The sequence below is a fragment of the Teleopsis dalmanni genome, chromosome X (genome assembly GCF_002237135.1).
Source record: "Teleopsis dalmanni isolate 2A chromosome X, ASM223713v2, whole genome shotgun sequence".
Classification (NCBI taxonomy): Eukaryota; Metazoa; Arthropoda; class Insecta; order Diptera; family Diopsidae; genus Teleopsis; species Teleopsis dalmanni.
The window spans coordinates 34,414,122-34,486,210 of record NC_051848.1 but is presented as its reverse complement, the minus strand read 5'-3'; the positions used below and the strand labels follow the sequence as shown (position 1 = coordinate 34,486,210).

At 29.3% G+C, this 72,089-nt stretch overlaps 7 protein-coding genes and 1 long non-coding RNA gene across 8 annotated transcripts in view; 4 read left to right on the top strand and 4 right to left on the bottom strand.

Moving 5' to 3' along the window:
- Positions 1 to 5,790: 5,790 nt before the first annotated feature.
- On the bottom strand, positions 5,791 to 7,985 carry LOC119688302 (lipase 3-like). Its single transcript, XM_038102981.1, has 4 exons — positions 7,841 to 7,985; positions 7,241 to 7,774; positions 7,042 to 7,176; positions 5,791 to 6,165 (listed from the first exon to the last, which is right to left on the bottom strand). Exons 1-4 carry the CDS (start codon positions 7,880 to 7,882, stop codon positions 5,791 to 5,793), a joined length of 1,086 nt encoding a protein of 361 aa, XP_037958909.1. The 5' UTR covers positions 7,883 to 7,985.
- An 18,011-nt stretch (positions 7,986 to 25,996) lies between these two features.
- Positions 25,997 to 31,264, bottom strand: LOC119687904. Its single transcript, XM_038102451.1, has 3 exons — positions 30,701 to 31,264; positions 30,403 to 30,625; positions 25,997 to 26,638 (listed from the first exon to the last, which is right to left on the bottom strand). Exons 1-3 carry the CDS (start codon positions 31,113 to 31,115, stop codon positions 26,635 to 26,637), a joined length of 642 nt encoding a protein of 213 aa, XP_037958379.1. The 5' UTR covers positions 31,116 to 31,264; the 3' UTR covers positions 25,997 to 26,634.
- A 3,279-nt stretch (positions 31,265 to 34,543) lies between these two features.
- On the top strand, positions 34,544 to 35,209 carry LOC119687908 (protease inhibitor-like). Its single transcript, XM_038102455.1, has 2 exons — positions 34,544 to 34,811; positions 34,878 to 35,209. Exons 1-2 carry the CDS (start codon positions 34,739 to 34,741, stop codon positions 35,057 to 35,059), a joined length of 255 nt encoding a protein of 84 aa, XP_037958383.1. The 5' UTR covers positions 34,544 to 34,738; the 3' UTR covers positions 35,060 to 35,209.
- A 2,474-nt stretch (positions 35,210 to 37,683) lies between these two features.
- Positions 37,684 to 38,265, top strand: LOC119687907 (chymotrypsin inhibitor SCI-III-like). The gene is made up of 2 exons (XM_038102454.1): positions 37,684 to 37,849; positions 37,903 to 38,265. Exons 1-2 carry the CDS (start codon positions 37,777 to 37,779, stop codon positions 38,088 to 38,090), a joined length of 261 nt encoding a protein of 86 aa, XP_037958382.1. The 5' UTR covers positions 37,684 to 37,776; the 3' UTR covers positions 38,091 to 38,265.
- Positions 38,266 to 39,789: 1,524 nt separating this feature from the next.
- Positions 39,790 to 40,183, top strand: LOC119687906 (serum basic protease inhibitor-like). Its single transcript, XM_038102453.1, has 2 exons — positions 39,790 to 39,881; positions 39,935 to 40,183. The coding sequence occupies exons 1-2, from the start codon at positions 39,809 to 39,811 to the stop codon at positions 40,129 to 40,131; spliced, it is 270 nt and encodes an 89-aa protein (XP_037958381.1). The 5' UTR covers positions 39,790 to 39,808; the 3' UTR covers positions 40,132 to 40,183.
- Positions 40,184 to 55,664: 15,481 nt separating this feature from the next.
- On the top strand, positions 55,665 to 56,540 carry LOC119687905 (glycine-rich cell wall structural protein-like). The gene has a single exon (XM_038102452.1). The coding sequence runs from the start codon at positions 55,936 to 55,938 to the stop codon at positions 56,356 to 56,358; it is 423 nt and encodes a 140-aa protein (XP_037958380.1). The 5' UTR covers positions 55,665 to 55,935; the 3' UTR covers positions 56,359 to 56,540.
- Positions 56,541 to 60,675: 4,135 nt separating this feature from the next.
- On the bottom strand, positions 60,676 to 62,322 carry LOC119687909. The gene is made up of 3 exons (XR_005253281.1): positions 62,174 to 62,322; positions 61,868 to 62,095; positions 60,676 to 61,050 (listed from the first exon to the last, which is right to left on the bottom strand). It is a non-coding gene; the product is annotated as an uncharacterized LOC119687909 (long non-coding RNA).
- Positions 62,323 to 69,932: 7,610 nt separating this feature from the next.
- Positions 69,933 to 72,089, bottom strand: part of LOC119688301 (lipase 1) — a 4,368-nt gene continuing 2,211 nt past the window's right edge. Inside the window, exons 3-6 of the mRNA XM_038102980.1 lie at positions 71,400 to 71,611; positions 71,187 to 71,330; positions 70,428 to 70,565; positions 69,933 to 70,355 (exon numbers count right to left, since the gene is read on the bottom strand). Of these exons, the coding sequence (XP_037958908.1) occupies positions 69,933 to 70,355; positions 70,428 to 70,565; positions 71,187 to 71,330; positions 71,400 to 71,611 (917 nt within the window). The remainder of the gene's footprint in view (positions 70,356 to 70,427; positions 70,566 to 71,186; positions 71,331 to 71,399; positions 71,612 to 72,089) is intronic.

Sequence of the window (72,089 nt, the reverse complement as noted above, 5' to 3'; positions counted from 1 at the left end):
CATTAATTAATGGATTGTATTTTTTAGGTTCTATGTGAATGAAAAACTAAAAAACAACAACAAAATTAAGAAAATTTTAATTAAACTATATCACGATTATTTGCTGGAGGTCTGATAGATTATTACTCGCATTCCATATCTAAACCTATATATTAATACTTAATTCGATTTCAATTCAAAGTATGTCAGATCACACTTTTATACTTATTATTTACAAAAATATGTTAAAAGTGCTATTACGTAGCTTTAAAAAGATAGTTACAAGCAACAAATAAAAATAATATCATTCATTCAATGAAATTAAGTTAACACTCATTTGTTAAATTTTTTAGATTTAATTTTTGGATTCATCAGGTATCTACGATATATTGTGTAGGAACAAAAATGTGGAACTATTATTATAATATATAATTTTCTAATTAAAGTTTCTTAAATGTTGATTGCAATACTTGTCACAATATAGCTGACAATGGCTCGGCCTTAACCCCCGTGGTTGTCGTCTTATTTGATAATATCGTAAAAGTTAGGGTTTAAACCCAAAGTTACGAGAATGAAATGATTCTATTCATTACTCCATTCGATGTAAATTTACATTTTACAACCAAGTGCTAATTAATTCTAATAAACAGCAGAGGTGTTAGTTGATTCCAACTTTTTCCAAGGAGGAAACTATTTATAGGGCCTTTCATTGTTGCATTACGTGTGTTAAGAGTAACGTGAGGTTGAGCGTTAATGCCAGATAATTAAGTTAAAAAACTAGAGACACTGTAGTGATTAGAATTGGCAATTGGTGTCAGAATTTATCATTTTCAAATATTACACCTCTGGACCTAATGGCACACTATTCAGTGACTTTTTTTAGAGGCAATGGTCTTTATTGTGGTTATAGCGTTTGCTAATTTTCTACTAAACGGAAAATGAGCCTTATGAGTACTTTTAACATTGTTACCAATTTAATGATAAATTTTCACAATTTAAACCCGTTCAGTGGTTATTAAAGATTCATAGCAAATCATAAGCTAAGAATATTTTATCACATTTTATGTGACAGTTTCATTTGATTTTTATCTCAAAAACAGTGCTGTTAAATTAGAACTATAAAATGGATAATCTATCAGGCATTAAAACGAATAATAATACTTACAGTTAAAGACAGCTTTTGTTCATTATGATACCCTTAAACTACTTAATCTCTATACTAGATAATTCTTTGCTTATAATGTGATCGGCTGTTTAAACCCATATTAATTAAAACTTAAATACCCTTTAAATATTTTTATTTAGTATTATATTATATATATACTATTGTGGTTGTGGCTTTGTGAATGAGTAAGAAACTGTGCTCCATCTCATGTGTCAGTGTCTCAGTGGGAAATTTTTCTTATCAGATATACAATGTTTGTAAATTTGCCAGCTTCGTGCAATTGTAACAACTCCTTTGCTCTTTCGAGTCCAACTTTTTATTGCTTTGGTGTAAGATCTTGTGTCTTTTGGAATTTGAGAGGCACAAGCTAGTTACTTGGAACTCATTTTGGAGTATGCGTCGGATGCTTCACTGGGATATTTTCAGTTCTTTTGCCATTTGATTATCACTATAACGTGAATTTCGTTTAAGTTAAGCCTTCGGCTTTACTTTCCGATCCATTTCACCATTTTAGGTGATGTTGCTGTTTTTTTTTGTCGTCCACCACTATAGCGTTTGGCGACACTGCCTGTACTATTATAACGATTTATGGTATGATACACAAATATTTTAGTCAATTTGAGTTTATGAACAGTAGCTGGTTGTGATTTTCCAGCAATCTCAGTATTACGTTTGAATTCGATTTTGAAAAATTTTTGTTCTATAAAACGTAGACGTAAATGCTTATGGTAGCTTGTAAACTGTCATTTGTATGAATTTTACATATCTGGCGATATCAGTTTGACAGATATAACTGTATGCAGTTGGAAACGCATCAATCGTCTAACCCTGTATATATAGCATCCATATATAATGTTAGGGGCGTTTAAAAGTCGTTGCAGTGATTTTATTTTAATTTCTGGTAATTTTTCATGTATTATTGTGGTCATGTAATTTATTGTATTAAAATACGAAAGATTATGGCTTATAAGACAAACATGTTGACACTTTACGGAATTGTAGTGATTGTGAGTGTAGTGAGCGTACGAGGCAGTAAAAAGTTGTCACTGAGACCGGAAACAAAGTGATTGATTGCGAGCTGTCAGTGACAGGCAGGCGTTTGTGCTTCCAATTTGGACTTACTGCAGCTCTAGCCAAATTAATGCAATCCAATATAATATAAACCGAACCGAACCGAACTCAACCGAACCTAACCGAATACAGCTCAATGAGGAGTATGTAAGTACATGTGTATGATGTGTTAAGGCAAAACTTGGCGAGCAAAATAAGCTTCTGAACTGGACAAATGTATCGCTTATGCTGACAATATATTTACGGAAACGGATACGAGTGTGAATAGTGAAAACGATTTAAATGCTCTAACAGCAGGTGTTCCTTACAGTGATTATTTCACTTAATGTATTTTGTGTGAATTTATCAATATATCTACCGAACTCTCTAGATGTGTTGATAAGCGGCTGTTGTGAATATTTTTTGTAACATTTTATAGTTGAAATTCTTTCTTAATTGCAGGCAATTATTTTGTTCCGGTATTTAATGTGCACATAAGCACATTTTTCTCTCCTTAATTTATAACTGAAATTTCGAATAGAGTGCTCTGGCATGGAAGTTGCTGTCACTTACACAAAAGGTGTTGATAAGTGGAAATCACACAAGCCGAAGAATTTTAAAATTCACACTTTTATATTGTCTGGCTTAACAAACCGTATCCATAGCAGAGGCATGTGGATGGCTTATACAAAGGTATCTGCAATCATGTCGGTTACTTGTAAGCACAAGGGACAACATTGTCATTATAATCGAGCTGACATGACATACGACAGGTCGTGGTAGTATCTCAACACCTACAACAACAACAGCAACAACCCCACATTGGAGCAATGAAACGTTTCACGTTGCAATTTAAGCTGTCAGCATTAAATATGCCAAGAGTTTGAAAAATTAAAAATAAAAAATAAATAAAAATAAAAATAAAAATAATAAAAAAGATTTTGTACTCGTATACGTATAAAATAAAAATGAAATTTTATCTACTTATATATTATGTAAAAATAACTTTAACCGAAGTACAAGAATTTTATATGCAAAGACCCTGCTGAAGGTGCTGCCAGTTGGTTGCCTTGTTGCACATAAAAAATGAAACCAAATATTGTATGTATAATATATATATAATATATATATATTTACTCATATAGATACATGTATATATTCATCTATCAAATAACGTAATAAGTGCCGGTGTAAAGTAGGTACAAGTGCTTTTCGAAATGTTCGTCATGTCAAGTGAGTTGGGAATTTTAAAAGTATATGATGGTATGTCCCTATAAAAACTTGTGGCAAACGCAAGTGTATCTGAAGAAGAGCACGTAAGCAGTGGAAATATGCAAAACAAGTGTCATTGTCGCATGCGAGTATCTGGAGAATAGATTTTTTTATACTTTCTCTCATCGTTCCTGCTCTTCTTCTTCCATTTCTCCTTTCATTTTCAACTGGCTTCTTAGTTGTCTTTTAATTTTAAATTATATAAAACTCATTAAATGTGGTAAAATCTTATAATAATTGTAATGTATGGGTGTATATCATAAAATAAAATTTATATTTTATTTTTGCTATATAAAATCATAAAAACATTTCACAGTTTATTTCTTTATTCTATAAATGCTTTAGTTGAATGTTATTCGAAATTAATTGCTTTTTATGCTTGCAAATATTAATACATTATAAATAAATATAGCATTTATTCTAATGAGCTTAATAAATTTGCCCTAACTTTAACTATTAATAACTAGTCTCTTTATAGGATATGTTCTTATTAATTAACTAACAGGCACATAACTAAAGGGAGACTGAAAGGTTTAAGCCAAATCTCAAATTAAATTGAAGAACCATATTTGATAATATATATAAGATATACTTATTTATTATTATTTCATTATGATATGACTGGTAAACATTTGTTTAAAAAGCTGATTGAAGGTTTACGTTTGAATATAGTTTCCTCTTTGGAAGGGAGCGAGGTCCATATAACAACATTGCTGTTGCTCGCACCTTCACACAGCAGGCGATTGTAAAACGCAACTCTATATCGAAATGAAAGAAATGAATATACTTCCATTGATCCCCGTGGTATCATATTTATACCGACACTTACGCTTACTGCACCTGACCGACTCACTGCTATTTATTATTAAAAGTTTTGACGTGAAATCGCACAACAGCCGATATTGCGACCAGAAGAGTCTTATTGTACCAATTTCACTATTCATTTCACAAAATCTTTTAGAGCTATTAATCTGTTTTGGTGACAGAAATTCCATATGAAACATGTTTCTTTTTTGCGTTATTAAAGCTGAACTATCACAACTATTAATACTGCAAACAGTATCGGGTATTGTCCACTGGATTTAAGCCATATCTTACGATAGGCATTTCATACCTCGTAGAGGTGTTAGTTAAAATAGTCTAACGAACCTTAAAAACGATGATTAGGAATTGCCACCAAAAATCAATAAACATAAGTAAAACAAATTCGATCGGAATATTGAGAGCCATGCAATTGATTTTGTTGCACGATAATACACCATTGTTTAAAGACATCATGGTCCGTACATTTTTTGGCTAAAAAGGAATCATATTTATTGATCATTAACCGCATTTATCTAATTTGGATTTGTACCGTTACTGGTTATTTCCCAAACTGAAATTAAAAACTTATGCTACTACATAACACATGGAAAAGCCAGATAAAAGCTAGACCTGAGAGCTGGAAAGAGCTAGAGTTAATTTAAGGCATTTGACAAAGTTTAATGGAAGGTATTTGTTATCTCACAGTGTTTTCTTGTGGCTCTAAATAATCATCGCCTATGGTAATCTGAAACGCGAATTGTCAATAATCTACTCCGTAGTAGAGGTAACTAAACCACTTCTAGTCTACTGGGACTCAAAATAATCACTACCTATGATAATCTGAAACGCCAAAATAAGAGCTTAAAAATCGTAACAATACAATATTAAAGAGAAATGCTCAATTTCTTTTTATTATATTTATAAACAAATAGAGTAAATATATCTCAGCCGACATTTGTGTTCTCGTATCGAACGCAACAGATTTTGCCCAATATAATATATTATCTTTTCTCTCAGAAGATTATACTCTGATTTGTCGTTTATCGAATTCAGAATATCATGTCCAATACAATTGTTCTTAGCAAAAACTAAACAAATCCTTCAAGAGTTTAAAGAGTTTCTCTTTTACTGAAAAAATACTTAATAATTCATTTTGAGTTCTTCGATATTAAAGGATAAAGGACCTAACAATGCATCACTTTAATTCCAATGAGCTAATGAAACCAATATTAATATAGTACACTCAAGTATAACCAATCTCTATCCGGATATTTTACATATTTGTCAGCAATTTGTATGTGATTGAGTGTAGAAGTTAAAGTAATGCCAAGAATATCTACACTATTTGGTAAAGTCTATACATTACTTACGCTTTTTTGTAATATTTTACATAATATGATTATATAAACTATAAAAATTGATTTAATTTACTTACTTCACAAACATCAAATAATGTCTTAAAGCTTGAAGATATATATTATAAAATGTCATATAGAATAAATAAAAGGAGTTTAATATAACTATAAGTCAATTAGTTTTTTCTGTACTTGTATAATTTTATCATATAAAATGATTTTTGCATCTGAACCTATAATAGGATCCATGTGATTCCATTTTTCTAGAGGCACCAGATAATTTTCTACGACATTAGGAAGTTCTCGAGCCAAGCGTTGCATATCCTCAACACCAATTAAAAAGTCATTCTTACAATAATACAAAGCAACAGGAGCTTTAACATTACGCAAAGGATAAGGTGAAGGATGGTTTGTATTATTTAACCAAAAACCTTCATCAAATGGAGCAAATACACCGGTTTTATAAACTTGAAAGAAATGAGCTACTTGTCGTATACCAGAACCACTAGGGAAATGAGAAAATAAAACCGGTATCATTTCCTGTAATAAATAAAAATATTTAAATTTTATAAAAATATTGTTGGGATTATAATAAATATATATATGCTATATAACTTACATTCTGTATAAAAAGTATTCGGAATTTATAATTTAAAAAACTCGCGAAATTAATAACACAATAATTTTTTTTTTGGAAGTTGATACCACTTTATTTTTTTACAATGCCAGATTTGACCGCTATCTAATACCTATTGTCTTTATACTAATCATTTTTTGAATTATATCTTTCAGTCTTCTAGAATAGTAAAAATCCATTGTTCAAATTCATTTAATTCATTGTTCAAATGTTTCTTCAAACACCTTCTTTACATGAAATGGTCCACTGCGACGTTTTTCTATTAGCAAGGTTTAAATCACCATTTCAAGAAAGACGTTTCACGTCGATTGTGGTCAAGAAAAACTAATTGAAAGGGTTTAAGGATACACTTCCATTAAGCTACGTAATATGTTTGGAGGATTTCACCCCATCGAGAATCGACGGACCGCATTTTTTATGTTTTATTTGATATATCCGGATATTTTTCACACAAAATGTATTTTATATAAAATAAAAAGAGTACTGTTATCACAGAAGCCATGTTATACCTATGTTATGTTATATAAAATCAAATAATTTGAAATATTTATTAGTTAGAAAGGTTCGAATAGAAATGAATAGAAAGGGTAATCGATCCCTGTCAAGAACTTGAAACAGCGTTACATTAACTGAAATTTTTGTTGCTGTATTTTCATTTCTATTCGACCCCTTTTAACTCTCAAATAGTTTCTTTTCGTCATATGACGGCATCACTTTTGGTAAGAAAAAATTAACAATAAAAATTATTATTTATTATTTTTTTTTTTAATATAGCTTACCGGATTTATGTTTTCAATGTTAGGCCCTAACATTTCATCAATAACATTGAGGCAAGTAGATAGGACTACACTACTGATTAAACATAATCGCCCAGCAGGCATATTAAGTTCACCTAGAAATGGGAAACCTGTAGACTGTAATTTTATTTAAAATGTATTAATAGTTAATATTCTCCATAATTAAAAATGTTGAAAGTACCTGAAAAAGTTTTTCTCCCATAATTCTATATGAAGTTCTCATATGTGATAGATAAACAGCAGGCGTAAGTGCATGCATTAAATTAATTTTATTATTGTATTCCGGCAAGATAGATGCCATCACAAAGAAAGCCGTACCACCTTGTGAATGCCCAAAATAGGTTAATTGTTTTGCATCAGTTTTATAAAGCACATAATCAATAATAGCTGGCAAGTCATACATGCCAATCTCATGCCAACTAAATTGCCAATAAATTGGATCCAAGTTCGGATCATATTTTATATGTTGCCTCGAGAAGACACAACCTCTTACATTTGCCAACCAAATGTCGTAACCTTGATTATACAACATATATGGCAAGCTCGCTGAAGGTCCCATCATAACCCAAGTCATTGCAGAGCCTTGTAAACCGTGCACAAATAAAACAGGACGTCCTCCATTTCTAGTTATGCGATTCAACTCTAATATATAGCCATCTGCAGTTTGTACAAAATGCGTCTCTGCGGGGTATTTGTGAAACATAATCATATCGTGCTATAATATTGTATTAACAGAAGGAGTAATTAATTTAGTAAGACTTAGAATATTAATGATACATACCACATTACTTATTTGGGTTAATTCTTTTATGTATGACGACATATTTGTCGGTAAAACTGGTCCCAACGGAAGGTGCAATGGGTTTCCCCATGAAAATTTTATGAACGTGAATAATAAAAACGTTGAGCATAATGCAGTTGCTTTCTGGTGCATGTCTTTGGGCAATAGAAGTTAGAGTAAAACTGCTCAGTGTAAATAAATATTAGTTTTTAAAAAAAACATTTTAAATATGTTCAGAACTATGTCCATAATTGCACCAATTGACATGCAACAGTTGTACTTGTCAATTGATAATTTGGTGAAAAATTACGATCTACACAAAAAGGGATGTATTTTTATTAACTTAGATTATAAATAAAATGCAATCGGATGTATTTCAATTAACATATAAAACACAAAAATTATAGTAGATGCACAAATAGTGATATTATTATATGATGCTAAAAAACATATACATAATTATTTTTTAAGATTAACAGATCATAAATGGCAGAAAAATCTACCAAACATCATCGAGCTGCATCAAAAACGAGATCAGACTGAGCTAAGATCGGACTGACAAAAATTGTGCTGACACACAAGTTTAAACTAATCTAAGGAGTTATGAAAAATTCAGGGGTTTCTATAGGGTGCATGAGAACAAAACTATGGTTTGACAACTGAGAATGTCAAACTGTGTTGACATTTCTGTTCAGTAAGGTCTGGCCATTCATCATGAATCGTTTAACGCTAGAACAAACCTTCCAAATTGTGCTAATTTACTTTGAAACAATAAATCTGTTCGTGAAGTTCATAGAGTACGGTCAACAATTTCAATTTCGTCCATTTTACGGTCAACATAATCGGTCTAGTTGGCTGCATCAATAAGCAAAATTGGCATACATGGAGCGAAGTTAATCTTCAAGCCGTTAACGAATAAACATTATATCCATTAAAATTGATTGTTTCCTTATTGAAGAATGGTCCTCATTCCTTTTGAAATGACGAAATGAGGAATGAGCTGCTGCTACAGTGAATGCGAGCGCTATCGAGTCATGCTGACTAACATAAATTGTTGTTTTCAAAAAATTTATATGGTAGTTAAACATCGCTAAATCAGATATTTGGGTCCAACAAGATGAAGCGACGCAACTTGTCATGCAGAGCGCTTAATAATAGATTTATTGCGAAATCAATTTGGTAACTGGTAACAACTTTATTTCCAGAAATGGTCCCGGTCCTGTTAACTGGTCCGCTCGTTCCCTTGTTTGTGTAATTTAACGTCTCTCAATGAACAAATGAACCAAAAAATAAGATCTGAAAAATTTAACAAATGTCTATTACTAAATTTCATTGAATAAATGATATTATTATTATTTGTTCCTTGTAACTACCTGTTTTAAGCAACTTAAAAGCACTTTTAACATATTTTTGTAAATAATGTGTATAAAAGTGTGATCTGACATGCTTTAAAATGAAATCGAATTGATTAAGATTTAATATATAGATTTAAATATGGGATGCGAGTAATAATCTATCAGACCTCCAGCAAGTAGTCTTACTTGTCGAGGATATTTAATAATTTTTCATAACAAAAAAAAACCATCTAATAAATTATATTCGACTATCATAATGTATAGTTTCTGTCAATTAACATTTGTTTTTATTTGCAAAATATGTAATGGTTTGATGTCTTATAATACAATAAAAGGTTAATGTACTTTTACCGTCTCTAATCGACGTGACATAGAACCATAACTCGGGATATGAATATGATATAATTATAAGTTGTCATTCTCATAGAACTTACAACAAATAAAATAGCTCTATAATCATGAGATAACGAATATTTAACAAAATATATGATGAATTATATTATGATGTTTTTACGAATAAACTATGAATATTCTATACTCTATTAGCTAATGTCCCTAGAACTTATCTTATATGGATGGCATTTGTATGGTATATGATACCGAAAATTTTGAGATACTCGAAGAAAGAGTTACAATGAATGAGAAGATATGATGAACAAAGAAAAAAATTTCATAATGTTCTCATAAAATTCAAGAAGTTTCTTTATTCAGAACTTTTAATGTAAGTAATATTACAAAGGTATATGGGTAGGCTTTATAAGCATGAAAAAAGTTTTTGTGACTTAAGATTAGAATCAGCTTGAAGTTTGTGCTTTACTGGGGAGTTATATTATATGTAAAACTTCACTTAAAGGTAGTATTATCTTGAAAAAAGATTTATTATAGATTTAAATATGTGACACTACGTCAATTCCGTCTATATGTATATGAATATATATGTTAAAAAAATAAATATTTAAATAAATATAAATTAAATATTTTTTAAATTAAAACACAAGAATCTAGATAGAGATTAATTTTGAATTCTGCGCCGAGTGAAAACTTACTTAATGTACTAATTTCATATAAAAATTCTCGTTCCACATTAATATAAATTAATTTACAAAAAAAACAATATCTGATTACTAATTTTTAAAGACAATTATGACGAAAGAGGACTGTTTTACTAATAGAATTGTTTTTTGTTATTTTATTGCACTAATATTCAAAGAACCTACTAGGAATACAGCCCCTAGCTTGTGGGGGTACCGTTTATTGTACCGATTATTGTAAAAAATTACAATAATATTTTCATAATAAATAATTTATTGTTTTAAATGACTAAAGTTTTTAATAATAATTTTGTTTTTGAAACGGGCTGATTTATCATTTTTTAAATAATATTATTTTTAAAAAAAATCTGGTTTTTAAAAAATTTTTATTTAAATTAATACTTCGATTATATTCCATATTCATCTTCAGGGTACTGAAGTACCTGTGTACTGAATTCAGGGTACTGAAACACCTAAAGGTGACTATAATATATAGTCAAATAATTCTATAGTCATCTTCAAGTACTTTAGCATCTTGAATGCAGTACCTAGGTACTTTAGTACCCTGAGGGTGACTATAGAATAAAGTCGAAATATTGATTTAAATAAAAAATTTTTCAAAAAATGATTTTTTTTAATGCAGTACCTAGGTACTTTAACAATTAAAGAATCACCCCGCTTAAAAATGTTTGCTGAAAACATTTTGAGATTGAAAAAAGTAGACCTTGACAGAAGTGCCTGTCTTCACAGGTCACATTGTTGGAATTCTTAAAAGACTAATAGGGACTCTACCTCGAAGTAATACTGACGTAGTCCCGGCGTGGTACAAGGTCTCTAGGAATGAGTGGGAGTAGTTTAGTCCGTGCGAGTCGATCACTCATTTTGCGGGGCGCCGGATTGTGGTCAGTGCGTAGGCATTCCACTATTCCTTGCCGCAAAAAAAAAAAAATATTCATAAAAGGAGATTGTATGTACATAATTTTGTGATTTAATATTTTAATTTATAAAATAAATTTTTATTTCTTTTAGATTTCTGTTGATTTTTAAATGTTTTTTGACTCATATTTCTTTTTCCAATAAAAAATTTATGATCTGTCATTATAAATACAAATAAAACCATATTAATAAATAAAAATAATAAAGCAAAAATAATATATAAAAAAAATTTATAAATGTATTTGCAATTTTTTTTTCTGAATTAATTAAACTACAATTTTTATAGAAACTGCTTGAGTCTTACTTTGGTAGAGTACTCATGTCTCTCAATATTATTCGTATCTGAAAAATGTTATAAATTCTTGCTGCATACGGCAAAACGTAAGAAAATATAAAAAACTGAAGCATACTTACAAATTCCATAAACGAAAATGAAGTAAAAATAAAAGTTCTTTTAAAAATAAAAGTAATACTAGCTTATAAAGCGAAGAGTAGCATTTTTCAGGATAAAAATATTGCAGGAAATATCAGAGGAAACGGAAGTCACAGCCAAAAAATATACAAGAACAACAGCTGTGGGAGCAAAAACTTTACTGAAAAAACCAAATCATGAAAACAAAAACATCAACCACAAAGCAGCTAATCTCCAAGAAGCTTCCTTAGAAGTACCAAGAATGAAATGTTCATGCAAAAACCACACAAATGCATATCTGAACAGAGAAGAAAAGGAGTAAGTTTAAGTAGCAGCAAAAAAGGGAGTAAACGGCGGGGTCTGACGCTTAAAATTATGAAAATATACTGAGTGCAAACAACCAAAGTACGGAGGTAGTGCAATAAAATCCAACAAATTTTATACTAAAATAAATAATTATAATATTACAAATTATTATATCGTGATTAGGATATTCTATATATTTAATATATTATTTCTAGAAAATTATATGGATTACTCAAGAAGAGCGAACACTGCCACAAATGAAAAGTGACAATATGAGCTTAGAGTTGTGTAATTTTCTTCTTTCTGAGCCGTGAAGGAAACACTGTAATAACGACGCACCCCTAAAACATTGTCTGTTGGAGGTAGATACTTACAAGAAAGGCCTAACCGAGAATGAGAATTATTGCAAATGCAGTTAGAAGAAACTTTGATGATAGCGATATGTGTATATCCAGCTTTATTTAAAATGTGGAAAAACCTTTTTTAAGTGATTCAATGTCACAAACTAAGGGGTTTAGCCAAAAAAACGAAAAGACTTACTTTGTTTTTTTTTCGATAAAAAAATATTAACAAATAATAAAGAATAATAAGAAATAAGAAAAAATATATATATTTTATATAATAGATAATAAATCACCTCCTGCATTTATGCTAAGATAGATAAGAAAACAATCTACTTATACAGGATTAAGGATTCAATAACATTTACGAGATGGATAACGTATTTCGCCCCAAGAGCATATTTAAAACATTTATTTTGTTGTTTATTATTGATAATATTATTGATATATACTATAATTATTCATACATTAAATAAGCCTTTAATACAAAGTCTACCCAAAGCGTTTTTTCTGTTTATTTAATAAAATCTTCTCCACAGTCAACAGGCAATTACTGGACTTATAAGTTTCATCGGTCGTAGCCTTTTTGGATGACTGAGCGGCTTGACCTGAGATTAAAACGGCTTTTTTAATTGTAAATTTTAGTTTCAAGAATATTCAAAAATTTTGCCTTTATAAATACTTCTGTTTGGTTCTAGCTTGACTTCCTCTCTACAATCCACTATTATGATGTTTTGTGGTTTCAAAACGGCTTTCTTAGCTAATTGAGAAGGAGTCGTTCTTCCCTCCACCACAACTAACTAACTTACTAACTATACTCAAAAATTACATTAAACAAAATCAAGTAAAAATATTCGATAATCGATAATATGATACTATATTTGATCACGAAGTAATGGTGCATTAACGTAGAACAAGATCTGAATGTCTCGCACTCCATGTTCTAGTGGAACAAATTGAACTTATTGAACTTATTATTAAAAAATGTTGGCATTAAGTAGCTAAAGTGTGATATATTTATCTACCATCATTCTGTCATAGATGGCGTTGCGCCATCTATTATATTACTAATATATTATATAATAAAACAATTTTATATTCAGTCAAGCTATAAATTTTGGCATTAAGTAGTTAAATGGTAATATATTTATTTACCTTCCTTCATTCTGTAATAGGTAGCGTTGCGTGTTAGATTTTTTATGGGACTTGTTTCATCGGATACACACACATATAGATGTAAATAGCTATATAATTAGTCTGAAAATTTTCTTAATTAAAAATAATAAATTAAATTTTAACGTTTTAACAAAAGAAATTATATATTGTAATAAATCACAACAATAAAATTTTATTATTTTATTGTTTAATTGAATTTTTAGTTGAGCATACAGCTCAAATACCCAGTGGTATTACTTCTTAGATTTAATTATTCGTAAATAAATTTCATTATAAAATATATGTTATATCCAACATCAGCGTTCTTGGAATGACTTCTTATATTAAATTACTTGAAAATTATTTTTTGAGATTGTAAGTACCAAGCGTTGTACTCGTACGCTGCCAAATATGGGGCTCAGAGTCAGTGTTCATTAGCCAACTGGCCCTAAGCCACTTTAGTGGATTAATCCAACTTTAAGGATTAGTGACTAATTCTTTGAACTTGGAGTTTTTTTTATTAATTTGCTGTGAAAGTTCATCAACAAAACGATTAAAAATGAAATTTGGTGTTGAATAGTAATTGCCTTTACCATAAGGCAATTACTTGTCATAATTATCATAACGACATAAAATTACTTATATATTTAATATACTGAATATATACATTTCTTAGATTCGATGTATTTGCTATATAAACAGTAGTTTTTATTACACTTTCCTAGTAGGAATCTATAAGAGCAGTTTCCTTATGTAAATAAAACAATTGCCAATTACAAAAGTCACAAACACTCAATTTCACAGACAATTTGAGGGTTTACTTAAGTTTATCTACGGGTATATTAGGTAATTACAGTGTCAGTCAGACTTCTTAAGGAAATTCTATTGGAAGGCATCTTTGAAAACACAGTGTAATTATTTTCATCATAAATATTTATTTATCAATTAGCTTACCAGGTTTTATTTTCAAATTACTATCTTCTTGAACGAAACAAAAAGAAGTGGAAAGAGGTAAAAATGAAACCATTTAAGGTAAAATTTAAGGCAAATAACGATTTTTTCTCGACGGTAGCAACGACGGTCTCTTACCGATAAAAATGAAGCAATCTTAATGATATGAAAAATGCAAGGTGCCGCAAAATGACGACGAAGGCAAGTTAATCAGCTTTTGCTTGTCTATCTGAGGACTCCTGGCTCATATCTGGAGCTGCTGCACAAAATCTTGACTTAAAATAAAAAAGCATAATATTTATTATACTCTTGCATTCACAATTTAAGAACGAGTCTTGCTGTTGCTGTTGGTATGACTCGGACTTGTTTTCTTTTAAGCCAGTAAAGTACTTCAAATTGATGTTGTCAGGAGAAGAGAAGAAGAGGACGAGAAAAAATACACAAAATATAGGTTTGAAACTCATGAACTAACTATTTAAATATGCTTCATCTTTCTTAACTCATTCGTAGTCAGAAAAACTGTTATCCACAATACACAGAATGCAACTGCATCCAATTGCATATTAATGACCCACAGTACTCCGAAAATGAATTAAAATTCGTCTCACTTTTGTTTTATTTGCTGTGGCATCCTCAATGCTCCTCAATGTAAGTTTTTCTGCTGCATTAGTGATGCTGCATCTTGTTGTGGCACACTTTACCAATTCAATAAATTATGCAAAGTCATACTTGTCCGTCGTCAATTTTTTTCTTGACACTTACTTGTGCTGCATTTAATCATTTTGTCAAAATTTGATTAGAGCAAGAAAAAGTTTCGTAATAAATTGTATTTCAGATGAATTTGCGAATTTCTGGAGCAATGAGATTCTGGCAATGAGATTGCATAAACTATATTATTCGAATATGTCAGTTATTTATAAAGTACTGTATTATTTAAACACTATGAAAACATTGCAGTATGTTTAAGGTTAAAAATTATATCAAATAATTATCTAGAGTATTATTTGATACGAACTTTGATGGAATATTACTTGCATACCGTATCTCTGTTAATATATCAAATCTAAATCAATTGGATTTCAATTTAAGTTCGTAGTTTTATATACGTTATTTGCAAAAAGTGCTTTTAAGTAGCTTAAAAAAGGGAGTCACAAACAACAAATAAAAATAGCAAGAAACAGTCGTTAAATTTTGTAAGCTCTATTTTTTGGTTCATTTTTATTGTCTCTGACATATCGGGTAAGAACATAAATGTGGATAAATGTGATATATCGGTTTTCTAATTTAATTAAAATCGATTTATATATAGTATATATATATATCTATATTACTTATATATTATATTTTTTGTTTGAAATTGTTCCTTAAATTATTGGTATATTAGTAATATTCTTCAGTTATATCTAAAATAGTGATTGTCTATATAATCAAAATAAGACCAATTAACTTAAATTATGTACTTATATTAAAGATATAAAAGCAATTATTAAAAACAATTATGATGTGTTTATATCCAATCCCTATGAAGTTTTTACCACTTAACTTAATTAAAGAAATTATTTTATTAATTAACTTATTTTTAATTTAATTATTTGAGTTAATTAGTGTTTATTAGCGTGTTTATTATAAATAATTTTTTTTTATATGTTTTCACATTTAAGTCACATTCTTAGATGTCCAACAAGTTTATTTAGCAACCAGGTTTTCTTCAGAAAGTAAAGAAAAGGTTACTTGCTCTTGTCTATTTGTCTGGTTACCAGTAAATTTATATAAATGTCTGATAAATATTTCTTTGTAAAATGCCAAGACGAACTTTGCAAAATCGTTTTTATATTGATGCTTCGTAAACAACTGTACTTAGTTCCACGCTCTATATCAGGGCTGTCCAGACCAGACCAATACAAATTACTGTGCAGTTTGGATACCGCAGAAGCAAGTATTTATGTTCATGTTATTTGTGGAGATACGATGATAATGTAAAATTTTGTTTTATTAATATATTCATTTGAATTTCTTTGGAATATGGTGTCCCAATAAAATAATGTAATTTTACCGAAATATATGAAGGAAAAATTAGCGTTATTGAAAATATGTCGCGGGCCGCACATATAATATCGGTGTGCTTTGTACAGGCCTGTTCTATATAATTTTAACTTTTGACATGCCAACAGTTAATGGAGCTCTATGAAATACAGTTATAGAAAATTTTTTATAATTCTAGCATAGAGGTTTTATAGTTAATAGTTTTTTTAGAATTTTTTTTTTGTAATATAATGAAGATTATAACCTAGAATTGTGGTTGGTATTATTATCAATAGTTGACGGGGTTACGAGGCTAATGGAACGTATTGAGGTTAAGCAGAGATTTTGGTTTGTCAAGATTTAATTATTCCAATAAAAACCGATAAAAATTAACCGATTTTTTTTATTAAAATTTATTGTTCTGCGATAAGAAATCTGATTTGTTAAAAAAAATGTGTAGTTGTGAGAAAATTTTTAAATGGAAAAATGAAATATTAATAAGGTGAATTTTTGAATGGATTACACTATTTTGGATATCGCTAAATACGCATCATTACTAGTCTTTATATACAATTATTGATATAATTGTTTAATAATAATTTTTGATATCAGAATCTGAAGATATCAGAAACTGAATCCTATTTACATTGAACCTTAGACTCACGTGTTAACATACCAAGCCAATGCATATTCTTGAGCTTTGTCAATTTTTGTTGTTCTTCCGTAAACAATAATTGGACCTCTCCTATACTACATATACCTATATTTTTACAATTAAAGCATAAATCATAGCTATATAAATTTACTTAACTATTACAAACTGATGTATCTTTAAATTAAAATACTATAGTATGAGAAAAACATTCATGAGTACTTGTCTGAGACCCTTACAAGCTTCTTTACATAGTCTTGAGTGTTGTCGAAATCTGTAGTCGCTTTGGCGAGGCATCTCCAAGTACTTTTTGGAGCTTGAGTTTCTGATTCGTGATAATATTGTTAATACCTTTTATATATATTTTTTTAACACTAACAATATTTAAATTTCAATGAACGTAAATGTATTAGAAATAGAACACATTTATCTTGAGACAAAAAAACTTGAAGTGGCAATAAATTGTAAAGTGGATTGGAAGTAATAAGGAAGTAAAAAGAATTTACTATTAAATTTATATAAGTAGGCGTAACAGCCAAATACTTAGTGTTTTTTCAGTTATTTTATTTTGAGAAAGGTTTGACAACTCCCTACACTCCTTTGACTTGCAAACTTTTCACAAGTAAGTCGTTTTGTGTCAGTCGTCTTCACTCATGAAGCAATAAAATATCGCAAGTGTAATAAATTCTTGGATTGTCATTTTGCAGCTACAACGGATTCTCATTAAGATTTCCGAATTTACGGAAAAAAATCAAACTCAGTAAGTATTTTTGGTAACTTAAAGATAAATTGAGTAGTGAAAGTAAAGCTATTTAACTTTCAAATGTAGAAGTGTAGCTGCCAGCATTGCTTTCAACCTTGTATTTAAAGCTGTAATATATCTCCACTAATACTGACGGGATGATGGTGAGGTGGTAAAGATTGCCAACACTTCGCTAACGGAGTTTTAGTTTCTAATACACTAAAGTGTACTGCTATGATACTAAATTAAATGTCTTATTTATGTTTATCCCTATTCTTTAGATTTTTTTTTGGCAAGCGTTACAAGACTGCAGTGGAAAAACAGACTTCAAGTGAAGGAGTTTTATTTATACTCTGAAGATTAAGTACATTTATCTTATTTATTGGATTTTTTTTTTCAACAAAAAAGAAACATTTAAGTTCAGATGTGAAAATATTTATTTACTATAGGTTAGAAGCGCACACCTCGATAAAAATCTCACAATATCTTCATACAGTCACCGGCATATTGAAATCGTTGATTATGCTCTATGGGTTAATAGTAATGAATAATAATATATAGTATAATGAAATTGTATTTGCGGTATTTCATTCCCTGAAATTATATTTCGGAACAGTAGAACAATAATTGCTGAGGTAATAAAAATAGTATTATTTATTGTCGGAAGTGGATTGTAGCAAATTAATTGAGTGATGCTTTTTTTATAAAAATAAATATATATTATAAGTTAAAATAGAAGCGCTAAAGAAAATTTATTAGATATTTATACGAATTATTATGTTCCTAGATTAGGTTCTATACATAAGAAAGAATATATAAATCATGCAACAAATAATGCCTCTACAAATAGAATAGTATTGAAATCTAATAATTAAAAATAAAAAAATATAATTAATTCATCAAATTATTCTACAGCTGGTTTATGATTTCGTTTAATATAAACACACCAAGTGAATTTGTTAATAACACTTTCACAGCAATTTAACAAAACTCCAGAAATTTGTACGAACATAAAAGTCAAGTACGGCTTTGGGTCAGTTGGCTAATTAAAATTGACTCTGAGCTTTAAATTTGGCAGGGTACGAGTTTCATCCTTGGTACCTGCAATCTCAAAAAATGATTTGCAAAAAATTAAATACAAGGAATAATTTCCTTGATGGATATTTGGCAATACTCTTATAATTAATTATAATAATATAAAATGAATTTTTGTTGTTGTAGTTCACTACTGTTTCAAAAACCTCTTAATGAATAAAAGAGTTATTAGTATTTAGTATTTTATCAAATACATGATCAATGCATGATCAAAGCTGTTATATTATAAAAATATAAAAAATATTTTAAAAATAATTTTATACGCTTGAGTTCTAAGCCTTACACTTACAGTACAACAATATATATAAGGAGTATATGAGTACTTGACAATACTCGAAACAGCGTTTTATGATCAACCAAATTTCAATAAATTAACTGAAATTATTGCTGTTGTTTCTTTATTACTGTTTGAACACTTCTATTTACTTTTCGTCATAAGATGCATCACATTCGAGAAAAAAAATTTGCCTTAAAAAATATTTTATATCACTAACAAACAAACTTTTATATGAGTTTTGAAATTTACAAGATCTCAACATCTGATTTTATCATATACTGAAAATTGCTAAACCTCATAATGTTTTCAAATTCTCAACATTCTCTTTTGAATATGAAACGACTAGAGAAAACTATGACTTTCATTGTGGACAATTTAAGGCAATTGACACGCCGAATAACACCTTTTAGTACAAGATCCCCAATTTTATTCGATATAACGAAAACCGTATAAACGAACTAGACTCTTTTTCTGATAGACGCACAGGACAATTATACAACCAGAAGATGCTGATGAAATCACTACAGTGGCTGAAGTATGCGAGGCGTTGAATATCCAATGTGATATTTCAAAACCAGTTAAATCGTGGACACGCAGTATTTGAATGGGTTACTAAGGCTCTCAGATAATCAAGGTACTCAAACTGTCTGTAGGAAATGCGACTAAAGTAAATACCAATGAAAATACAAGGAATATAGCCACTTAGCGAGAGACTCCAAGGAAACCATAATTGTAATAGGAATGTTTAAAGATAAAAAATTTATTGGATACTAGTAAAAATTCTGAGTACTGATTAAAAGTACTTTAATGCAATAAGATGCATTTTTTAAATGAAAGATGAATTTATTACTACACTCATCAGAGAAATAGACAGTTGATTGAGTAAGCAGCAATTACTCGTAGGAAATGCTTTAGGATCTGCAACTTTAGATGCGCAGAGAATAAAATTTGTCAGAAGGGAAAAATATTAAAAATACTTAAATAAAAGACATTATTAGTGCGTCTTATCGATGACTTCAGAAAAAATTTTTTTAAAAGAAAAACAACAAATTAGTTTTCCATTAAGATACTGGATCATGTCATAACTCTATAGAAACAATGGCCCAATTAAAAGAATTGTTAAACGGAATGGGAATTGTTGTTCCACATGCACATTATTAAGCAGATCTAAATATCTGTGATTAATTGCTGTTCGGAAACCTTAAAACAGTTATCGGGAGAAAAAATTTCGATGATCTAGAAGTTATCAGTCCACATATTTTCCGACATATGAATCGGAATTTCATCCGTAATAGTGTGATACATTTATGCGATGTCAATAGAATATATAACTTTTACATGCTCGCTGAAAGTATCTACAGAATATTCTCGCTGATAAATATATTGTTGAATGCGTAAAATTGTGAGTTAATAATTTTAATTAAATTTGAGTATTTTTTAAAATAAATTATTGCACAATATTGTAAATTTGCTTCAAGTTCACTCTTCGTGCTTTATTTACATTTACTCATCTGGACTGATAATCTGTATTCACACTTGCATGATACAAAGTACACTGACCGTGGACGTTTCGCATCAAATTGTTTAATTTATTTTAAAAATATTAAATAATTAAAAAAAATGATTTCATAAATTTGGTATCGCAATATTAAACATTTTATTTAAAATGTTTTAATTTGCTAAATGGAAGCAATTTTATTATCCACTTGCGTGACTTTATCACATTAATATCAAAATTAAATTCTAGATTATAAAAATTATTTTATTATTTTCAAATTTATTTGTATTAATAAATTTATATTTAAAAAATTACAAAAACAAAAAAAATAATAATAATACACACATATATATAAAATACATATATAATATATATATAATATACAATTATATTACATATACATATAAGAATTATAATTTATATAAATTATTTATAATTTATTATTTATTTATAAATTATTAATCTGACAATAAATTATTTAAAAAAAAGTAGAAGTACAGAAAATATATCTTCCATTCCAGCCTTCCTTCATATTGAATTATTATTGAGATACATTTAAATAATATAATGTAAATTATATTTTATAGGTCTTTTTGGATAGTAATTTAATTGCAATTTTGGGACAAAATGGCAGACAGATTGTTTTATTATATATATAATAAAATATAATTTATATATTCTCCACTTTGGTTTAATATCTTTTACCGATCTTTTGGCATATTACTAGATTTTAAGCACTGATCTGATCTTTGTTGGCAAAAAAATTTTTTATATTATTTATATTAATTGTTAATTGAATTGTCTGTCGAAAAAATTTTTACAGGTCGGAACAAGTGACAATAAGAAGTTGCTAGATCTGCAGATCACAATAACTATGGTGATCTCTCTCTGGGCTTTTGCAAAGTCTCGCATTATCTTAATATACCACTATACTATTTCTTTCGAATAATTTTGGAATAATAATTATTGTTTATAAACTTATATTTAAATAGATTAAATCACTTAACAAAAATAATATAGAATTTATTTTTTTAAGTTTTGAGTAAGAGAGTTACCAGTGTAAATACTAAACTTTTTGGCCTTTTTTTAACAATTTCTAAGCCAATATTTAATTTGTTATATTTAGTTATACATCAGTTATAGGCACATTTTTAGTTAAAAATATCAAATATTTATTATTAAATTTTTTATCTTATTAAGGTAAATATATTTATTTCATTCAAATAATAACGCATCTGAAAATTGTTAGTTGAATTGTTCGGTAGAAACTCAAAAAAAAAGTTACATGATTTCTTTAAAATTCCACTAAACGGACACTTTCACTTCTTTTATGAATATTGACTTGTGGTTCAACTGTTTTTCTCTATATTTTTTGGTATTTAATATTAATGTAAGCAGTGATAGATATGCCAATCTATTAATAAAACCAAACAATAACATCAACAATGAAAAAGAAAATATTTCTGTATATTTGCTACTGGGATTCTTATTAGTTTATTTTTTGGGTCCTTATTTGCCCGATAGAAATTGTGTAATTTTTTACTGCTTGTCGATGAGCATTGCTTCGTCCGTTGAAAATTAAAGATTAACTTACTTATTATCAACTTTTTTTAATAATAATAAATAATAATAATAATAATGTGCAATGGCGTAGCCAGTATTATATCCAGGGGTGAAGGAATTGCTATATCGAAATTAATGTAATTTTAATAAATTCTAAAAATTAATTACAATAACACTGAAAGCATGATGCCAAAAGAGGATGTACTAAAAAAATTTTTAATAATATATTTTTAATAAGCATTAAAAGATTAAGTCAAGGGAATATGATATGCTCAAATTTTTTTTTCTCGTAGTTTTTTGCATTTTGCTTAATTAGTTATAATAATATTTAACAGTATTCTTATGTATTTACAAATCCAAATATATATGTACGAAGTCGGACATAAGTGTTTTTTTTTAAATCCTTATACATATACTTTCTTTACTCGAAAACTAAGACTACACCTCCTCTATCATTTATTTTTCATAAGTTTCACTATTAAAATTTCTAGTAAATATCAATACTAAAATATAAAAACAAAAATATATGAAATTTGTATAGATTTTTATTGTCAGTAGATTATATTGTCAAGAGAGATGAAGCAAAGCTACAAAATAAATCTGCATAATCGTGATTTTTTAAGAGATAACCAACAAAAAGCAACGGACAGAGTTCCCAAAAATATTAACGATTGAGAGGAAAATCTCGGATATCAATGCCATGGACAAAATTTCTTTTCTGTAGTAACTTGTGAAATCGATACGCCGGTCCATATATTGACAATAAACCAACGCGTTTCACGTGATCATGAAGAGTGCATATAGATCATTTTAATCTAACACTGATCTCTCAAGTTGTTATTTGGTGGTTTATATGTCTTCAATCAATCCTTTTATGTAAGAGCTTAAATAAAATAAGCATTTTAATTAATTTCAAATAAATAAATTTAGTTTTTATTTATTTATTAATAGTTGAGAAATGGGCGTTCAGCGAGTATATCTCCTCCATATATGGACACATCGAATATTTTTTTTAAACAGTCTTTTCACTCATTTAATATAAGGAAAATGTTGCTTTTGTCTATTTGTTATTACTATATAAAGAACAACTACCTATTGAAACTAACTACACAGCCCTCGTATAGTATTTAATTTAATGTTTAATGTTTAATTTGTTAATAAATTAAATATTTTTAATTTGTGGTGTAATCTTATCAGCATAAGTGGTACAAGTGATAAGATTTATCACAGATGATTTTTATCTGATAATTTTTTTTATAATTTTTGAAAGTGACGACAGATTCTGTTCTAAGTTTAAAAATGAGTGAAAAATTTATATTTATATATATAATATAAATTATTACATAGATGACGTTTGACAATAAAATTTAGTGTTATTAAAAGTGAAATAACATTGAAAAAATATTTTAATTGACTAAAACTGTGATTGTGGTGAGGTTATCATCACAACAGTCAAGGTTAATAATATGTTGGTCCATATTTAGTATTTTTAAGTGCTCAAGAATAATCGTAGCGCATTGGTATGTGCAATGTTTCTATATAAAATTAAAGTTCATATATGAGTACAGTTTTGAAAATTAATTTTGTTAATACTATAATAAATTATAAGCTCTATGGTTCTTTCGGCGATTTTCACCGAATTTAAAAAGAGAAATCATACCGTGTATAAGATAGACCGACACAAGATCAATAAGATGTATATGGTATTCTAATGGTAAAAAAAACAACTCTCGAAAAAAGTAACAACCTTCATCGATTCCAAATTATTGGTGTGTATTAAATTTTATATAACCCATACTATATCCAGTTCCAACAATAGTGACTTGAACATATGCATTCATAGCTTACCTCTACCTCTTCTGTATAATGATTTTTATTAATTCTATCAGTTTTTAGTATCAGACAAAAAATCCTACTCAAAAATGTTAAATCATTTTATATAATTCTTTTCTAAATTACATAGATATTGATATTTAACGAATTATTTTAGTGATAGAACGAGCCTTCTTCATTTTGTAAGTAGTCAGAAATTTACTTTCAGTTGAGCTTATAGGTCTAAAACTTAAATCCTATTCTCTCCGATTTCTTTTGATAAAATATCGATTTACTGTTTTGGATCAGTTGCAATATGCCAATGAACCGAGATTATAACAAGTGTACTTAGTCTACTATGACCAATTACATATAGTCTATTAAAATTTTTATTATTTTCTTGATAGAAAATAATCTATCAACACTAACTAATGCGATTAATAGAGTTGTAAAACTTTCGAGAAGTCACTTTTTGGTTGTATAATAAGTTCATCAAAGTATCTCATATACAATTTAAAAACTTTTTTAGCTGCCTCAATCGTTGATGTATCTTTTAAATAGTTATATATATATTATATTTTCACTTAAAAACCACACAAATTATGATCCGTAGAATTGTGTATAAAAGGTTTATCGGTTCAGGGCCTATAGTTCCTCTCACGGATACGCACAAATTTTCTTTTGAATGTTCAATGCTCTTGAGGTGAATACCGAGATTTCCCTTTCATATATACTATATAAATTCTAATATGTAATATATAAATAATATAATATGTAAAATAATCATTTAATTAATTTAATTTTAAGTATTTAGTTGAAACTTTATTGATGTTCAGAATACTTGTATTATATATCTTGATTTCGGTACTTAAAATATAGTTTTTTTTTTATAATACTGTAGAACATGCAGCGGTGCTAATATATAATGTATTGGTTGAGATTTGCTTTTATAAAGAGTTTATTTAAATATGTTATAGTATATATTAAACATATATAAAATCAGTTTTATATAAACAAACCAATGCTATTTATTTTATTAATAGTTTATTTTCTTAAGTCTATTCAGTTTATATGGTCTTCATTATGTTCAGGCATATATTATATGTGTTCTTATAAACTAATTATTATTATTATTTATTAGTTCATAATTGATTTATTAATTAATTTAAGATTATGACTATAAGTTTATATATTAGTATATGTAATATAATATATTATATTATATTTACTCCTAATAATGTAATGCATAGAAGAAAATACATAGATCAAAACGTAGTTCAATAATTAGCTTATAATATATTAAAAAAAAATACAATATTTTATATATAAAGAGTTTCTAGCTATCAAAATATTTAATATTTGTATTCTTATTAACACACAATTTGAACAAATATTATTTAGATGAGAACTATGACATCACATTGTGTAAACATTAGCTGTTTTTCCACATGTTTAGTCATTATCATAAGTGAATGACTATCTTATAGTAAGTGACGAAATTATCTGTGTTTATTTATATTATATTTAAAAAAAAATTATCTGAACAACAAATAGTCAGAGAATTTGTTAACAATGAATTGTCTTTATATTTCATTCAAATTTTATTATAATTTGAAGGTAAGTTTGGAAGGTAAATCTTTGTGTGAGTTTTCCAGCAGCTGGACAATCAAAATTTGTTTATACACTCATTATTTAAATATAAAAATTAATTTTATATGTATTTAATATATAATAAGAAAGAACATATATTTTTAATAACCATGTATGTGCCCCATTTTTTAAAATATTTCAAGGAGTTTAGACTTGGACAAAAACACATATGTGTTGTTAAAAGATAAACGAACTAATATAGTCATCCTTTCTATTGTTAGAAACCTGTCTTTTAAAAATTTAGGATTTACTAATAAATTTAATAATAACTTTCCAAAATGTGTACTTGTGGAAATAAGAAAATTGACTAGCAAATGCATTGGTATTATTTCCATTTAAATTAGAAACTTATTAACAGTTAGAAATATTATTAATATGTAATAAATATGTATTATTATTACTGCTATGGGATATGGTACTGCGACCATAGCGTCTATTGTGACCCCTTCTTGGTTTGGAGTACGTCTCTAAGTCCTGTTGCGTCAATAAAAAGTAGTACAGAACCTACTCTACAAAGTTTTATTGCCTATTTCGTAAGGGTATACGTTCCCAGGAGTCTATCCGAATGTAAAACATTTTAACAGCACATATGTAGCTGACTCTTCATTCTCTTTGCAACATCTACAATTTGCATTCCCAGTCTCGTATGGTGGTATTTTAGTTCATAGTGTCCTGTTAATATTCCTGTAAAGATTCTAAGTATTTCTTTTAATTAGGTCCATACCATTCTGATTTCTATTATTGTTAATTTGAATTGTGTTAATCCTGGTATATTATCCCAGTAATCTTCCTTTTTCTGGTGCACCTTTATTTTTATGAGAGAAAGAAGGATACTGTGTTCTGATTCACAGAAAGGTTCCGGCCCCATCATCCGTGTGATTTGATTGCTTCCTTTCTGGCTGGTTTGTCTTGATATTTGTTTTCGCGTACGCCAGTATGTCTCGGTATCCAGAGCATCGAACCAAAATTTAGCTTATCAAGTCAGCAGTCTTAAAGTTACCTGATGCGAGTAATAAATACAATATAAAAATATAATTGAAACCAATTTTATATATATATATATATTCATTTATATATATATGTATATAAATAATTCACAACATTCAATTTAAATAGTCAAGTTTTAATAAAATAATACAATTTAATAGTTAATGTTAGTTAGTTTTTTATTTAAAATTTAAAAATCACTAAATCGTTAAAGTTAATTTTTTTGATTAATGTTTTTTTTTTTTACTAGAGTTAATTAAATAAAATTTACGATTTCAAAATTAAATTGTTATGAGTTTGTTGGCTTAGCAAAACAATTACATTGTGTACATTTGTTAAATATTAATAATTCATTTTATTGTTTATAATTCTCTAAGTAAATAAAATTATAATAATTGGTAAATATTAAAATGCATTTTGAAGTTTAAATACTAATTCAACTGCCTCTCTACAGTTTTTTTGCGAATAATAAAAACTAATAACACTATACTATATGTACTATTGTGCTAAATAAATACATTAAAATGACTAGGAACTCATATTTATTACATATTTACAAATATAAATCAAAACATTATTTCTAGTGTTTTTCTTAATAGAAGTTTTCAGAATCGTGGAACATAGTTCGCGGGGTTTTTACATTTAGTTGAAATTCTCAGGATTACGACATTGTGTTAATGACAATACCTAAGAGAGCGTGATGTGAATATCATAATATGTTAGCTATATGAATGAAGAATTTCTTTACAAAAATATTTGTCGTATAATGTTTTGTTAGCTTAGTGGGTTTTTTCATAATTTAAAAAAATATTGTCTATAAACGGAAACAAATAACTACATAATAATCTCAAACGATATTTAAAATACTTTTGAAATGAATCTACATTCCATAAACAGACTATCTGAAATGATTAAACAAAACAAACTAACAATTATCAATTAATCAAAATTTTTTTCAGGCATCATCTGATGTTTTCATTAGAAAGTTTGGCATTATTAAACATGACCTACCTTAGGCTTTTTGTCAGAGCGTTATTTGTGTTATTTACAGTGCGATGATTAGTACGACTTTCGACATGGATTATCAAGGCTGGAGTGCATCAATCTTGAAAGACTTACTTCCACATTTCTCGATGAAACACTGTCACTGGTATAATGATTTTAATCGTGGCCGCAGTTCGCTCACTGACCTCACTGAAATTCGTATTCGTGAAAGTCGTCCAAAATAAGTTGTTCATGACGATCTTGTAATGCAAGATCGTCATGCAATATACTGTGAGATTAAGGGAACCCTAGGCAATAGTTCCACCAGAATGTATAAAACACAAGAATTGCACGATCATTTAGCCGTTAGATAGGTTTGTTGTCGTTGGACAAAATCTTGGACAAATTCTCTGACTATTTGTTGTTCAGACAAAATCCCATCATTTGACAAAATCTTAAAAAGGTGCTCGTGTCGATTGATGCTGATGCACACAAGCACACAAATGGTCAAGAAGTACAATAGTGGTGCTTCAAAAGACGTATATAAGATTGTAACAGGTGACGAATCAATAATATTTGTGTATCAGTTGGAACGTAAACAGCAGTCGACTGTACTCATATGGGTGTTTTAAGATGTACCAAATCCAACATAAGGTGTTCACGCTTTACAGCACTTCGAAACAAATGGTCGCTTGTTTTTCAGGAAAACTGGTCATTTGCACCATGACCATTATAGGAATGTTAAACGGTAAATTCCAAATGGTATACAACTATTTGTCTACCGGAATTCTTCAGTGAAATACGGAAAACAAATAAGCGCCAACGGATCATTCTCCATCTCCATCAAGACAATGCGAGTACTCTCACAAATCGTCTAACAACCGACTACGAGTATTTAAACATTAAAAAAATGTCTGAAGAAGATTGGAAAAAATGCTTTGACAAATGATTCGAACACATGCAAGACTGTACGAGTATTAATCATAATGGAGAATACTTCGAGAAACAATAAAGCAATTTTCAACAAATAAGTATTTTTTTATTATTAAGCTCAAAATATAAATAATGACCCTCTTAATAATTCTAGCTTTAGGAACAGAACTAATTCACATGGGACTTTGTCAGGTGATCAGATTGGTTGGTCAATCACATTTCACCAATAGCTTTCATAAGATGTAGTATTAATATTATAAATTAAATAAAATAATGGATATAATCAAAAGGGGTTCCGCAATGATCCACCTTAACGCGTCATGAAGCTATTAAGTGGTTATACTGAAGTAAAAGAAGGCCGACAACAGAAATTATAGTTTTAAAACGTCGCCAACAGGTGTATTCATAATAAATACCAGCTGAAACTATTGACTTAGCTTCCACCTTAAATAAATAAAATTACTCATTTCAAATATCTTAAAAAAATAGAGCAAGAACAACTTGGACAAGAAAAATATATTAATTCGCAACAGTAGGTATTTCCCATCATTTCGTTTATCCGACTGTCTTTGGGATAGATGATTGAATTTTTGCACGGCAATTTTTGGAAAACGGATCTTAATTATTTGAGAAATATTTTGGCTTGAATATAAATTGCAGCTATCATACGCACTGAACAATAATAACTAACCATTAATCATTATTAATAAAATTATTAGTAATTCATTTAGATTTTTTCTAATATATACTAAGCCTAATATATATATCCTAATATATATCTAATATATATTAAAATTTGAAAATTGCATAAAAAACGCACTATACTACTTTTTTTTTGTAGATAAGTGACACTGATCACTTGATTTGTGATTAACTTTTGAGTGTTCTGCAATGGCGCACATTTTTTTACTATCGTCGTTCTAACCCTTAATTTTTTTACGAAAAAGTGAATGTGATCAACTAAATACCGTATTCAACTAACAATGACTGTCTTATGTTCCTATCTTGTCCAGAAAATTGTTTGTAGTCAAATGAAATGAAATGATTATGAATTGCTTCCTTTCTGAAGAGGAATTTTAGTAGCTTTCTTAAAAATATTAATTTAAATTAAATTTTTATAAAATTAATTAATTAGCGCACTATTGTTTTTATTTATTTTGCTTGCAAAGTTTAAAAAATTAAATAAAATATTCTTCAAGATACAATGATTTGACTTTAGATTTTAATCAATTTTTAACTTGCAAACTATAACTTAATCAGCCCATGAAGTTAGTAAAATTGCCTAAAGTGCTCGCACAATTATATTGTACTTGATGAAGACTGCTTTAAAGGTCAACTAATTAAATTTTGATTAAGCTGATATTTATCACAATTTCGTGGAATTAATTTCGATAAATATAGTACGATTAAAGCAAAAATCTTTAAAAAGTTTGGTAATAGTTAAACCGATATTGTGATGTATCTAACAATATACTTGTAATACTATATCTTGAAATTGTTATTCGATACGAACTATATAATAATCATACTGCTACCGTCAAATTAATCCTACATAAACAAAATTCCGGAATTCTAATATACAGAATTGATGGTTCCAAAAGAAGTGTTGCAGATATGTAAAGGTACAATTGTTTATGGGAAGAATAAGCGCACCTGACATCTTTTTTTATTTATCTTAGTTAGAAAGTTTATAGAATACAATTAAATATTATAAAGAATGTGGTGATATATTTATTGATTTTAATCAATTTTTAATTAGACAAAAATTAGAAGTTTCAGATTAGTGATTTGTGGCTAACTGAAACTTTTAATTTGTTTCTAAATAAAAATTAATTTTGATTATATTTAATTTTTAATTACTCATCAATTTCGGCAATTAAGTCAAACACATAATTTTCTGTTTCATGAACTATCATGTTCACCAAATTCCGATAATAGTTTTCCATCCGGAATAGAAAATTTCTTGTGCGCATGTAACCAATTTGAACAGGAACCTTAACCATTCTTGTCAATTCACTTAAGCCCAATCGGCAGGATGTGCTGACTGCATTGATATATGATGTATATCTCGCAGAGAATGCTTCTAAGTTGATAACAAGACGACGAATAGTAAAATTATTAACGACATCTTCAGAAGTACTGTTAATTAAATTCTTACCAGGTTTCATTATAGATGCGGTGCTGACAATGCAACTCTCCCCACGTGACATTACTAAACCAAAGGAAGCCTTGTTTACAGAGGTGGATATTGGCACATCCTTCAAGGTGACAATCTTTTCACAGTTTTTACCCTCAGTAGTAGCGACCATGCAACTCGATTTGCCTTCGTCTGCAATTACTGAGGCACCATTAACATTGTCTGCAGTTGAAGATTTGGTCTTTTCACAAATGGTACATTTAGTTTCTTGGTTATAACTCTTTTGACATTGTGTACTTATAGTAGTTGAGACCATATAACTCGATTTAGCTTCAGGTAAATTAATGGAGCTGCCGAAAGACTTTTCTACAGTTGAAGACTTGGTCTGACCAATGAAGAAAATTCTAGTTTGTGGGTTCTGGTTATTTTCACACATTTTACTTATTCCATATAAGCCATTTAACAGTTCCTGCTTACGCTCTGCTTCATACTTAGTACTTTTAACAAGACTAGACTCGGGGTGGCATTTTCGAAAGATTTGTTTGGAATTCAAAATTTTTTGAATGAAATAAAGGTTTTTGCTGAATTTTCTAAAAATATATACAAAATATAAATATATTTTTTATTTGTAGTTTATGCTTTAAAATATTTAAATTGTTCGCCTACTACTAGTTGATTCTTTTTTCAAAATTAATTTTAATTTATAGATATATTTGAGTGAATTTGTAGCTATGTCAGTCAATAACAGCACTGGTCCTAACAAAGCTTAAGTCCTTCTCAGGACGATCAGGAAGATATGCTGACCTACGGTCCGTCATCAATTAAAAGATAAATAAATGATAATAATTCTAGTATAGTTAAAGCCCTCCAAAAACTTCGGAAACTTCGGAAAATACGGCAAATACTACTATTTATGATTAATATAGAAGTCAGTCAGTTACACTGACTCCACATAGAGGTACCCACTTTACTTAAATAATATTAAAACTGGCTCTTTTCTGTTTGAAATTTCAATACTAATCATTATAGAAAAATATACTCTATAAAGTCTAATTAACACTGACACGACTTGGTCGGATTTTTTTAAACACTTTTATTTTTTCACTCTCTCTCTCTCTTATCCTTATCTTCCAGGGCCTTTTCACTAACACATACAAATGTTTCTAATATGTTTTTGTATTAAACCTTTTTACCAATGGCTAGCCTGTCTGGACATTGAAGTGGATCACTTGAGGCTACAACTACAATAATATGCAATTTTACTTCCATTTTTCTTGAACTTTTGTAATTTTTTTTATGCCTTCTACACAAAAAGTGTGAAAGGGGTGTAACAGGTTTGTGAAGATTTTTATAACACTTTGAAGAAAACTTCATGGACCTAATGAGGTATATATATTCTTAAACTCTTGACAGCTGAGTTCATTTAATACCGTCTGTCTGTTCGTTTGTCTGTTTCAGAATAAACTAATCCTTCACTTTTTAAGCTATAGGAATAAAACTTTGGCACACACACTTTGTGGGTCTTGTTCATTTGTCAAATTGGTAGGAATCGGATCACTATATTTTTTAACTGCCATATAAATGTAACAAAAAGATATAATCTCTGTTTTAAATCAAAATCTTTAAATGCAGTTTGGTATAAAGAGTACTTATAGTTATATAAGTAAATATTCTAAATTTTATTATATCGGTTCCGATTTGGATATAGCTGCCATGTAAACATTCTATGTAGACATATGTTTTTATTAGAAATTTTTTTTATTATTTGATGTAACTATTTATTTTAAGTTTGGAACTTAATCAGTATTTACAAAATTCAATCCATATAATTAAAATTGGATGGATCGTTTAGTTTTAGATGTAGTTGATATATAAACTGGTAATAAAAAAACAAAATTTTTTTATATTTCAATGAATTTTCTTCAAATTTTTAATTTAATTTTATTTTATATAAAAGACAATAATCGAGATAAAATTGATATCGATTGGTTCAGATTTGGATATAGCTGTTATACAAAATTGTACTTCAGATCATTTTTATTCTATATTATGTATATTGCTATTCCCAACAAAAACTTCTCCAACTTCAACAGCTAAAGAAATATTAGCGTGTACAAAAAATTAATAGCAGTTCTTATTGGTAGTATATATGTTATTTATTATTATTATTATCGATAGCCTGTGCATGCACTGCGACCTGAAAGATCTTTTGTGCAGCCTTTCGCCCAACTAGTTGAATTCCAAACTTTTGAAGAATTTTGTCACAATTGTGGTCAGTATTTTAGTTAGGTGTTCAGAACTAAAAATTTCACTGCCTAGATAGTTAAGGTATGCGTTTTGCCACGGCGTGTTCTGCTGTTTCCTGTTGCTCTTGACAGAATCGACAGTAATCGTTTTTTTCTAGACTAATCTTTTACGGATGGTATCACAGTCTACAGTGGCCTGTTAGCAGTTCCGTGTATAGTTTGTTAACTGTTCTGCTTAAGTTCAGAACAACTTCAGCTTTTATATGTACAGGGATAATAGGCCGTTTTGACTGCCGCATACCTTTTTGGGCTCTCCAAAAATCAGTTAGGTTTTCTTATTCCTTTTCGATTACTTTGCGGGTTTTGAAGCTGTTATTAACACCGCAGAAGGGTTTCAGGTCTACGAAAGGTGTTTGTGCTCCCTATTATATATGTTAAATATATATTCGAATATTATATAAATGAGCTTACAATACAAAATTAAAAATTAATGGGTAAAAAAGTTCCACGCATCAGCGAACCTTAAACTGTCATGTTATTATAGAAATAAATTGGAGTAGTGGCGTATAATAGTGGGAAGATTTTGTAGTTCAAACCCTCTTAAACTGTTTGGGATTATTTCACATTAGATATAATGAATTGTTCTACTTTTTGTTATGAGCTTTGTATTATTATAGTTTTCAAAAGTATTCCTTTAAATTAGTCTAAACATACGCCTCTGAAAGTATGTGTAGAATATATAATTGCTTTTCTGATTTAAAATAAATATTACAAAAAATTCAATCGACTCGTTTTAATTGATCTCTATTTAATTGTTTAATATGGAATATTTGATTTATTTGGATTTAAAATTTTTAAATTAAAACAAATATTGACTATTGTCAATATAAAATTTTGTAAGACCATAGAATCGATATATAGTAGGAAAGTATGTGTGAGTCGATCCGCAACATGTCAAAGTTTTTAATGTTAAAATGTTTATGTTGGTTAAGGTTTATGTTCAATTATATAAATTTTCAGTGACCTTGTGCTCTTTAAAGAGCTTTAAATATTCTTTAAATTTAAAATTTTTAAAAATTAAGTTTTTTTATATTTATATAAAGATACTACCCACTGCTCCAATTTGTATTCATTAAGAATAGAGGTAAAACTACAAAATAGAAATACTTTGCCCTTAGCGAAAGCGAGGTCAGGCCACTGTTACTCACTTCGAAAATATCTTACTCTCATTTCAGCTGTAGCCAATTCCGCCTTTCCGGCCTGTAGAACACTCGAAGAATGTGCTTATTTCAGGTGCTTCCAGTAATTGCGGTGATAATGTACTTTTGAGATTACCCAAATGAGACGTTAATTTTTTTATGTTCATGTTTTGTGTGATTGTTTGCGAAATTTGCTTTATTTTTATTTTTGTTTTTGTTTTTGTTTTTATTTAATTTTTATTATTTATTTTAAACAAATATTGAAATACGAAAAAACACAAAAAGCAAAAAAAAAAAAAAATCTCAAGAAAAATGTGAGAAAATCTGAAGCATTTTGTGTTGAGATACTTTATTTGTATTTCCTAAATGTAGCTGCTTTGCGACGTATTCAGAAATTGTATAAATATCTGAAGCAAACTATTTTGACTTTAATCAGATTGTAAACGTTTCGAGTGTAAGAACTTCTGCTCTGTGTGCTAAACAGATTCAGGAAGTCGATTTAAGAAGTGTAGGACAACTGTAATATAGAAAAAGATAACCAAATTTCTAGAAAAATTTGAAGTGCAAGAAAAATTTGTTTGAAATACATCACTAACATAAATAATATATTAATAATGCATTTGAAAATATTTGCCGTTCTGTGCTTCCTATCAGTGTTGATTTTTGCTGCAAATGCCGAGACATCAGGTGCTTAAAATATTACATCACATAAATTAAAAAAAAAATAATAGTTATCTTAAATAATTTTTTTAGACAATTGTTCCCAACCACATCCAAAGGGCTTTGGCCCATGCCGTATGCTTTCTTACGGTTTCTGGCTTAATCCCGATACTAAGGCATGTGAACAATGGATGGAAGGCGGTTGTGAAGTACAAGGAGGACATAGTTATGAGACATTGGAGAAGTGCAAAAATGAATGTGAAGTGACAGCTTAAGATATTTTTTTTAAAAATCTTTCATTAAAATTAATTACAATTTTTGAGAAAAGTGAGAAAAAAGTTTAAAAATTTTAGTTAAACTTAAAGTTATAATAAGGCCGGTTATATGTTGTATCTGTGGATTTTATATTATTTTTTTTTTATATTGACTAAAATAGAGTAATAAAATATATATAAATATATATTTTAAATAAATAAATCTTTTTTACTAAATATTTTACTTTTAATTTAATAATTGCGGGATTATAATGAACATAAAAAAATATCTGCAAAAGTTTTAAAAAATTGTGAAAATATATACCTATACCTAATTTTTCGTCGCCAAGCTATTATAGTAGATCTCCGATTGTATGAATTTCCGGTTATTCGAATTTTATTGCCATCTAAATAAAATTGAAAAATACAATACACAGGATTAGGTGATTGAAGTACTACTTATTCAAATGACATCTTTTTTATGTGAAATTATTTTTATCAATTCAAATTACAAAAAAAGTGTGAAAATAATCAAAATTACAGAATCCACAAAGCTGTGACCACCTTTTGCCTTAACTATGGTCTTGAAAAGGTTAAAAAACTAGTTGCATGGTTGACGAATATGATCTTCCGTATTTTGGTCCATTCCTGAACAATGGATTTTTTTAGCGTATCCATACTGGCATATTTTTTAGTACTTAGCTTGCTCTCCAACTCAACAAAATGGCCAAGATGGAATAGTTTATCGGAAAGAAATTCGAAAGCCATTATGTGGACCAAATGAAATGATTCATATATGTTTTATGAAACAATACCGAGTCTTATTGGAACGTCCATAGTCTACGACCGAAATCTAATTTCTTTGTTCTTTTAATCAATCTAATAAGATGAGGTACCAAAAGAATGTTTATACTCAAAAATCAATAAGAGAGATCAAAATGCTCTGTGTTGTGAACATTCTCGACTTGCTAAACATGTTGGATCTGTAGTGATACCAATAGTGAACATGCGATATTTGCTTTCGGTGTGTCTTATAGTAACTTCAGAATCTTTTCTCTTAATTATGTCACAAAGTTCGCCAGTTTGTCACCTTCTCCTACAATTCTCTTTGGTATTTTGCAATTTTACATTTTGGAATATTTTCTTTTGTAAACAAAGATCAAAATTTAGCTAATCTAACACTGAATATTGCTTCCGGTCTATAGATCTCCTACCAGAGATTTCATTGAAGATGCGTTTATGCAATTTATTACCTATGGCACCACAATGAGCACAGTTTAACACAGTTGTAGTTTATTACATTTTACAACGTCTCATTTTAGAAGAATTTAATAGGTTAATAAGGTTATATGATAATAAGATAATAAGAATTTGCAGTGTACCTTTGGCGTAATTTTTTTCCAATCATCTTGCGAAACATTTGACGTAATCCCACTTCATTTTGACATAAAGTTCTGCTAAGAAGTCTGTTGTCATACTTTTAATAGAAAACTAACACTTAGTTTTATCGTATAAATGTTACCCAAATCTAATACCAGTAAAGATTTTGAGACCTTTAATGTATAATATATTATTTAGCTTTGCTAATTTTTAATTATCGGATTGAAGGACACATATATTTGCATATTTTATAAAATGTAGGGTAACCATTTTCATGCCCTATGATTGTAAGAAAAGAAACTTAGTACCTATATATGACTTTGACCGTACCGAATGAGGTGCCCAGATTTGAAGCCCTGAAATTTTAATTGGTCTGACATTAACTTTAGTATAATTAGATAGACTTAGAAGACTCTTACCAGAAATACCATATTGGTGTACTGTTGTGCCTACACAGAATCGCATAAGTTCTGGAATCTGTTTGAATTATCATGAAGCTTAATTTGTTTTGGTTAACTTAGGAAAGTCTTGTTAGAGACTGCACCATTGTGTATTGTTTTTGCTTTTAATAATTATAGTAATGAATCGATTGGGTTCTCGGATCTGTGAAATTTGTTACTAAATTTAGTTTTTCTAAATAAGATTACGGATAGCATGATAGATCTCATAACTTGCATACAAGAGACAAAGGCCACTCTTATAATAATAAATGGGTATGGAGAGTATAAAAACTTTGAAAAAAGTAAAAGTAAATTTATATCATTTTTTTTTTAAATCTGTTTTTTTTTTCATAAAATTAAAAGCTATACAATAATATAAATGATAAAACATTTAATTTTTATTTCTGCAGTTTTAAAAAATTTTTATAGATCAATTTACTTCGAACTCTTAATCAAAATGCAGCTCTGGGGCTTGTAGCGAATGCAGTACATTCAGTAAGTATAGATTTTGTTGAGTCACTATATTTCCAACGTGTCTGATAAATCATTGGTCATATAGAAAATTTTAAAATTTTTTATTTAATGAAATTTTTAGAATGAAATATTTTTAAAATAAAATAAAAGATTGTTTGTATATCTTATAGATACAGCTGTCTTATTTTGTTTCTTCTCTCATTCAATTTTTTAAGTGTATTAAATGCTGTTTCAATGTATTCGATTTTTCAAGCTTCATAAATAATAAAATAATTGTGTAAATTAATTTTTAATCTCTCGAAATAAAAACATTCGAATTTTTATACATAAAGATAAGAATATTTTAGTCAGCGTAATTTCTTCAGCCAGTAAAGATTGTCAGTGTTTGATTATTAAACTGCAATAAAATTCATTCAAATTCTAATAAAAAAATTAAATAATAAAATGAATTTAAAATTTTTCTTAAGTTTTATGTTATTCACATTATTTTTGGCTATTTCACATGCTGAAGTACCATGTGAGCTATTTATTTGTAGTAAAAAGACCCGTTGATTGAAAATATTTTTTCAGCTCGTTGCTTGGAACCGACTCCGAAAGGCAGAGGCTTGTGCGAGATGCTCATAACTGGTTATCGCTATAATCGTGACACCAAAAATTGTGAAGAATGGAGCACCTCCGGATGTACACTCTCTAAAGATAAAGGACATTCTTACAAGACTCTGGATGACTGCAAGAAGGAATGTGAAAATATAGTCTAATATGATATATACTATATTGATTGTGAATATATATTGATTTATATTGTTTGAAGTGAGCTTATATATTACATTGTTAGGTATATGAGCTATTATATAAAGGTTTTGGTATATGTACGTTCCTCAAGATAAAATTGTTTAACAAACTGTCTAAAAAATAATAAGAAATTAAAAATATTTGTTAATTAAAAATGCTTAAATAAATAAAATGCAGTTAAAAAATTCTTTCCAAATAAATTTATATTTTTAAGATGTTATTCCTTTACTATGTTTAAACTGCACACAACGAAAAAGCTACTTAGGTGGATAACCTACTACAGATGAAGACATAAGACTCTAGAAATTATGTTCCATACTACAATTTATAGATAGAAAGTGAACTTAGTAAAATTTATCTTAAATCGGATGAAAAATCAAGATTCTAAATATTTGGTTCCATGGTAACCTACTACAGGTGAAGACATAAGACTCTAGAAATTATGTTCCATACTACAATTTATAGATAGAAAGTGAACTTAGTAAAATTTATCTTAAATCGGATGAAAAATCAAGATTCTAAATATTTGGTTCCATGGTAACCTACTACAGGTGAAGACATAAGACTCTAGAAATTATGTTCCATACTACAATTTATAGATAGAAAGTGAACTTAGTAAAAAATATCTCACATCGGATGAAAAATTTAGATTTTAAATATTTGGTTCCATGGCAACCTACTACAGATGAAGACATAAGACTCTAGAAATTATATTCCATACTACAATTTATAGATAGAAAGTGAACTTAGTAAAATTTATCTTAAATCGGATGAAAAATTCAAAGTACTTGGTTCCATGGTAACCTACTACAGGTGTAGACATAAGTCTCTAATAATTGTGTTCCATACTACAATTTATAAATAGAAAGTGGACTCATAAGAAAATATGTAAGATATTATTAATATTCATACTATAGTTTATTGAAGAAAATGGAGTCAGATAAATAATTTGATTCTATCAATAGAGTTTTAGGTGCGAGTTCTCTATTTATATAACCTGCAACTAAATTTTAAAGTTTAGTTAAAGTATGCTTGTTTGATTTATAAGAGAAATCAATACAGTTATATGCTTTCATCTAAAACTCCATTTGTATATCGGTAAGTAGTTTTACAGTTAACAAAATATAACCTTATACAGATATTCTTCATTTTGAAACATATGTTAATCTTCTTCACGTCCAAATTGATAAACGTGATTATTATTTTCTAAACGTGTCTTAATTACATTTTACCACATTAAAACTTTCATAAATATTAATGTATTATATATTATAACTAATTTATATCTGTTCAGTTATATTCTATTTTTCGTTCTCATTTTGCATATTCACGATTTTATCTCAACGAATTTTTAAGTATAATTGTACTTTTGTAAGCAATCTTTTTCATAAGTATCCAGCCACTGAATTAATAATTTTGAAAAAATTAACTTAATTTATAAGTTAATTTATGTATAGTATACTTTTTCTTCAAAAATGTTAATTAAAATAGAAGTTACAAACCCAGAAATAATTCAGTTACTGAAGTTTACTCAGTGCATAAACGTTATAAGCCGTCAACTTTTAAACGAAAATTTAAATAATATTATTAATACAAAAAAAAAATTAAAAAAAATAGTATTCAAACTAATTAATAAATAATTAAAACAACAATTTGATTTTATTATAAATAATAATAAAATAAAATGAACTTCCAACTTTTTGCAATTTTCATGTTATTTACGCTGTTTTTGGTTACATCTCATGCTGGGATACCAGGTAAGCAATTTATTTTAAATAAGTAGAAAAATGGGTTAAGACTTTTCTATTAGATCGTTGCCTTGAACCACCACCGCAAGGTATAGGTTTATGCAAGAAACTCCTATTTGGCTACCATTATGATCCAAAAACGAAGAAATGCAAACGGTGGTTCTCCTCTGGATGTTCAAGGACTAAAGGAAACTCTTATAATTGTCTCAAGGAGTGCATTGAGGATTGTGTGAAATCGTCTGATTGTAAGGAAAATTAATTAATTCTTTTCAATCGTAAAGAGCTTAGTAGTTTCAATATACTTTATTTACACATGCATTAAAAATTTTTAAAATTATTTAATAATGTTTGCAAATAATAAATATGACAGAAATTCAAATAATTAACCTAACATTAAATTTACTATAGAAGCAAAGGATAGATTATTCATTTCGTAGTTCAGATTTAAAAGCACACTTTCAATAATATGTGTTATCCAAAACCTTTATCGAAGACCTAACTTGTTTAGTTTAATAATAGTTGAAAGTGTTAAAGTTATAAAAACTTACTATAATAATAGTGATTCCAGCCATTCTATATTTCAAAAGGTCCTGTCTTATGGCATATGATGGGGTATTTAGCATTTGGATTTTTTATTTCAGGTGTGATGAGCCCATATTTTTTTTAAAAATAATGAAAATATAACACATTTTGTCAATTCTAAAAACTACAGCCACATCATCACTAAATTATACTGTCTTGATATGAAAATAGGAATATGTGGTTTTCATAGTATAAAGCGGGACATGTGAAATCATAATTTCACGTTTTGGTGATGTCATAAATTGGCCACAGTCGTCAAAATATGACTAACTAAGCACCGAGAAGTCACCGAAAATAAATTCAAAGGATGTACCGTATTGTAAGTTATTTCGCAGAAGACATTTGAATTATGTTGTATTTCACATTTAATGGAAGGGTCAAAGAAATATAATAAGTTCTATTGAAACAAAAACTTTATAGAAACTCAATCGTAAAAGTCTTCTTTTTACAAATACTTTTGACGTCACATACCAGTATATGTAAATATGTATAACCACGTATTGTTTAGTTTTTATGAGGAACTTAATTGTTCATATACTAGTTATAGATGTAGTTTAATAATTCGTTCATATCTTAATAGATTTTATTTTATTTAATTTATTTATTAATTAAAAGAATTTTATATGCTTATCTTTGCAAAGATGGGAAACTAACGATATGTTAATTTATGAAGTTGGAAGTTTTTTATGTATTGGTTTGCCACTAAACACAAAAACCATTTTTCTTGGATATGTCATTTAAAATTTGATTTTGATAATTAATTCTCAGTTGCGTACAGTAGAAGCCAATATCACTATCGTTATTTAAGTCTAAAGACGGAATAAAGTTATCAACTTATTATTAGTTATTAGTTAACTTAAGTCAGTTTTGAGATTAAGGATGCTACTGTCATTAGCTCTATTAGCACTAATATCGGCTTTAAATATTGTACAATATAAACATGACAGCTTTGATAAATAGAAAATTTACTTCCACTGTATAAATACCAGACTTTAGATATATATAAAACTTTCCTCTAAATGCCTTCTTTTAAATTTCTTTGGAAAGTTGTAAATCTAATTTTGCCCAACAGTTTGAAAAGATTTCAGTGAATAATCCAATATTCAATATAATAAACTATTTTTTAAAATATTCAGAAAATATATAATATGTTTTTTACCAACTGATCAGCTAACTGTTATACAATATAAGAATTTTCGAATGATTCAGCTCTGACCCGCAGAGATAAGCGACAGATAAGAGGTTTGGTATTGCTTTTCCATACGTTCTTTTGATGTATTCTATAGGTTTTGTTATTAGTCACCAATTACCATGACATATATTACCCGGTTCTCATTTTTTTAAATAAATTAATACGATTTTACAACGAATTTATTCAGTCCAAAAATTCTTCTAAACGATGTCATCAAAAAAAAAACGAATAAATAAATAAAATAAATCGATCTGATCATTTGAATAAAATGATCAGTTGAAATCGATCTTCAGACTTTAACAGAATATCGTGCTTCTAAGCGAGAATTCTGCTAAAACAAGAATATCTTGCTTTTAAGCTAGAATTCTTGTTCCTTTTTGATATTATGTTCCCTTAGCGGAAATCTTAATACATTTAGAATTATGGGTAAACATTATACTATCCTTTCCTTTATTAAAACCTCAAAATGATTCACTAAAAAATGGTCCATTAATCATCGTCTATCAAAGGTAAAGGATTCTGATACCTATAGCTTGACCTTACTTTAAATATATGTTGTAAATACTATAATGGCAGACTTAATAGAATTTGTAGATGTGATTATGCATATTTAGCGGATATGCCCATATATCATTAAAATTATTACCTACATACCACATTTATATAAAAATTAATCAGAATTCATAAGCATTATTTCTCTACATTTTGATGAAAAATATAGTTCATATTGAAGATGATAAAACTGCTGCTAAGGCAATAAATAAGACAATTATTTTATAATGCCATTAATTAACACAGTTCCATTAGCACTAATATCACTTGATTCAAATAATGCAAAGAAATATATATATATATATTTGCTTAACCTTACTTCATGCAGCTATGTAAGCAAGCAAGAGCGCAATCCATTGCTGCCTACATTTTTTATCCGCTTATAATATCGAAGTATCCCGATACTGCATCCACACATTCCACTCGAACGCATTTATATCCCATTTTATAATGAATAGTTTTATATCCTAGCAATCCTTGCGGTATACGGCGTGCATCCTTTGCATACCACAATGCTGTTGATTGTACGTAAGGATGTGAGCTGCGGTGCCGCAGCACGGAGCCAATTAAATCAGGTGTAATCCTCGGTCAGTGATTTTATAAGAAGATATCGTTCAATATTTTCTAAGTACCAATAAGCAGAAGTAAGCAAAAAAGTAAATAAATTAAATAAAAAAATGAGAAAAATGAGAAAAATCTGGAAAAAGCTGATGTTATTAAAAGTTGCATGGAGCCAAGGTAAAAATAATTGCCCTCAAGTATCCGGGTTTGTGTTTTAATTGGAATTTTATTGATTTTTAATAGCATTACATTCTGTTGCTTGTACATACGTCCTGTGGGAGAGGTGCGTGATTGACCTTTGAAGTAGAAATTTAATTAAAGCAAAATAAGTGTAGAATGTATTGTGCATTAAAAAAAATTTTAATTGTTAAAATGAATGTAAAAATAACTAACTATTTTTGAAGTCAATGACCATTTGTGGTATAATAACACAATTTACAATTCATCGACAATGCTTTACTGGATGTGCACTAAAAAGAATTTGCTATACAGTGCATGGTAGGTGCACAATAGATCAAACTGGTCCCAGTGCATAGGGGCCTTAGCTTAACCCAAAAACCCCAAATACCATTGATCATTGAATAGTAGTTCAATCATTATCAAGTCCAAAAGTAATGAATAAATATAAAATAAATATTCAACTCAAATGTTAGGTCTTTACTATTACACACTTTAGAAATATCGAAAAGCCTACAAAGAAAATATAGAATCACCTATAAAGTTTACATTATGAAGGCTAGTATCGAGCTCTTCAAAACGATGACTTGCGATAATTTCCAATGAGGGTTTGTCGAATCTGTCCATTCAACCGCAAGTAACATATTAAAATAGAAAGAGTAATTGATTTTTAATTAAGGAGACCGTATAGAATATCTGTAAAGAATATAGCTTTGCAGTAAAGTACAACTTTAAAAAACATACCGCGACAACTTTTGTCTGTAAATTAGTAGCACTTTATTGCAATTATACTTCTGAGTGTTCTGCTTTGGCTGAAAACTACTTTTAACAAAATCAACATGAAGCAATCGATGAAGCATTTTCTATTCCATAAGTTTAAGCTGAAGGACTTGCAAACTATAACTAAATAAGTCCATGAAGTTAGTAAAATTGCCTAAAATGCTCGCACAATTATATTGTACTTGATGGAGTCTGCTTTAAAGGTCAACAAATTAAATTTTTATTAAGCTGATTATTTATCACAATTTCGTGGAATTTATTTCGATAAATATAGTAAGATTAAAGTAAAAATCTTTAAAAAGTTTGGTTATAGTTAACCCAATATTGTGATGTATCGAACAGTATAGTTCTAACACTATATCTTTATTGTTCGATATGGACTCTATAATAATCATACTGCTGCCATTAAATCAATCCTATAAAAACAAAATTCCGGAATTTGAATCTACAGAATTGATGGTTCCAAAAGAAGTGTTGCAGATATGTAAAGATACAATTGTTTATGGGAAGAATAAGCGCACCTGATATCTTTTTTTATGTATCTTAGTTAGAAAGTTCATAGAATACAATTAAATATTATAAAGAATATGGTGATATATTTATTGATTTTAATCAATTTTTAATTAGACAAAAATTAGAAGTTTCAGATTAGTGATTTGTGGTTAACTAAAACTTTTAATTTGTTTTTAATTAATTTATAATTTTTAAAAATGATATATTCATAATGAATTCATTTATATTCATTATATATTCATAATTTTTCAAAATTATATAATTTTGATTATATATATACTCATCAATTTCGGTATTTTGGCAGTTGACTGCCAATTCTACTCTGAAGTAAAGTGATGGATTCAAATTTCGTCCATTGTTGGTGGCGATGCAACGAATCATATCAACTCGCTTCAAAAGTCTCAAACAGCTCTCAGAATCATAGGCACGCTATTGTTTTTAGCGTTCTCATAGAGAAACAAATGTTAATGCAAAACGTTTTTTTGAAGTCGTTAGAGTAACAGCTATCACTTGACTCCTTTCAGTCCACTTCTTCATGGGTTGTCAAGACGATTTATGTTTTCCGGTGACAACACCTCTTTTGTGTGACCAGCGCTTTTAGCAATATCGGTGCTTGTATTTTCACATTTAAAGTCAGCAAATCACTTCCTTGCGATTTGTCTCAATGGTGTAGAGTCCGTATCCGTGTAGCACTTATCAACCCGGCATTTATTTTCATGGCTTTTTCTTCCATCTTAAAGCAATATTAAATCAAGAAACTAAATATACAAAGTAGTGTCACTAAAACAGCTGTAGTTAAATAAATAATGATTCAAATATTATGAATTTTTGACAAGTTATAATAGCTATAACTTGAAAATTTATAAAAATTATATATCATCCTTAGAGCTTATTAGCCTATGTTATGTTAACTCTTCATTTATCGCTGGTCGATCTGATCTTTTTAGACTAAATGGTCTCATATTAATATAATTTTTTTGGCTAAGCGTTTCACAAGGTACTATAACTCTTAAACTTATTTTATTTTATTTTATTTTTGAAATTACTAGTATTCTAATATTTTTGATTCTACTTCCACTGATCTATGGTACTATACTCAGCAGCGATTATTTTTATAGGATTTGGTCTCAAAATATTTTTATTTCGTTTCATTTTTTTGTTTTTTTTTTGTGAAACTTAAATTTTAACTGAAAAAATAACAAACTACATATAATATATATTTTTTCGTGCGGAAAATATATATTTATTTTTTAATACATTTTCCATATGCCAAGCATTATCCTTATATATTAAGGTACTCGGTATGAGCTGAACCCTTTTCAGCATTCACTGTCTTATGTAAATTTTTTATCTTCAATTTTTAATACGAGTTCCTTTCCAATATTGGCCAAATATGTTGATATCAGGCACGTACAATGGAAGCGGGTAAGCCAGCTCACATGTTTTACCCTCAAGGAATCGTTCGTTTCCTCTTGCATACATCCTTCAAATTAGCTCATTTGTCTTCCTCGCATTCAGATAAAAAATTTTAATACTTATATAAACTTATTTTCATACATTTCTGCTGTTTTTATATATTATTTACATTTTTATTTAAAAGAAAAAAAAGTAAATAAATAAAAAAAAACAAAAAAGGATAATGTTGTTATTTGCGAACGATAATAACTAAAAAGAATATATCGCATTTAGGAAGATGCATGGTATGGCCAACACATGGATGTGGTCACATGTACTCAAATCAAATGGCAACCAAAATGGGAAATAAGAGTGGAAGAGAACCGCAGCCAGGACCGTTAAAACAAGGAAAATGTTTGCGCAAAAGGAAAAATCGTTTTTCGTTGCATTTTTTTTGCTGTTGTTGTTTTCCCGTTATTTCTTTTTGTGTGGTTTTGTGTAGATTTTAATGCGAAAAAATCCTTTGAATAAATCAACAGGCGATTAGCGGCAAAAACATTTGGTGTCTGGTCTGTGGCAGATTGGAAGCACATAACGATGTGAAATCCGAATGAATGTGTAATGTAAAAAAGAACAAAAATAAAAAAAAAAACAAATGTGAAAGATACATGGGAAACCTTTGAGTGTAGAATGGAATTGTGTCTAGTAGAGATTGTTTAGAAATTAGAATATTTGATAGCATAGAAAAATAGAAAACTAAAACCGTTAAAATAAGCTAAATTTTAAAAAACCCATAAAAGTAAGTCCAAAAAGTCTATAAGAGTACGTACATGGATTGGGATACTTCATCAACAATGGAAAAATATCTAAAAATAGTGCACTGAGTCACAAATTTGATTCAACAAACTGGAAAACCTTATGAGAAGGTTAGTTTTCAATATAAACCAATGTATACCGTATCAATGAGAAGTCTACTTGAAAGCCAGAAAATCTCAAGTCTAGCCCAAAAGTGTGTTTATTTTTAAAAGTTTTTAATCTTAAATAAAAATAAAGTGTAGGATTCTTCAATAAATCCACGAAACGTCAGTTACGTGCCAAAGATTAAAACTAATAATGCAATTTTTATTTTTCATTCAAGTGACGTCCAAATGCTCCATAAACAACAAAATTCTTTTATCAACTCTTCTATCTTCTAAGCAACAAAACTAACTATCGATATCGATAACTATAGTTTAATGGTGCCACAACTAGTAGAGCTCTCTCTCCAACATGCATTTGTCGATCCCTTGCCTCCTGCCATAATCATATCGACTCCTATTGTAACGGAGCTAACATCAGTGAGGTTGAATATAAAGGTGTACTTATAGCACTTCACACAGATGCAGTGTCCCAACAGGGTTTTGAACTGGTTATCTTACAGGAAGAATGACACCTGCTTCATACAGCAAGAACTGTCCTAGCTCAATTATGATCAGGGTATAACAGTGCCCAAACTACAATCCATGACGTAACCTATCTGTTCCGTTGTCCCTCTTAGTCACAAAAGGGGATTATTTAAAGAATATCTTTACGATTGTCTGGCTTCAGACTGTGGCAGCAGGAATTTACAAGATCACAAGCTTCTATTACGGTTTGAAATTAGCTAATCTTTACGACTGTTCAGCTTTGGACTGTAGTAGGAAGAGATTACTGGCTTTAAAGTTTTTATCCCCATTTGTAATTAGGATATCTTTAACAGCTGTCAAATTCAAAGCTGTCAAATTAATGAAGTTAAATCTGACCACTATTTAGAGAGGTTATTTATTACTTGGAAAATTGAGTGTAAAGAAGAAAATGACTGATGGTACATCTATAAAAAAGAAATATAATTTCGTATACACATTTTATTTTTTATTTTTTTGTACATTTTTTTGACATTTCCAAAACTTTTTAATTTTTTGATTTAGGGTTCAGGGTGCGATGGAAAAGTTCACTGCATAATTAATTGCATTTCGAATTTGGTTAAGCAGCTTTTCGATTTCCAGAAGCTTAGTTGCAATATTTGAAAGTTTTCTGTATGCATTTATTTTGTTGCATTTTTTTACAAACAATTTTACTTATTTTTCTGCAAAATGTTATGTGGAATTTGCTAAAGAAGTTCAAAGTTTATTTTAAGTATAAGTAAGTTTTGTTTTTTGAAGGAATTCTATTGTACTCTAATTGCATTTCTCCTTTAGTGGGTCTACATGGAAGTGCTGAGGATTCGCATCAGACTTTCTAATTCTGAAACCAAGTAAGCACCATTCAGGGTCTGATACTTAGCAAGGGCAAAAATAATGATGAGCTGGTTATTTTGGTAGAATGCAATCAACTACTCTCGTACTTGTAGGTTCTTTTCGAGAAGTTTCTTCCAAAACTATGTTTTGTTAAGTTCTTGAAAATGAAAATTTTTTCCCTAGAAATACTTTACTGCGAAATGTGAAAATGCATTGTTGATTGGACTGAAGTGTTGAAGTTTAAAGTGAAAGGAAGAGGCAAGCATCGCTTAGAAAGTCAGCAAAAATGCAAATGAATGCGGAAAAGCAATTTCAAAAATTATAAAATTCGAAAATTGTGGGAAAATTGCTTTCCCCCCCCAGCTTGGGCTGAAAGCGTAAGAATATTTTTGCTTTCGCTCTTGAAAGCAATTTTCAAATGAGGAAACAAAAACTTTTAAGATCCTTTAAAATCTAAATAATATGCAGAGTCAAAAGTTGTGTAAATATCTTAAGTTTTCGTATCAGAATTGATTTTGAAAGGCACAAAGGCACTTATTCCCCTAGAATTGTTAATATCTGGCAGTGTTGGTTACAAATGTGCTCAACGATGATTAGCATATCGAAAGTGAATAATTTTTAGGTTATCACAACCATAAATGCAAATGGATTCCATTGGCTTTGCAAAACTGACAGAAATTATTTTTTGCTTGCGACTGATGGGAGGATGACTCTTTTGAATTCCTTAAAATTTTTATCTATGGTATTCTATTTAGAGTTTTTTCATAAATTCTATTTTCCATTATAAATTTTTGCATCAATTTGAATAAAACAGTTTATTCAATTTCAAAATATTTACTGGTAGGCAATGAAATTCTGAAACTCTCGGTTTTGGCGCAACAGAAAGGACGGACAAAAAATAAAATTTATTATTATATTAGCATAAAATCATAAACAAATGATTGCATGGAACTTTGTGAAAACTCGACATCAAATATCAAAGAATTATAGAATGGAAAAGGGAAGAGTTAGATATAACTGAAGTCGTTCAATATATTGTGCATCAATATATATATATATATATATATATATATATATATATATATATATAGTACATATTAAATGATTATTTATACCGTATATACTAAGTTGTTTAACTGTGGCAACTTAACTTAAATTACTTACTTATTTAGTCATTATAATAACACTTCACCGAAAAAGGTAGGTGTGATTATGTGCTGCAGTTTTCTAGGTAGTTCGGTTAGTATGAAACTAATTAACTTTTTAATACATCTATATAAGAAAAAAGTTTATTAAACGTTAAAATTCATAATTTAAAAACAGAAATATGCGGAACTAATTTAAAATGTTTATATTTTATGTATACATTTATTTAAGAAATAAAAAGTAAAAATTTTTGTATAGTTTTCCTTCGAAAATTGATTTGATGGTACTATGGTGCGTATGAGTGACGTGAAGGACGCCTTTTTTTTTTGAAATTTAACGGTTAATATTAGTACTTAAATATAAACAATTTTAATTGTTTAAACAATTTCATAAAAGTTTCATCAATCAATTATCTTTGAAATGCTGTAAATTTCAAGTTTCTACCTTTTATAGAACTTAAGATATAGCCATTTGAAAATGTGTCTACTATGCCAATTCTTAAAACCCCACGGGTCCATATCTCCTAAGAAAAAAATCACAAAATTTTTTTCCGAGATACGGGTCTTCTTATTTTATGAAAGGAGTTCATAAAAAAAATTTCAGCCAGATCGGAGATCATGAGATCAAAAAGGTGTCCGAGTTGTAAAAGAATGACCCATATACGTATAAGCTGGTAAATAAAATAGATGCCTTAATTTCTTCTATTCAACTTTTTGCCACATTAACCTAGATGCCTTTTATTGACTACAACGTCTTGATCTTTTAAATGACTTTTAAATTTATCTTCAATAATAATTTTTAATTGGCTATACGTATTTTAGTATTGTGCACCTGGAAAGATTAGTATTTCATCTGCCGAGTTCATCAACTATGTAGTCTCTAGCAATATTTTCAATTACTGGAAGTAATCGATGTCTAAAGTTCAGTTAAAAAATTCTCGACATCTCTTCTATAAATTGTAAGCATAATTATATTATTCCATTACGCTATTCCTTTCATAATAGCATAAATCTTGATTTTATGAAATCAGCATACAATATTTTTTTTTCCAAATGTCGAAGTCGTCTGAAACTAGTAGTTGGTATGTCAATCAAATACTTTTATTATATCTATATTATGACAAATAAAAGTTTTAAATTTAATATAGTAAGAAGAAACTATCGAGATTTTAAACTAACCAAAACTAAACTGTCACAGACTTCTGGCAAAAATTGCATTCCAGTGATTAGAGGAAGAAAAATAATTAGCTTAGTATTTAAATTTCCAAATTTAAATACACTACATTACTTCATTTAATACATATATTTATTCTAAATTTCCGTTATAAATCAATAATATTAAAAAACAAGAACTTTGGCCAATGAATACTGCTAACCAAGCCACTGTGCAGCATTGTACAGTGTGGCAAAACTCTGAAATAAACCAATCAAAATCAATTATAACAAAATGAGCTTTTCTTTAAATGTAGTTTTTGAGGTGAACTTCATGCTAGATTTTATGCCTATTTTGGCTGCTAGTGGTTACGACTCTAAACAAATGTGGTCAGAAGTAGAAAATGGAAATTTTGACCTTATAGCATCTCTATATTATTACCTTGCCACACCAATGAACTTGGTTTTAAAGAGGGTTTTTAGTTTATGTTAAAATATGAACATGTACCTTATATTAGAGTAATTAAGATGTTTAGTCAGACACATTTTTAATTATTTTGCATAATCTATTTAGACGCAGCAGCCCCAGCAGATATTTCATTGTAGTTATCATCTCATTGAAAATTAGTGTTTATTTAGGCACATACGCCACAGCAAATGTTTCATTATGGTTATCATTTCATTATAATTAGTATTGATTTAGAATTAGACTTTTAATACAATACTTTACATTTATGCAATATATATAAGATCATCTTATACATTTTGATATTCTTGAATATTTCAAAGCTTTTTTTAAGTAGATAATAAAATTCTTGTAAAGAAATACCTATGTTAAATTACTATATGTATTGTGGGACGTTGGGACAGCGCACTGTCCAACAAGTTACCACACTGAAGTGAAAGATTAACCGAAGTAGACCACGAAATGACTTGGGTCCTTTTTCGTCCTTCGATTATGTTAAATTATTAATATTTAAGGAGATTAAGTGTTCAACTTCATTTTAACTTCTATATATCTGTTATAATTTAGAATACAATAAATTTTATTCGGCTATTTTTAATTCTGCCACACTGTGCGTCATGACAAGATAATCGATGGCATACAAGTGATTTCATTATATGAGCGTTTAACACAAAATTATGGTGAGACTGTTAATAGACTCACGAAAAATGTTTTTATACACAGTTGGCAACATTGAATCTGAACAGAACAATGCTGTTCGGATGTGTACTCATCATTCAGGCACATTAGTGATGAGCTGAAGTGAAGTAAATACGTAGCCGCTACGTAGCGTTTTTTAATCACAAATCAACGTTGAGCTAAATGCTGGTATCGAACTAAAACCTTTATTTCTAATGGTGGTCAAGTGTATGCACACCACTTCTCTGTAGACCAGGATAACGCGAAGTGCAAGCAATCCATGCTCTGACTGCATCCATGTATGGTGCTGCTCTTAGTTGAATGATATTATAGGCACCAACCACAGCAGTTGCTAATTAAAATTTAATGATTATGCACTACGATTTGCCCGTACTGCTGATGGTAAGGCGGCTGGCAAAGAAGCGTGTCTGCAACAGGACGAATGTGCAACTGTTAACAGTTGTTGAGGAACGAAACAGTAATAAAAGCAATAACAAAATCAGAAAAACATTAGTTGTGTGGCATTGAAACGTTTTCCTACTTCACTATAAACGCCTAACTTTTGCACAGCTCTGGTTCTAATACGCATGCAAATGCTGCTGACTTGATGTGATGCTTAAACACAAAGCTAATGCGCCGCATGTGTGTGTGTGTGTTTGTATGTGTGGCTGCTTTGTATGGGCAAACAAAGTTAGTTGCATAAATTCAAGCGCGTCTGCTTTTGGTTTGGTTTTGATTTTGAAATTTGTTGCTTCTTATTAACGTTTTTCTTGTTCTTGTTTTCTCCATTGTTGTGTTTTTGTTAGTAAATTTGTATGTACAATATTTGTTTTTGCTTTCGAATGCTGCTGGCAGAGAAATAAAACAGGCATTAAGTTACGTGTTGGTATTATAAGTTTGCATTTAAGTGCGCGTGTTGCTATATATATATGTATGTGTGTGTTTTGTACTAATACCATCTTTGTGGGTTTACGTTTGCGTTGCCACGTAACGTCATTTCTTTTTTTCTGCTGCGCTTGGTTATTTAAATTTGCATTGGCAACGCGAGTTTTAATGAGTTTCAGTTATTTTGCTTTTGCTAATGCGGTTGTTGTTGTATTTTATATGATTAAGTTAAATAGGATTGAAATTTGATTTTTCGTTTGTAGTTTTACAATTAATGTTTTAATAAACTTTTTGAAATTTAAATATTAAGTAAACTTAATTAGAGAAAAAAGAAGCTAAATTTTAATACACGTGTATATATGGTAAAGTTTTGCATGCACGTAAATTGAAAAATAAATGTATAGGATTTGAGGTTACACCTTTGTAGGGAATTAATCAAGTTTACTTGATAATTAAAATTGCTCAATAAAAAATAATATATTAAAAAAAATGAAATTGAAAACAAAACACAGAGCCTAGCCCAGAGAAATTTCGAAATTCAAATACTAAGCTTTTTATGTTTCACTTACTGATTACTGGTAAGTGATTTAAGCGGGAAGACTTTCACAATCCGATGATTGCGATAACCTTAACTGGTTCTTAAGAGGGTGGTTGTGTGCGCTCAGTTCTTAAACAGCGACTTCCGATGCTTTCCATTTACTAACAAAAAGAAGAACAAAGGGTAAAAATCTTAAAAGTTTTATAATCTGTGTGCAAAGTAACCGGAACTCACAGTTTCAGAAACGCAAAAATTTTTATTCCTACTTGTTATATGAGTTTATAGTACTATATTATGTTACTAAGCGAGATTTGAGTAAGACCTGTTACTCGGTGTAGTCTCCACAAAGGAATGTGCCAAAAATATAGGAATAAAAATAATTTATAAAATATAGGAATTAAAAAAATATGTTGATTTGGTTTATTCAGGTTGGTTTCTAATGGCTAAAAGTGATGATAACATCGAAAACTAAAAAGGCTAATGCTCGTAAATCTTTGTATGAGATTTGAAGAGTTAATGGAAGTATTAGATATATTCTTAAAGTTCATTCAAAATAATATAATATAATATATATTTTGGACATGAAATGCTTTGCCATATGACTTTGAAAGGAAGAGATTAATTGTGTTGAAATAAAGCATCAAAATCACTTTGCTTAAAAAATGATTTGCTTTGACGATCTATTTTAACTCTCACTTTCTCAGTAAGACATAATTTTATTATTTCTTATACTTATATAACACAATTAATTTAATTATAAAATGATTGAATAACTGAAGTCAATAATTTTTGATAGATCGAATACGGCTTAAACAGTATCTGCCGCTCTAATAAGATTTTATACATAAGATGAGGTAAGGCATTATTTTTTCCTCAATAAAAGACAAGTAATTTCTATAATATTGTTTTCGAATTTAACTTTATAGTTAAATTACAACTAAAAAATCAAAATTTTAATTTTGTTGAACTTATATTGTTTATTTTATTACACTGTATCAAAATATTTTAAACTTATTCCTGTTTTATAGTCCATTACTCATTCATCGATCCTTTCTAAATGTTTTTTCTCTTTGAAAAGGTGATTTTTGTTGCTTGACTCAATTATGTGATACCCTATAGATAATTGCGGATTTACCAAACTTTATTGTCCTTTACTGGTGCATCAATAATTTTTGGAGTGGCCTGAGTACATGGTTTCATTGTCTTTTTGATGATTCGTATGATTTAAATTAAATTTATCATAGCCTGTATTGTTGGACTTTTGATCTAACACTATTTAGACCTGTTATCAAATAAGAGATTTGCAAATATGTATCCTAAATTTATTTAATATTTTATTTCTATAATCTTATCATATCTGTGAAATCAAATACTTAAATTATAACAGTAAGAGAAAATATTTTCTTCTCAAATGGATCCTGTTCGTGCACTATATATTTGAGATTTCTACATTTAAGTCTGGTCAATAGATGGTGTCTTCTTCGTGGTATCACAACGGATCATTATTTGTGCTTAAGAGAGTTTTGGTGCACAAGACTTCAAACTAACCTAAAGAGAATTATTAGATTTAGGTATACCAGAGTTTCAGTACTTTACAGATACATATATACCTGTAATATTTTATTTTTAATCAAATTTTTTTTTGGTTGGAGTAGTGTTTGATACTCCCAATCTTAGTAAATATTGTTAACGGATCCACCATTTCATCTTACGATTTTTTTTGTTTACTGGATTAAAGAATCAACTCCCGAAGTTTAAGTTTATCGGTTTGAAGCACCTTTAATATAATTCCTATTACTTCTTTGACTTTATTATTAATATCAGATTAAACTTAACATCCTCTTCACTCACATCAACGCGTATGGCGCAAAAATAATGCTTATAAGATGAATCGGGAAAATGAATGATCATTAACTTTTATTTTTGGAAACTCTATTTGGTTAGTCCTGAATCAAACTATATTTTAGATAATGGTAATTTTAAAGATTTTTATAAATTTTTTACAAGGAATCATCTTTTCGAAAAATTGAGCAAAATGTATTCACTATCTTAACTATATAATACTTAGTTATAAGTTAGCGTCAGAGTTTCGTGAAACATCCATCCATACTCTCACCGATACTTGACGTAAGAGCCGGTTCAATAATATTTTGACAATTAGATTTAGTTTTTTCATCATTTGTCTAAATCTTAAATAATTCTTTTGTTCTATTGCTTTGAATAAAATAATTTATTGAACATTACTTTCAACTTTACTGGACTACATCCAGTTTTGTAAGGAAGTAAGAATCAAAATCTCAACGACCACAAATTTGCCATAGATGTTAAAAAATCAATAAATTTGCTTAGCTGCTTTGTCTATTTATAATTCTCTTACCGCCTTTGTCAACTTATTTTTGGAATGGACAATATTTTATTGATCAAATTTATTGTCAAAACAAAACATTAAATGTTGACAGAAAGAAATAAACAAAAAAAATTACGCCAAACAAGTTCACTGCCAAAGTCAAACCGAGGCGGTCAAATATCGCCGTTGTTTCGCATCTCAACTTGTAGCATCCATCTCTCATCTGCGTCTGCACTCAGCGTTCGCTTCACCGTCTGGAATGTAAACAAATGAATCGGCCGTCGCTCGCAGTGGCGGCATTTGGGCGTCTCTGGCGGCGCATGCGTAACACAATTAACAGCTACCGGTGGAGTTGCGGCAAAGAGTGAGAATTTCAAGTGGATTTTGGGAATCACCCAGTCTTACAGGTTTCCACCGTACAACAACCGTGCATACGGTGTTGTAGACGATACAGTAAAGCACCTCAGATTAATAAATTAAAAACTGAAACGAATGTGCCGACATTCGAATTGCTTTGAATTCGAAGCGTTGCTGAAGTGATAAAAGCCGTTCTAACAATGAGTCAAGTATCGCAGCCGAAGTCAAGAGGTATCAAGAAGTATCTGCGAGCAGCGCCAAAATCTCGAATTGCGTTGATATTGATTTTTGCTGGTTTTTTCGATTTATTTTTTTGAATGTCTCTATTTTTTGTTAATTTTTTCATATTTTGACTTTTCGGTAACAAATTTTTTTTAAAATATTTTACGTTAGTATAAATACTTTTGTCGCCTCTTTATTCGCATTAGTCGGTTAGTTTATAGTCAGCGAATTTGTGGTGATTTATTTTTTATCGAATTAAGTACAAAATGAAAGTATTTTTCGTTCTTGCTCTACTGATGGCTGCCGCGTCAGCGTTGCCACAGTTTGGTGGCTTCTATGGTGGAGGCCCTGGTTTCTATGGACGTCCTGGATTTGGTGGACCTGGTTTCGGCGGCGGTTTCGGTGGACCTGGATTCGGTGGACCAGGCTTCGGAGGAGGTGGTTTTGGTGGTCCAGGTTTTGGTGGTCCTGGTTTTGGTGGTCCTGGATTTGGTGGCGGCGGTTATTATCCAGGCTTTGGTGGCGGTGGTTTCAGACCTGGCCGTTTCGGTGGTGGTCGTCGTGGCGGTGGTGGTGGTGCAGCATCTGCATCTGCTTCAGCCTCGGCAAGTGCGGCAGGTGGTGGTGGTGGTGCAGCCTCAGCAGCAGCATCAGCTTCAGCGTCCTCATCAGGTGGTTTCTTTGGATAAAAGGAAATGCGTTGAATTAATTTTAAATTTAATTTTACATCTAAACTTTTTGCCAAATATATATTTTTTATATGGAAAATTGCTCTCTGAGCAACTTTAAAGCTTGATAAAGCGTTCTGTTAAATCATAAATCCACTTCACCAAATGTCAAAATGCTTAATTGCCTTTTCTAAATAATATAATTTATTTTTTAAATTAATGTACATATTTTTTATGTAAAAAGTTAAAAAATCCACAAAAAATCCAAAAAACACCAAAAAAAATCTTGTTGTCAATTTATGTTATAAAAAAAAAATTTATTATTGTTTTGATACTAAAAAAATCTTATTAAAAATAAACACAAAAAAAATATTAATAAGAATTCAAACTGGTTTATTTTATCTTTTAATTTAGATAATTTCTATCAGATTAATTGTTTGAAGCTCAGCGTTTTCATTCTCTGCCCAACTGCGCAGTCAGCTCAGCCAGGTTTACTCGTAGTTCAATGGTCTCTTCAATGCTAAGCTTGGGCCGGGCTTAGTGATCACACGTACGCCAAACAAAACATTACCACGCGGAAGAAGGTCTCGAATTTCAATTTACCCGTCAATCGACTGAAATCTTCGCATCTAATGTCTTTTGTAAGATGAGAGATGAGATGAGAATGTGATTGGCATTTTGTCAGGTTTCTCGGAAATAACAATGCACGTGGGAAATCCCAAATTCCATAAATTGTTAACTAAGGTCAGCAGAGAATAATGTTTATTTTAGATACACACAAATCTGTCTGCTGAATGAACGCACTGGGCACTTCAAATAGCAGAGGTCAAGTTTTTACAGTTAATATAAAAGTCGTTAATTATTTGATAATAAAATAAACAAATACAAATTATTTACTATATATACAGAAGCATATGACTTTCAGAATAATGAAAACAATCAAATAATATATCAACAAACTAAATCATAGTTTGTGGTTTAACCAAAGTTTTTAGTTTTTTGACTATAATATTGATAGAACTCCATTGATAGGTTTTTGGTAGAGTTCAGGTTTTCTTACTAAATCATCAAAGTCCTTTTTGCTAAGTATTCTTCCATGTATATTTTAATCATTTTCGAGACAATCAGAACTTAAAGTTCCCAATATATATTTTTATTACTGGTCATTAGGGTGCTCTCATAACTACAAGCAAAACTTGATAATATCATATCGTAAGTCCCAGCAATACTTTAAATACCTCAGAACAATTACAGAAACTAAATAAGCCTACTTTCGTCTGTCAAGGCCGCCTAAGTTCAGAGTCCTTATCATAACGTTTTAGCTACTGTTGAGTTAAAGAGTGACCCTATCATTTCTCGCGTATGACACCAACCTCATAACAGAGTTCGAAAGCCAAGTCTTACCATAATACCGTACCATAATACCAAACAATAGCTCGAGCCTACGGAGTTACAAAAGTTTAGCTAAAAAGGTTTTCACCGTCTTCAAGCATTAGTGAAGTGGGACCGGTTCGTATGAACTTTTCTGACGGATTTTATGGTAAGCGACAATAAATCATATCAACTGCGTTGGAAGAATTGTGTAGGTTAAGACTTTAAAAGCGTACGGGTGCTCAAATGGATGATATCAGCTCATAATCAGAATCGGTGGAGATATTTGGTGTAGGAAATCAAGAGTGGACTTTAGTGTCGAAGTTAAAGTTCAATTTAGTTAGGTTCACAGTTTTAAAATCAGAAAAGTTATTCACATTTTATTAGGTATCTCCAAATATCCATCACCGGGGGTTTTTGGTTACTGTCACTCACTTTTTTATATTCCATAAAATTTTTTCATACAATAGAAACAATATTTATTTATAAATTAAATAAATAAATTAAATAAATTATCTTCTTCATGAAGGAGATTTAGAAGAATTATCTTCTCTTTATTTGAGGAAAGTTGAAAAAAAACGCTTCCATAATCGAGCATCTGAAATTTATTTTCTTCACATTCTTGCCTACATATATGAATTTCAACACCTTCGTTATTAGATCTGTCACATTTGGAGGTAACTACATACATACAAGTCCGCTCTTGACATTATGAAATATTACTTTGACTACACTTTAAGGAGATAGAGAACAACACCCTACTTACGTCATTGCTGTAAACACGCTGTGTAAAATCAAGGAGTTCAACTTAGCCGCATTTTTTGTTCTGGATTGCTGATTGGATTTCTTCAGCAGTTCTATAGACTTAATGCTATATTCTCTTATGTTATTCCAAATGTGGTGTAACAAATTTAGGTTGTTATTTGTTTGCACTTCGTATGGGTAATATGATCCGTTTTCTGATCTTCTGTCTATCGTCAGCAAATCTTCGACATGATGACGTGTGGATTATTCACTGAATAGTGCATCTGATACAATACTGCCACCGCAGCTATGAATTACTTGCAATCTGTTGAAATTCCTTCGCATTTCATTTGGCATCAACTAAGTGAAGACAAATCGACTTTAAATGAAAATTTCAATTACTTCCCGAAAATTTCATCGTCACTAAAAAAAAAACTGCTCAAATTGTAGCAATTTTTTCTAACTGCAATTTACTTCCACATACCGCGTTCATTGGTGTTTCACATTCTTGTTCCTCGCTCCAGGCACATGCTGAGCATATCGATTTCATGGAAAAAATGTTTCATATGTTTGGAAGGAAAAATCTTAGAAAAAATGACGTGAATTGAGCATTGAAGTGAACTTCATTAGGTAGTCAAGCAATGAACTCCATTCTGTAACTGTTGGGACCCCCTCAGCAAAAATCGTCAGCATTTCTTTTTATGTCTAATTTGGACTTTTTTTAATTCATTTTTTTTTGGATTGAATAAAGTTTTTAGGATTTGAAATCATTGTTGAAAGTTTTTTGTTGATATGTCGATACACGCAGCCTGAATTCGATTCGAACTCAGTAAAAACAAAAGAAATTATCGACTGCTCTGCGAAGGCAATTAACTTTACAGCATTTGCATGAAATTTCAATGATTAAATTACAGGCGACTTACATAGGTCCTTAGACTTTCCAGAAGTCAATGAAAGCAGTCATGGTGGAAGCTCAACGTTTGTCCAAAGGAAATTAATTAAAGTTTTTTGAACTGAAGTTTTTTTTCTTACGAATGAATACACACATTTATATTTCTAATTTATTTTATATGTTATGACATACTTGAGTTTGGCTATTAGCCAAAATTTGATTAAGAAAAAATTTATTTCTATTTAAAATTTTATCATATGCCGAAGTGTTTTTACGGAATATAAATTCTCATTTTTCATAGCTATGAGCTTAGCAAATATATCAACTTAATTAGTTGACAGAGGGGTTTCGAACAGTAGTTAACTACAACAACAAAAATTCTTGATTTATAATATTCAAATTCATTGAATTTTTGGCTGACCATACAGCTGTTTCAAGTATTGCCAAATACCCATCATCAGTGGTATTGGAATTATTTCTTATAAATCAGTTAACAAAATGATGTGATATTCAAAACAGATATTTAAAGGATTGTAAACGGAATAAAAATCACTTTCACAATAAATTTTTGATTTGATTTGTTCAGGGTGGTAAGGTGCTTATAATTGTTTGAAATATGATTTATTGGTTCAAGAAAATATATAAATCGTTTTTGGTACTGTTAGGCAGCACTTTGACTTTTTATTGTTTTAAATTGAGCTTAAGTGCTTGCTTAAATGACGGGAAGTAATTAACTTCATGTTTGAAATGAATGCTACCATGTAGGGAGTTTCATATATGTGTATATATGTATACATATTTATACATAACATATACATTGTATTGTATATACATTATATTGTTATTATTAATATTACTAAAATAAATTGCGGTATCAAAACTTATCATATTCAAAAATTTATATTTTTTTACATCCAAAAAGTATGCAATAATTAAACGCATTTTGAAAATAAAATTTTAATGAATTGTGTGAAATAATTTGTTTAAAATGTAGGATATCAGTCTTATATGTATATAATATTAAGGACGGACAGACAAACATTTAATATATACAAAACTAGAGTACATACTTATTTATATATTTATATGTATAATATATTTTGCATATATTCGGAATAAAGCTATTATGTCTTCTGATCTATTTAGGTTGCAGTGCTTTGTGGGCTATAATAATAATAATGTATAAAAGTTCATTTAAAATTATTTGATCCAATAGTGAAGTTTGTGGAATGACCTAAATTTGCTTAAATTATTTATTTATACATATTCCAGACATTTGCATTAATCATGATATATCCATCATCATTATAACACAAAAAAACCAAAACATATAAATTTAAACAAAAACCAAACACTTTAATCTTTAACTTTACACATTATATTTAATTTATTATTTTTTACAAACAGCCCAAAACTTATTAATCCAAAACTTGAGTACCAGTCCAAAAATTATATGCTTCAATCGTCGTTGCGGACTTCAAGAGAAGGACGCGTTAATTGTGACACCCAGCGACATAATGAGCGAATATGGGTTAATAGGTAACGTGAGATTATATATTTAAGATTGAACTGATCCTGTGGTCCGTTGGGTATACGAATATAATTTCCCAAATAATCTAGTCGCATGAGTGTAAATGTGTCACGGCTTTCTCGTCTCAGTTCACGAACAAAATTAATCGATTTGCAATTTTTAGTTTTCTCCATGCCTAAAAAGAAAATATGAGCAACTTTAGCAATTAAGTATAGATCATATTATTAAATATTTTCACTTTTCAAAAAAAATTGAGTTTTAAATAAAATATATTATGTTAATGTTGTATGTAATGCTCTTGGTTTATTTTCTACTAAATGAACAACCCATGGACTAAAGACAAACGTGTGGCAAACTATCTTAACGATCCATAAAGTTTGCAATCTAAAAAAATCTATCCCTTTAAATAATTCTAACGATATAGAGTTTTTTCTACCACACTCTTTTCTTTAGAAAAAATATAATTCTTGCAAGTAGCGATGTACTGGGGACATGGGCTTATAACCAATAAGGTGGATATGGGCGACTGGAGATCTGGACGCCAACACAAATTAAAAAATTGATTCATTTAAATGGAAAGATTCTTAAAAATGGGAAGATTCATGAAAGAAATCTTGAGATCAAATGACCTCTCCAAGTTTCTACAATTTATGAAGTCTGTATTGTTCTTTAAGTCATAGCAAAAACATAATTTTAAGATATTTTTTGACCATTGAGTTTAAAGTATTTCCCTTTTTGTGTGCATCAGGTACAAAATAAATAGAGGACCTACCCTTAAAATATGTTCTATTGACTCACATTATTGGAGCAAAAACATAATAATAATAGTATATTATTATCATATGTATTCATATTGTTTAAAACATATACTTATGTTTTTTATATAAGCTTTATATGTAAGCCCCATACGATTTAGTAGTTAAAGTAGTTTAATAAAAATATTTATGAACTAATAAAACTAAATATATACTTTTAATTCTAGTCATACTTACTGACGAGAATAGGACAAAGTTTTTTTGCTTGATTTTGAGAGTTCACAATCCAAACACTATGATATGTATTCAATAATTGTTAGAATAGAGAGAATATGTGTTTATTTGAATACGTGGGTCTATTCGAGATGTCTTCAATAGAATTTACAATAATAAATTGTTAACATAATGTTTTGAGTCTGTGGTAACTGCTCTTCCAATAGACCAAATGTTTTCTTTATGCTTATTCTAATAGCAATTGAATAGTGAGTTCATATAAAAAACTACATTAGAATTTAATTGAATGATTTAAAAGATTTCACGTACCTCGTGCTACGCTTCACTCGCACTCTATATATTATAGGCTAGAAACTCTTAAGTCGCAAACTTAGAAACCTCATGCTTTAATTTTGGCTAATTTTGTGTACACTAGAACTAAAAACTTACTATTGTACAAAATTTTTTCTCTGTCAAATTAATTAATTTCATTAGAAAAAAATATTCAAAAACGTGATAAAAAATAACTAGGATATTTGATTGGAACAATTTTTATATAATATTATATAGATTGTTCATTTTTCGAATCATATATTTTTTATACTACAGTTTCATATTAAACAAATTACTTTAAACTCTTGTAAAAAACTCTGATCTCTTTATGAGAATGTCTCCATCCAATTTAAGCATGTTTGGGTATATACAATAGTTTCCATGGAACTAAATAAAGAATATGTGAACCTAACTGTGGTGAGTCTTATCGTAGTAATGCGTGTTTGATCATTAATCTGATTGTTACCTTGTATTGCAACCATTCGATTATCTAGGATATGTGTTGTTATAGGTATACCTTTGTATACAACTGATCTCTGGCCTGATTAATCAGGTTGTTATCTTCAATTGATACCATTTTACCATCCGAGTTTTTCGAGATCTCCACAGTTTGACTCTTCTCTTCTTATCAACTACTACTTTAAACAAACCTTCATAAAAGCACAGTTCAGAAGTTTTTCTTTTAATCTTTTATTCTTTTGTACCTCATGATAGTCGTTTTTAAGTTTTACTGAGTACCCGATTCAAAATTTCCTGATTTTTGAAAAAACTAATTAAAAACAAATAAGTGCTACTTATGCGCTCTTTCTTATTTTATTAGAACATTAGGAGATGTGCTATGCACTACACATGAAATTTTTGGTCATTATCATTATATAAATACTTATATTTCACCTTGCCGTCATCTTAAATTATTCCAAATATACACCCAGTTTTTGGTGAGGATCCAGTCTAATCCAAGATTGAGCGATTTTCGTCGGTTAATGATTATAAATCAATAGAAGTCATCAAGCTAAAAACGTATCCAAAGTTTAGATACAATCTCGCTCTGATATAATTACACCTTTTCCTAGAGACTGTGTTATGTTTCCAGTTCTAAGCTCGGAGATAAACAATTATAGTATGCAGCTCAGTTGCGCATAATATCCAGGGATCAATATGCGTATTTCAAGCAGCGTTTGTAAACTACAGGCTGGAATGATAAAACTTGCAATTCCTTTTACAACCACTTAGTTTAATGAGAATTTTTCTCATTTTCATTTTCACTCTCTCTACTGAATTTTTCAAAGGGTTTTCCAAATATGTTTAGTTGAGAGATTACCAATTCGGCGAAGAGTTTGTTCATTTCAAAAAAAAAAAATAAACGGGGTACTAGATCTCAACGAAACGGAGCACTGCGACCATGATATATGTAAATATTAATGTATATTTTTTTATCACCATCCGGGAAAAAACCGGCACTTTTTATGGGACTTTTTTAAATGGAACTATAGTGATATATATAGTGATATGTCATTTTCATTATGACAACAGCGGGTGATATTCTCTGAATTGTTAACACATGGCTGGAAAGTTAAATTAATACTTTCAACTTGTTAACAACAGTATCTTATGATATATTTATTTTTTAACTGCCTTTAGTTTTTTCAACATAAAACAAAAGTTATATTGAAAACTCAGAAAATTACAAGACTTTTTGCAAACAAAATTAACAAGCTTTTACTGCTTGAAGAGGCCTTTCAAACATACCTTAACTAACTTAAAGTGCCCCGAAGTCGTCTCGAACCTGTTTCAGTCGCTTGCTTTTATTCGCTTTATTCCAGTTCAACTTTCTCCAATTTTCAACTTCATTTCACCAGTGTATGATTCTTACTCTTCTTAAACTCATTTCTCCATTTCATACACATAATTTTTAAATTATTGTGCTTAACTTAGTAAGTTGACAAATTTTTACCGGAAAATTAACAAGTAAACTGCAAAATTCTACTAAAACTTGCTCCTTGCCTAAATGCAGAAAGTCAACAGGATGCTAAGGGTAAGTTGCGTAGGAAAATGAATAAGAAAAAAGTTTGAAAAATAATAAAAAGTAATAAATAAAATAAAATGAAATGAAATAATGTGAAGAAAATGGTGAAGGAAATTCAAACGAAAATTAAGTTAAAAAGTCTAAAAGTATGCAATGCAAAGCAATCGTAGTGCAAAGTATGTGCCGGAGAAGGAGCGAGTGTGTACGTGCGCTTAACGTGATAAAACGACATGAGTTTGCTTGTTCAACAGCAACAATGAAAGTACCCACCACACGGTACCGCACAAAACCGTACGACACCGTACGGCACCACACTGTGCCACACAGAATACTTAACAGGCAAAATGTAGTTAACAATGTAAAAAACGAACGGCAACAGCTGGCGGCCGCTTGCAGCGTCCTGCTTGCCTGCTTGCCTATATGCACGCTAGGAAATGGCCCCGGCAAGTGTGCTGCCTGTTTCCCCACAATCCAGTAGCAGCAATTCAGTGCTGCTGCGCTGTCGTTGGAGTAGCTGCACTTCACGTTGTTCTTTGGTAACTTCTTTTCATTTAAAAAAGAACAGCTTTTCTTCCTGTTTTCAGTCCTTGTTTCATTTCCTTTTTTATTTTTTATTTTTGATTTTGTAACAAGGAAACGACATTTTTGTTTTGAATTTTTTCGTTTTCCATTTCTTTTTGTTACTGTTTTTGTTTTTGCTTTTGCCTTTCCGCCTTAGTGCGTTAATACTTTTTACTTATGGTGCGGTTTGCTAAAGTAAATGGAGCGCATAACTTTTTTGCGACGTATTTCATATTTAATTAATTTTCAAGGAGTTCATAAATTAACACAGTTTGCGGTATATCAGGATAAATTAAAATCATACACAGGCACTGGTGTTCTGTGGCTTCTGAGCCAGCAGAAGCGGTTCCAAGAGGTCTAACTCAGTGGCAAAATTCTCTGAATCTGAAATCAAAGAGGTGTGTTAACAACACAGGTATGTTATTCGTCCTAAATTCATTACATAAAGCAAAGCAAATAGATCAAGGACATCGGGTAAACGAAGAGTAGCTACTCTTTACCTACAAAATTCGTTGTTTTTAAGAAATAATTTCTTAATAATTGGAATATTGTTAACTTACTAATGACTTCAAAAAAATTTAAGAATTTTATTTATATATTGTATATATTTTATATATATAATCATGATCTAACATTTCGTTTGTTAAAAATCCAAAAAGTCCAAAGTTTTAAAAAGTAAAAAGTATTAACTTTCAAATGATATAAGCCGTAATTTTTTCTTTCAGAGTTGTTAAAGAACAACATTAAGCCTTGTTTGTTGTGTTGTGTATAATATGATATATAACAATTGTAAAAACTAAAAATTAATTACATTAAATAAGAGAAAAAAAATGAATATTAAAAGGACAATAGTAGTCATTTTTATCTTATATATTGTAATTAATAATTTTTGTAATAATTATATATAAGTTATATTTATATAATAATTAATTTGATTTAGTTTGAATTTGGCTGCACTGAAATTTAAGACTTAAAACTTTTTGCGAGTAAAACAGAACTCTGAAGATTTTAAGAGTATTGTTGCTGCTTCACATGCTTTCTTTCGTAATTTGCGAGTATTTTTTTGCTACTCTTAAAGAAAAAATTGCAGCTATATATAAAAGGATAAATGATTCATATGAATCCTAACAATTCACGACATTTAAGCGACTATTCATTTAGCTACAGCTGTTTTAGTGACATTAAGTTTTACACTTTCAGAACAATGGATATATAGCAATGTCTTTCCTCATTGCTTTTTGATGGGAAAGAGTACCGTGACAATAAAAGCTGGCATTGATATGCACAACCCGAATTCTGCTCTATCGATACAAATGACACAAAAGTAATTTGCGGACTTTAAACGCGGCTCACAAAAAGTGATGAACCCACTCAGTAGGATTGATGATACTGGAATAGATCAAAAAAGTTCAAGAACTGTAAAGGGAAGTTTCAGGAGGCAGGATATAGTTGGCACCTTAAAAATAAAAAAAAAAAAAAGGAACATGCCGGCTTTATTTTCAAAAACATTTGTCTTTTCTATGAGTAAAATTGTTTCTAAATAGGTGTTGCGTTTACTGAGAGTTGGCCATCGGTATGAGAGTTGTATCGGTATTTAACAATGGACAAAACTTGGACACAACTTAATATCAAAGTCTAATGGCCAGTCAACTGAGTGGACCACATCCGTCGGATCTCACTCAAGGTGGTCAGCTGTCAGTATTTTTTAATGTGTTTGAAAATTTATTTATCTACTATTAAACCATTAATGGCCAAATAGATGTATTTAAAAAGGAAATCCCGAAATAACGATTTTATATAAAGAAGAAAAAGAGCCTCTTCCACCAAGATAATGCGATGTGTCAGAAGTCTTTGGTTATCATGCCTAGATTGTACGAATTACACTTAGAATTGTTTGCGTAATATATTCAAACTTAGTTCCTAGCGATTTTATCTGTTCGTAGATCGTAAAAGAATGCTCCAAGGAAAGTGGTTGGCTACCATGAAAAAGTTGTTTCGGAAAGCGATGCTTATTTATAACCAAGGATGAGGGACATCAAACTGCCAAAGAGGCACTGAAATAATTATATTTTTTTTGAAGGACACTACGCTGATGAATACATTCAAATTTTGCTATATAGTTGTTTTTCTTTTTATTAGTTATCGTGTACGAACTTATCAAACAATATGTTAATATTAAATCTGATATTGATTACGTGCTTTCATATTAAGTCTACTAAAAATTTATTAAAATCAGTTGGTTGATGCACCTTCGACAATAAAATAGATCATATGTATCGTATACAACCCTTATAATTAGTTATTTATTAAAATTATAATTCAGTTTATGCACCTAAAATTGTCCACTATTTGTTTACTAAACAAATTCAAGTTAATAAGAATTGAGAATTACAACTTGATTTGTAAAGTATTTTTAATTTTTATTGCTTATAAATTTTGAACGCAAGTTAGCTGAGGAGCAGAAGATCATTAATTTCATTAAGTCTTTCACCTAGGCCGTTCTTAAATGATAGGTGAATAAATTTATGGAACTCTCAAATCAACCTAGTGTAAGTCATGTTCTTAGTCTTCAATGACATAAGCAATTTTCTTTCTTATTATGTCGTTTCTTAATTCTAACCTAAACACAAATGTCATTCATCTTGTTTTTTGTTTTTTTTATTTTTGTATTTTAGAACTGTTTTAACTGTAGTAGAACTTTCTACTACATTTTTCTTCGTCCAGTTGTTTTTTTATTGTTGTTATTTTTGTTGTTATTTTTGTTGTTGTTTTTGTTGTTGTTATTTCGTTGTTTGTTTGTCGTGCATTTGCAGTTGATTTTCATTTAAGCAACGTTAACCATGTCGGCTGTGTTATTGATGACTTAATTCTGGTTGAATTATTAACACCACATAAGCGTTACGTGCACAAGATTCTAGCTCACACTAACACGATCATATACAAACATACACACACACATAGTTACATTCACGCATTAACACAAACACATATTAAAACGTATTTTCTGCATTTTTTATAGTTGTTTTGCTGTGTTTTCTTGGGCACGTTTTCATGAGAGTACGTGTGAGCCAAGCATCAAGATGGCGAAATATGTTGCTGTGTATGTGTGCTTGCTCGTGTTAGTGTATTGGTACGTGGTTAATAAATAAACTAAGTTAATATTACAAACACTGCGTTACGGTAAAAAGGCGCTTCGGCATTATTAAAATAAACCAACAACGCAACGAAACGTTGCAGGGCGAATACAGGGAAATTATTTAAAGCAAACGTGTTGGTGCCCTGCGTATGAAAACAAATTGGTTTAGTAAGGAAAATAAATGGATTTCAGTTGAAGGAGATTTACTCGCAAATATCATTAAAAGTCTTGGAAGGAATGCGATGCACTGCATTATCATTTTTAGAGTTAACATTTTCAGTTGATGTAAACTCAAAGTCTAAATCATGACGCAGAAGTGTGTCCGATTGAGAAGTCGAAATAATAATTAATTACTTCATATCATCAAAGTCCATTTCAAATCAGTTTCATTATCGTAACCAACGCAATCACATTCTAATACCAAATTTCCTTAATTTCGTAAAAATGAAATTAAGTTAATTTCAAAAGTGTTCATACTGCTCCAAATTAAGGAAATCATATGTTTTTTGTTTACATTTTGAATGTTAAAAATTATATGCTCCAAACATCATTTGTATCTGGGAAATTTTAAAAGTTGATTATTATAATTATAAAGTATAGCATTCAGTAGTTTTATTAACTTTAGTGGATTGCAGTTGAGTGAATTTTATTTTTATTTTAAATAAATAACAGTTACAGTTTCTTTTTTTATACTCAAAATTTAAAAATTTCCACAACTTTTAAAATATTTCCCGATTTTATTGATGTCAACTGTCATTGACATTTATTTAAAAAAAATGTCCATTTCTCGTTATCTCAGTTTCATATTTTACTTAAAATTTATGTTACGCATAGTTGCATTTGAAATATCCTTTAACTTCAGTCTTCGTTTCAACGAAATTAAATTCATTTTGCTTAATTTCCATTCTAACCTCAAAAGTGAATTTTGTATGCAAAAAAAAACTTAATTTCGCCGAAGATGAAATTAAGATTTTTGCGAAATTGAGGTGTGTCTAAACATAGTATAACTCTTTAGCAAATATATTTTTTTTGAATATATTATTGAAATTATAAATTATGCTGAAATGCATAAAAGTGAAAAATTGGAAAATTATCCACAGCTTTGCTGAATAATTTAAACGTACAACAGAAATTCGAAAATAAATTAAATTTAAAAATTGCATAAATTGTCTAAAGTCGCTGCTACAACACTAAAGAGAGTAGAGGATACATTTATTTTAGCATACATATGTGTTATGCCGGAGGATGAAATGAACAGCATTCCCTTATCTCTTTTAAGTTACTCCTGTCGGTGGCATTGCTGCTGCTGCTGCTGCTACTTCCGGGTGCTGAAATGGAAATTTTTTGGTGAATGCGTTTGCAAATGACGTTTGTATTGTGACACCATTTTGAACATTTATAACAAAAAAAATGTATATATATATATATATATATTTGAAAGGAATAAAATAAAATTTAACAACAGCAGCAACCAACAATAATAACTACAACAGCATATCCAGCAACAATATGAACAACAACAGCAGCAGCAACAACAACAACAATAAAAAAAACAAACGTTTTTCAAATGCAAATGTTGGCTAAGTCAAGAAAATCTTCTGCCGTAGACAGAATGAGAATTTCCACTACAACAACAACAACAAGAAGGAGAACAAGAACAACTGCTATGAACAACAAATCTATGAAAAAGTTAAGAATCCATCTTAGCATAGAAAATCTCTCCTTAGAACATGAAATTTGTTCAAAACTTTAAAATTTCATATACAGAAGTTGAGGCGAAAAATGCGGCATTAATAATGAAAACTCTTATATTCCACTTGAGCACTACTTCCGTTTCCGCCACAAGTGTGGAAATTTGCTAAACATTAATTTGGTTTTATTTTCAGAATTAACAAAAAATATAAATTTAAATTTTAAACGTTTTTCATTTTTATTTGAAATTTTATTTTAAATAAATAACTAAAAATAATAATAAATAAATTGACTAACATAATAATTAAACTTAGAATTGGCATAGATCTCTGTTTGGCTTGTCACTTTGGTTGAGTTGGATACACACTATTATTGTCCTTTTTGATTTTTACTTTACCCAAGACTTGCAGCATACGTACATAGACCAATTTGCGTACATTTATGGCCCATAAAAAATCCATGTGATTAAATGACTTCTGCGACACTAGATACTTGCCGATTGGTCGGCCTAAATCTTTATACATTTCTTCTACATCCTCTGGATGACATAGTAAATCGTTACTAGAATAATATACATAAGTAGGTACTGTGACTAGACTAAGATTATAGCGCGGTGGTATATGCTCCCTATAGAGTGCTAGATTTTTATTTGTACTGTAGCTATATGGAGCAAAACGGCCGCTTTTGATTATTTGTATAAAATGTTTAACTTGTTTAGCTGCCACACCAGCAGGATAATGACCCAATATTACTGGAAACATTTTCTATATATATAAAGCAAATGTTAAAATATATTTCTATTATGTTTATTATTTATTTTTTGTTTTTATACATACTCTGTTAAATTCATCCCAATTTCGTCCAACAATGCCAAATACAGCTTCAATGCATAACCGCTCAGTTTCTTCAGTCATTCGGCAGAGGAACTGAAACTCTCTGTTAAACATTTCTGTTACTGAACTGCCGACCAAGCTCTATAATTTAAACATTTTCCCAGTGTTTTTTTTAATTATAGGAATATCATATAAAATAAAGTGTAATCAAAACAAATACTTCTAATAATAATTTTAAATACTATATAATATATATATATATATCACACATTAAATAATACATGTATAATTTAATATATGGTATATATTATTTATTTTATTTATTCATACATAAATATTTTAATATAATATATGTATTATATATTATATTACAATACTTATTTACACATAAATATTATTATATTTATTTATTATAATATAATTTATATATATTTATTAAATATGTGATTAAGTGGAAGATATGAATGTCATGAAATATATACAAAATACAAATAAATCACTTTAAATACAAATATAAAAAAATTTAAAAATTTTAGAACTCTACACAGAAAACTACACTAGACTAATAGATCAGTGTAAAGTTAAATAGAGTATAATAAAAATACTCATGGATAACGATGATTCCTTTATATAAATTTGTGGAGAATAAAGAAAAGACTTTCCAAAAGATTTTCTGAGGTTATATTGTTCACATAACTTAATACTAATACAATATTAATATTAATGTATTCAAATAATAAACGATTCTTATAAAGTACTTACATTAAAATATATATTAATGGCTCTTATGTAGGGATGTTCATCAGTTTCTCTCACATATACTGCTGGTGCCATGGCTTGCATCATGATTACTTTCTTATTAAATTCAGGTCGCATGGAACACATAACAAAAAATGCCGTACAGCCCTTAATTATGGAAGAGAATTATATACATATATGTATATAAAACAGTGAGAAATTTGTATTTTGACTTACTTGAGAATGTCCACCGTATTGGATTTTCTTGAAACCAGTAGCATTGAGCACATAATCAATCATAGCTGGCAGATCATACATACCAATTTCATGCCAACTGAAATCCCAAAATTTGTCACTGTCAGGATCAAGGGATGTGTGATTACGTGAGTATCGATTTCCGCGTGCATTTCCCAACCAAACGTCATAATTGTAGTTTGAAAGTAAATATGCTAAAATATTTAACTAAACTTATAATTAAAATTATTAACTAAATTTAATGCTATAATCGTTGGTATAAGGGCTAAATCAAGATAGGCTCAAAATGTTACTTATATAGTTAATTTCGCATTGTTTCAACTAATGACGGTTCTAGGTAACACATAATTAATAGCAGTTAAAGAAATTAGTGCTATTACTGTACTTTGGAGAAATACCTATAGTACTTTAAGTATATTGTTATCTAGAAATAAAAGTCACATAAAGCTTTGGCAAAACGGAAAAATCTAAGCACAAATATGAAAGAGGAGATATGTCACATACTACGCAAACCACATGATTAGCATTGTCATGAAATTTTCAAGATACCCGGTAAAATGATCGATCGTAAATATTTTGAAGATTTGGAGCAAACTTATAAATCTTGTAAAGAGTTAATACAAATAGTGCTCGAAGAAAAAACTGAACAACTCTTATAAAAACGTGATACTC

Excerpts from the sequence above, each read along its gene's own strand:
- LOC119687908 (XM_038102455.1), top strand. The coding sequence starts at position 34,739 with ATGCATTTGAAAATATTTGCCGTTCTGTGCTTCCTATCAGTGTTGATT. Across the intron at positions 34,812-34,877 it reads TGCAAATGCCGAGACATCAG|ACAATTGTTCCCAACCACAT; the intron begins GTGCTTAAAATA and ends TAATTTTTTTAG.
- LOC119687907 (XM_038102454.1), top strand. The coding sequence starts at position 37,777 with ATGAATTTAAAATTTTTCTTAAGTTTTATGTTATTCACATTATTTTTG. Across the intron at positions 37,850-37,902 it reads TTCACATGCTGAAGTACCAT|CTCGTTGCTTGGAACCGACT; the intron begins GTGAGCTATTTA and ends ATATTTTTTCAG.
- LOC119687904 (XM_038102451.1), bottom strand. The coding sequence starts at position 31,115 with ATGTGTGAAAATAACCAGAACCCACAAACTAGAATTTTCTTCATTGGT. Across the intron at positions 30,626-30,700 it reads CGCATCTATAATGAAACCTG|AAGCATTCTCTGCGAGATAT; the intron begins GTAAGAATTTAA and ends TTATCAACTTAG.
- LOC119687905 (XM_038102452.1), top strand. The coding sequence starts at position 55,936 with ATGAAAGTATTTTTCGTTCTTGCTCTACTGATGGCTGCCGCGTCAGCG.
- LOC119688302 (XM_038102981.1), bottom strand. The coding sequence starts at position 7,882 with ATGTCGTCATACATAAAAGAATTAACCCAAATAAGTAATGTG. Across the intron at positions 7,177-7,240 it reads TGGGAGAAAAACTTTTTCAG|TCTACAGGTTTCCCATTTCT; the intron begins GTACTTTCAACA and ends ATAAAATTACAG. Across the intron at positions 6,166-7,041 it reads ACATTGAAAACATAAATCCG|GAAATGATACCGGTTTTATT; the intron begins GTAAGCTATATT and ends TATTTATTACAG.
- LOC119687906 (XM_038102453.1), top strand. The coding sequence starts at position 39,809 with ATGAACTTCCAACTTTTTGCAATTTTCATGTTATTTACGCTGTTTTTG. Across the intron at positions 39,882-39,934 it reads ATCTCATGCTGGGATACCAG|ATCGTTGCCTTGAACCACCA; the intron begins GTAAGCAATTTA and ends CTTTTCTATTAG.